The sequence below is a fragment of the Vombatus ursinus genome, unplaced genomic scaffold (genome assembly GCF_900497805.2).
Source record: "Vombatus ursinus unplaced genomic scaffold, bare-nosed wombat genome assembly UNPS02011014.1, whole genome shotgun sequence".
Lineage (NCBI taxonomy): Eukaryota > Metazoa > Chordata > Mammalia > Diprotodontia > Vombatidae > Vombatus > Vombatus ursinus.
The window spans coordinates 10,276,435-10,348,523 of record NW_020950792.1 but is presented as its reverse complement, the minus strand read 5'-3'; positions in this window follow the sequence as shown (position 1 = coordinate 10,348,523).

Here is a 72,089-nt window from a genome sequence, read left to right as displayed (position 1 = left end):
ACTGAGCTGTAGTTGTAGACACTAAGATTGCTCACAAAGCCTACCCTACAGCACAATGGTGAGAAGTGCAAATACAATCATGTATATAAAATGTAAATTAAATGCTTTATAGAAATGTAACATTATTATTTTAAAATTCATTCAGTATGCCCCAAATGCACCAATCTATTTGCAATGGGAGCTTAGAGATGGTATTTAAAATGTAAGTTAAGAAACACCTTGAAGGTAGAATACAAGAAATGCTTCTATTTTGAACAAAAGGGAAGATGGGTCTGAGAGTGACTGAAAAGGGCATCTTACAAAAAGTGTTGCATTATACTAGAAGTGCAGCAGAGGTCAATGGAAAAGGGGACATTAAAGAATTCAATACAACCACCCAGATAAAAGATGAGGAATACTAAATAGTGTGGGGAGTTTCACTCTCTTTTCAGATATCTTCTTTACTAAGTAACTGTAAGTTTCTCTTTCAACTGTATATTAACTCATCTAATTTTATTTCTCTGACTCTTATTCTAGGATAGATTGTGACATTAGAGTCAGTCTATTTGCATATGTCAGTTCTGTTGGTTGAAGTTAATGATAAACTTTAGGACACTAGAGGAGTCTTAGCTCCTCTTCAAGTGCTCTTATTTTTTTATGTAATTTGTGAAGTCACCCAGGTTTGAGTCTTCTGAATCAAATTGGATTGAATCTGACCTATAGGATCAAAAGCTATTAAGCAGGACATAGGAAAAGAGAAAGTGGAATAGGTGGTAATTCAATTGCAGAGACAAGTTTTCAAAGATAATTAACATGTTACTGAGATGGTCATTGAAATGACACAAAACCACATAAACTAGTGTTTTCAAGAGCTCAACATTCAAATTTAGTGAGTAGCAGAAAGAGGAAAGCTATAACTAACAAATAAGTAATGTAATATTTCCAACTGGTATAAAGGGCACTTTGTGAAGGTCAAAAAGGATGGCAGTTTTTTGAAGAACTTCGAATAATAGCTGAGATCATAAGCATAAAGGGGAAGGTGAAATTAGGAAACATTTTTAAAGATAGGACATTCAAGCAATATTGCTGAAACTGTGCACAAGATGAATTTTAATTAGATTGTAATTATTGTAACTGTAATGCATAGCTACAACTTTCTAATCATATCTACACACATACGTAGTTCTAACTCCAGGTTTTGAAAATTCTTGATTAAAACTGGATCATTAGATACAGTTTTTGTAAACACCTTTCAAAAGAGTAGACAATGATTTTGCTTCTCTAGATAACTCTCTTGTTGTTGCTGTTGTTGCTGTTCTTGTCACCATCATTGTCATTGTATCATCTTTATTTTCATCCTCCTCCTCCTCTTCCTCCTCTTCCTCCTCCTCCTCCATCTCCTCATCCTCCTCTCTTTGTTGCTGTCCTTTATCTGTCTCACTCTCCCTCCCTCCCTCCCTCCCTTCCTCCCTCCCTTCCTCCCTTCCTCCCTCCCTCCCTTCCTTCCTTCCTCCCTCCCTCCCTTCCTTCCTTCCTTCCTTCCTTCCTTCCTTCCTTCCTTCCTTCCTTCCTTCCTTCCTTCCCTCTCCTTTCCCTTGCCATCTTTCTATCTTCCTTTTTCTTCCTTCCTCTCTCTTCCTATCTCACCTTCCCCTTTCCCTCTTTCTGACCCAATTTTTTTTTGCCCAGGTCTATAATTTTGATGCTGTAGGAATAAAATTCCTCTATGTAAATCTGCATTTCTCTTAAGATTTACTTATCAATGTGTATTAATTTAGTATTTACCAGGAAATAGAGAGAATAAAGTGAAAGAATTCTTGCCCTCAAGGAACGTGCATTATATAGGACTTATATTCTTACAAAGCTGCCTGGGAGTCCCTAGAGAATAAGTGACTTGTCTATTTTTACATAGCCTTTATGTACATTTTTGACTCAGAGTCTGGTTCTAATAAGTACACCAGTTGAGCATATTGTATTCTGAACTTCTGTCACTCTCTTCAAGTGACAGCAAAGAGATTTGAAAGTTGCCATCACATTTTCAAAATGTTATTGGCCTATGGAAACACATGGATTTAATTAAATTCATCATAAATTTTAAGTTCTACTATGTGAGGAACTGTGTTCAACACATGTGCTGCAAACAATAATATCTCTGTCCTTATTTTAGGGTTGGGAAATATGTAAATATGAATATGTTTACTAGAGTGTGATGATGGAAAAGGAGAGTGTGGTCAAAATAAACTAAGGATATTTGAGGATAGAGAGAGCTACTTCAGCTAAGTATCAATATGGGTTTCAAGGACCATGTGACACATGAGCTGAGAAGTGTTTTGAAGGGTCTAAGATGAAGAATGAGTGTATCTAACATAGGACAATGGCCTGTACAAATGAATTAAAGAAGATGAAAATATGGTAAGTTCAGGGACCAAGGAGATTAATATGAAATCAAATTGTGGATCACTTTAAATGTGAAGTTAAGGAACTTGCATTTTGCTGGCAATATGGAGGTGTTGATTCTTTGTAAATGTTGGAGTGATATGATCATAGATTAGAAAAAAATGAAATCTATATGAAGGATGGGTTGAAGAGAGGTAGATAGAGACAGAGACACAGAGAGAGACAGGGACAGAGAGATACAATAGAGCAATTAAGGGGCTCCTAAAAGTAATCCAGGCAACTGGGTGGCACAGTGGATAGAGTGCTGGGACTGAAGTCAAGAAGATCCCTCTTCTGAATTCAAATCTGACCTAAGACAGTTACTAGCTGTGTGACTGGCCAAGTCACTTAACCTTGTTTGTCTCAGCTTCCTCATCTGTAAAATGAACTGGAAAAGGAAATGACAAACTACTCCAGTATCTTTGCCAAGAAAACCCTAAAAGTGGTCATGAAGAGTAGGACAGGACTGAAAAAAATGACTAAATAACGTAGTAATCTAGAGAAGTCATGAAGAAAGTGATATTAAAAATTAAACAAAGATAAGAAAAGAAAAAAACAAATCAAGGCAGGGAAAAACAAAACAAAACAAAAACAAACAAACAAAAATCCACCTTGATTATATTCTAAAAGCCAAATTTCTTGAAAGCACTACAATTCCTTAAATGCTTTTATGACATGTGGGACATCTATGGTTCAGAGAAAACTAGTGCCTTGCGTATTTTCCCCGTAGATTTAAAATAAAAGAAATGCCTCTTAGCTTATTAACTTATTATATTAATGTCCATTAGGTCTTACTGTGGAAAGGAAAGGTGATTGACTGGTAGCCAACTCAAACCTCTATTCCAGGTTTCCAAAAAGCAAAAGTTAATGAATGGAATTTCCTCAGACTATGAATTTTTTAGCTCTTTAAGGCTGGTAATGGGAACTCCTTCTCTAGTACTTCCTTCTTTTTTGAGTGCTCCTCCTTAAGACTTTTATTCTCATGGGTCTGAACATGTCAATTACAATATTATAGGTTCCTTTATGTCTGAAGGCAAAAAAATAAAATCCCATGACTCCATTAAATAAATTATCTTCCTGTTAAGAGATTTACCAGTTAATTAATAAAAACAAAACATAACCACAGAAGCAATCGATTTCATCCTGTATTTGTTTCCAGGTGATGTTTAAGACATCAAGTTAAAAAAAAGGAGAAATCCAGTTAATTATACTCTGTGGGCCAATGGCTCCTTAAAGCCAGGTTGCACTCAATTTTGGAACACAAGGAAATATATAGAAGGTACAATTCAAATCAATATCGCTATTTTCCCAAAGAAAACAGACTTTAAAATAAATACTATTTAAACCAATGTCAGCAGCTTAAAGAAGACATGTGAATGGTTGGATTCAAATCCCTACCTCGAAAGAAATAGTGAGAAAGAAGGCCCAGGGAGAGCTGAGTGGTTTCTCTACTTCTTATGGAAGGACGGGCTAATGCATCTATATAGATATTACATCTTGGGCTTCATTCATAGCTCCAAAGAGGCAAGCAACCATATCCAAAAAGACTCAACCCTTTTAGTCACCATCACTTTCTCTGGGTTTACTCTGTGAATAGCAAGATGAAAGCTTCTGCTGCCATTCAGATGATTAAGTAATATGCTCCCAACTGTAGGTGAAAAAGGAATACAGAAATCTTCCACCTCTGGTATTTAGCCATTTTGCACTGAATTTTTTTTTTTTTGCTTTCTTGCAAAATCTGACTTATTCTTCAAATCATATAATGCTTCAAGTCCTACTACTTAAAGTACCCAAAATCTATGGAGTTAATACTTGAAACATGACCTATCTTCAGAGATTGAAGCTCAGAGTGCCACATATTCTTAATGATGATTGATAACAATGATGATGAACCACTTAATGGGGAGGATATTTCTAATATATGTTTTTCACTTTACTTTTAGTTACCATTATTGAGAAAATAATGAATAGTTTTTCAACATGACTTACAATACAGTATAAGGATTTGTTTATTTCCCTATTATGTGCAGATATAGAGTAGACATAAATAAAATATTAAATATTTACAAAATATATCATTAGATATATTGAAAGTATAATTTATTTTACAAATAATTTTGGGTCAAAATCAAGCTGTTTTGATCATTTTCCCCTCTCCTATGGCATTTGTCTTGTTTCAGACACTTTCACTGCCAGGTTATTATGTTAAAATGAGTTTATAATATACCTGAAACTTCAAAAAAAGTGATCTCAAAACTGACCTAGTTCTAGACTGAGAGAAGTGAGAAATTGAACAATTGAACCTTTTCTACTTCTTATTGCTGTCTCTCTCTTTTTCTTTCCTCTTCCTCTCCATCTTTTTGTCTCTCTTGCTTCACCTGTCTCTCCAACTCTCCATCTCTGGAGAAAATCAAGTGAAAAAATTAAAAATAACTCTAAAATATGAAGAAAATTAGGTCTGGAGCAATGAACCAGAATACTTTAAAAATAAACAAATAAACCCAACTTAGAATATAAAAACCTGGACATCTTAATGTACTCTACTTATGAATTAGTTTATACTGAGAATGACATTTTAGTAGGTAGGACAATGTTTAATTGTTATCTCATTTACCATGTGCATTTATAAATAGCTACAAAATTTAGATCAAAGAAAAAATTAGTTGACTCCATTTCCTTCCGCATTTTAAAAAAATAATATAATTTTCCCAGTCTACAAAGTATGTTTTATCTATAGTCACTTCCATTTAAGTAGTGATATTTGTGACTTGGGTTCACATTTTCAAAATTAGAGGCTAGCAACTTTCTAAATGAATTATTTATTTATTTCATTAAATGCTTCCCAATTATTTGTAAGAAAAAATGATTTTTTAAAGTTATTAGCTCCAAATTCTCTTTCTCCTTTTTGCTACTTTGCCCTCCTTGAATAGTCAAGCATTTTGATTTCAATTATATGTGTGAGGTCATGCAAAACATATGTCCATATAAATACTGTTGAAAAAGAAAACAGAAACAAAATAAAATATTAAAAATGAAGAAAGTTAAAAATGTATCCTTCAATATGCATTTAGAGTTCATTAATTCTCTCCCTGGAGGAAGATAGTATTTTTACTTATGGGTTCTTGGGAATTGTCTTGCATCATTGTCTTAATCAAAGTGGCTAAATATTTCAGGTGATCTTTACAATTCTGTTACTGTGTATGATGTTGTCTTGCTTCCACTCACTTCACATTGCATCAGTTCATGTAAATCTTTCCAGTTATTTTTTCCTGAAAACATCTCATACTTCATGTCTTATAGCCCAATAGTATTCCATTGGAATCATATACCACTAGTTGTTCAGCCATTCCCCAATTGACAAGCACCCTTTTCATTTCCAATTCTTTGCCAGGATAAAAAAGAGCTTTTACAAATATTTTTATGCAAATAAATCCTTTGTCCTTTTCTTTGATCCCTTTGGGATACAGATTTAGTAGTGGCATTTCTGGTCAAAAGATATGCAAAGTATTATGGTCTTTCAGGGACAGTTCCAAATTGTTCTCCAGAATGGTTTGAATCATTCACAATTCCACCAATGCATTCGTGTTGCATTTCTTCCACATCACCTCCAGCATTTTCATTTTCCTTTTCTGTCGTTCTATCCAATCTGATAAGTATATGGAAACATCTCAGAATTATTTTAATTTGTATTTCTCTAATCAATAGTGATTTAGAGCATTTTTCATGTGACTAATGAGAGCTTTGATTTATTCTTCTGAAAACCACCTGTTCATATACTTTGACCATTTATTATTTGAGGAATCCCTCTTAATTTTATAACTGTGCCTTAGTTCTCTATATATTTAATAAAATAGATCTTTATGAGAAAAATTTTATAAATGTTCCCTCAGTTTCTTGTTTTCCTTCCAAGTTTATCTCAATTAGTTTTGTTGGTGCAAATGCTTTTTTTAATTATTGTAATCAAAATCATCTATTTTGCTCCCTGTAATCTTCTTCATCTTTTTTCTTTAACACAAAATCTAATTTCATCCATAGTTTTGATATGGATGTTTGTCCATGATCCCCTATATATATATTTTTAAAATAGCATCCTTTATGTCTAAATAATTCATTCACCTTAAGCTTATCTTGGAATACAATGTGAAACATTGGCTGCTGTATAATTTATGCCAACTTGCTTTTCTTCTTTTCCAGCAATTTTTGTAAAATATCGAGTTCTTACCCCAAAAGCTTGGATTTGGGGGGTCTATAAACACTAGATTAGTAGGGTCACTTACTTTTCTGTTTTGTGTACTTAAATTGTTCTCCTGATTCACTACACTATTTCTTAGCCAGTACCACATCATTCTGATGATTGACACTTTGCAATGAATTTAGATATCTGGAACTGTTAAGCTGACTTCTTTAATATCTTTTTTCATCAATTCCTTTGATATTCTTGATATTTTGTTCTTCCAGTTGAATTTTGAAACTAATTTTTAAGCTCTCTAAAATAATTCTTTATTAGTTTGATTGGTTTTGGACCAAATAAGCAAATTAACTAAAACAGAATTGCCATTTTTATTATATTGGCTCAGTCTACAATGAAAAATTAATATTTCCCTAATTGCTTAGATGTTTTATTTGTATGAAAGTGTTTTGCCATTGTGCTCATCTAATGCTTAGGTTTGTCTTAGCAGATGAATTCCGAAATAGTTTATATTGTTTCCAGTTAATTTAAATGGGGTTTCTCTTTCTATCTCTTTTTGCAGAGCTGTATTTGTGTTATATATAAATGCTGGTGAATTATGAGGATTTATTTTATATCCTGCAACTTTGCTGAAAATTATTTATTGTTTCAATTTGTATTTCACTTGATTTTCTAAGGTACTCTAAGTATATGATCATGTCCTCTTCAAAGAGTGATAGTTATTTCATTTCCTTTTTCTATTCTTTCAATTTCTTTTCCATTTCTTAATGCTTTAGCCAGCATTTCTAGTATTATATTGAATAATAGTGAAGATAATGAATCTCATTGCTTCATTGCTGGTATTATTGAGAAGGCTTCAAGTAGATCTATGTTATAGATGACACTTGCCCTACATTTTAGATATATAATACTTACCATTTTAAGAATTGTTTAATTAATTCCTATAATGCCAAGTGTTTTAAAAGGGAATACATGTAGTATTTTGTTAAATGCCTTTTCTTCATCTGTTTATGTAATCATATGATTTTTTTGTTAATGTTATTGATATTATCAATTATGCTGATAGTTTTCTTAATATGGAACCAACCAACCTGCATTCCTGGTATAAAACCCACCTGGTCATAGTGTATGATCTTTGTGATATATTGCTATAATTCCTTGCTGGTATTTTATTTGAAATTTTTATAATATTAAGGGAATCAGTCAATAGTTTTCTATCTCTATTTTTGCTCATTCTGGTTTAGATCAGTTATGTCATAAAACAAATTTGGTAAGACTCCTTGTTTACCTATTTTTAATTTTTTTTTGTAGTTTTGGGACTAATTATTCCTTAAATTTTTGGTAGAATTCATTTTGAACACATTTGGTCCTGGAAATTTTTCCTTAGTCTACCCATTTGTTGCTTGTTCAAATTATTTTTATAAGATAGGGTTATGTAAGTATTCTAATTATTTTTTCTATTAATATGGACAGTTTATATTTTTGTAAATATTTATCCATTTCTATTAGGTTATCAGTTTTACTTGCATATAATTGGGCAAAATAACTCTGAACAATTACTAAAATCTCACCTTCATTTGTTGTATTATCTTCTTTTTTTCATTTTTGTTTCTAGTAATTTGGTTTTCTAATTACTTTTTAAAATCAAATTAACAAATGGTTTATCAATGTAATTTTATTTTATTTCATAAAGCTAGCTTTTGGGTTTATTTATTAGTTCAATGATTTGTTTATTTTCAATTTTATTGATCTCTTCTTTGATTTTTAGGGATTACCACTTTGATGTTTAATTTGAAATTTTTATCTTTTTTTCCAATTTTTTAACTTACATGTCAAATTTATTGATCTGTTCTTTTTTTATTGATGTACATATTTAGAGATATAAATTTTCCCCCAATATTCTTTGGGCTGCTGTACACAAATTTAGAATATTGTCTCATTTCTGCCATTCTCTTGAATGAAATTAGCGATAACTTCTGTGATTTGTTCTTTTACTCATTCCTTCTTTAGGATTTAGTTAGTTAACTTTTAATCTTTGCTTCTATAGACCTTTATTAAATCTATTTTTATTGCATTATGATCTGAAAGAGATGAATTCAGTATTTCTGCTTTTTCTGCATTTGGATTGAGGTTTTTATATCCTAATATGTGATTAATTTTTGTGAAGGTGCCAAGCACAGTTGAGAAAAAAAAAGGGTATCTTTTGTTCTATTTTCATTCCATTTTCTCCAGAAGTCCATCATGTTTAAATTTTTTAAAATTCTTTTCATTTTCTTAACTTTCTTATTTGTTTTATGGTTATATTTATCTAGTTCTTAAAGGAGAATGCTGAAGTTCCCCCACTAAAATAGTTTACTCTCTTTTTCCTTCTGTAACTCTTATTTTTTCCTTTAAGAATTTAGATGGTATACCATTTGGTGCATGTATGTTTAGTATTGATACGACTTCATTGTCTGTGGTTCCTTGCAAGATATAGTTTCCCTGCTTATCTCTTTTAATTAGATCTATTTTTGCTTCTCCTTTGTCTGAGATCATGATTACTATACCTGACTTTTTTTAAAATTTCACCTGAAGCTAAACAGATTCTTCTCCACCTCATTATTTTAATTATTTCTATATCTCTCTGTTTCTGGTATGTTTCTTGCAAACAACACATTATTGGATTATGATTTCTAATTCATTTTGCCAACCATTTCTATTTAATGGGTAAGTTCATTCTATTCATATTTGCAGTTGTGGTTATTAAGTGTGAATTTATTTCCATTCTATTTTCTTCTGTTTACCCTTCTATTTCTCTTTTAATTTTCCCCTCCTCTAAGCTATGTTTTGTTTCTGACCATTACATTCTTTTATCTACCCTCCCTTTTAAAGGCTCGCCTTTTTTTATCCTCTTTCTTTTCTAAGTTTCTGTTAGGTAAGATATATTTTTATTAACTATTGAATATGTATGAATGCATATGTTTGTATTACCATTTTGAACCAATTTAGAGGTTAGTGAGGTTTAAACTTTGCCTGCCCCACCATTTCCCCATCAACTGTAAAAGTTCTTACATGTCTCTTTTATGTGAGAAAATTTTCCCTATTCATCCTCTCCCTTCTCTCTTCTCCCAGGATATCCCTCTTGCTTGTCTATCCATCTTTTTACATCATCTATATATAATTTACTAGCCCCAACACTCTCATTCTATGTAGAATTTTTCTAACTACCCTAATAGAATAGTTAGAAGTTACAAGTATCATCTCCTCATATAGACAGATACACAGTTTAACTTCATTGAATCTCTTATGATTTCTCATGCATTTTTATTTCTTATGCTTCTTTTGATTCTTATATTTAAATATCAAATTTCCCATTCAAGTCAGGTCTTTTTGTCAGGGATGCTTGAAAGCCCTCTATTTCTTTAAACTTCCATTTTTTTTCCTCTTAAGAATTATATTCAATTTTCTGGGTAGATTATTCTTGATTATAATATTAGTTCTTTTGCTTTCTAGAATCTCATATTCTAAGCCTTCCACTCCTTTAACATGGTAGTTTTTAAATCTTTTTTTTTAATTGTTAATTTATTTTTAGTTTTCAACATTCACTTCCACAAGATTTTGAGTTCCAAATTTTCTCCCCATCTCATCCCTCCCCCACCCCAAGATGGCATGCCTTCTGAATACCCCTAATCTGCCCTCCTTTCTATCTCTCCTTCCCTTCCCTTATTGTTTTCCCCTTCAATTTTCCTGTAGGGAAGGATAGATTTCTATTACCCATTTCCTGTATATCTTATTTCCCAGTTGCATATGAAAACTTTTTTTAACTTTTCTTTTTAAAATTTTAGGTTCCAAATTTTCTCCCTTCCTCCCTCCCCATCCACCCTCATTGAGAAGGCAAGCAACTTGATACAGGTTATACATGTGAAGTCATGCAAAACACTTCCACAGTAGTCATGTTGTGAAAAACTAAGTATATTTCCCTTCCTCTTATCCTACCCCCCCATTTATTCCATTCTCTCTTTTGACCCTGTCCCTCCATAGAAGTGTTTGCCTGTGATTGCCCCCTCCTCCAATCTGCCCTCCTTTTTATCATCCTCCTGCTCTCTTAACCACTTTCTCCACCCCCCCATATCAGTAGTTGTTAAATCTTATTAGATCCTGACTGTGGATCCAGGGTATTTGAATGGTTTCTTTCTAGATTCTTGAAGTATTTTCTCTTTGACCTAGAAGCTCTGGAATTTAGCTATAATATTTCTGGATATTTTCATTTTAGGATCTATTTCAGGAGACAATCAGTGGATTCTTTCCATTTCTGTTTTGTCCTCTGGTTCTAGGTTTTTGGTGCAATTTTCCTTATTAATTTCTTGAAATATCATGCATTGGCTTTTTCTTTTGATTGTGCATTTCAGATAATCCAAAAATTATTAAATTATATCTGATCAATCTATTTTCCAGGTGAGTTATTTTTTCAGTGAGGTATTTCATATTTTCTTTGCTTTTTAAAAATTCTTTTGGCTTATATTATTTCTTGGCATAGCATGCAGTCATTAACTTCACTTCCCAAATTGTAATTTTAAGGACTCATTTTCTTCAGTGAACTTCTGCTCCTATTTTCCTCCATTTTGCCAATTCTGCTTTTAAGGAGTTAGTTTCACTAGTGAATTTTTGTACTTGTTTTTCCTTTTGGACAATTGTTTTTTTTTTTTTTTACAGGTTGTTGTTTGCTTTAGTATTTTGTGCCCCTTTTACCAGTAAGATGTTAATTTTCTTCCTTTGCTTTAATTCCTTAGCCTATGTTTTCCCTGCCATTCTTTTTTTTATTTTTAAGTTTTTTTAGTTCTTCCAGGAATTTTTGTTGGCCTCATGTCCAATTCACATTTTTCTTTGAGATTTTGCTTTTACGTGTTTCAACTTCATTGTCTTCTCCTCAGTTTATGTCTTGATTTTCCTTGTCATTAATTTATCTTCTAATGGTCAAGTTTTTTTTTTCTTTGCTCATTTTCCCACCCAATTTATTTATTAGGAATGTTTTGTTAATGTTAGACTCTGTTGCTGACATGGGGTGGGGTGGCCTCTGTCTCAAGCCTCAGGTTTTTCACTCTGCTGTTTTCAAAGCTAGTTCTGAGTGTTTGGAATTTGCCAGTGCTTCCCAGGTGGTGTGCTCTAGGAAAGGTTGTGATCACTGCTCTCTTGGTCTGCACACGGGTCCTACACAGGAAAGGCCCCTGATTCCTTGGGAATAGAAATGATATTGTTTCTCAGTGTCAGATATTGTCTGCTTCTCAGACCTTTCTTTACCTCTTGACTGAAAGAGATCCTCTCTGCCCTTGAACTGTACCCTAGAAATTGCTATAGGCAATGGAGTTGCCAAACACTTGTCTTCAAGGCACCCACTTCCTCTTGACCAAAAACACTTCTCTTTGCCCTTCAATTATTGCCCAGAAGAGGGTATCAGCAATGGAGTTGCTGAGTGTTTGGTCTTACATCTAAAGCTAGCACAGGGGTATCCTGTCATCTCTTTCTTTGTTTGTTTGTTTTTGCTTTTAAATAATTGGGGTTAAGTGACTTGCCCAGGGTCACACAGCTAGTAAGTGTCCAGTGTTTGGTCTGAGGCTGGATTTGAACTCAGGTGCTCCTGACTTCAGGGTCCATGCTCTATCCACTGCACCATCTAGCTGCCCCCCATCTGCCCCCGTGTCATCTCTTTTTGAACAGTGTCCAAAGTCTTCTTACTGTCTCTGCCTTGGTAACTCCAAAAGCTGTTACTGCTTTTCTCTTTACCTTCTAGTCTTAAAATTGGTGTTTCATCCATGTGAACTCTGGGTCAGTCTCCCCCATGTCACAAATCTCCATTTTTTACCTACTCTATTGACTTGGGCAGGAAAAATTTCCCATTCTAGCCTTTTGTTACCTCTTTCACTACACAAATTGATTAGAGGCATTATTTTAAAGTTGCTTGGAAAGGAATATTGGGAAAGCTCAGTTGAGTACTCCTTTGCTTTACCATCTGTCTGTGCCCTCAGAAATCATATTTTAAAATGATGAAATAAAATAACATAGGCTGATTATTCAGTACTCCTTGTTCTCCCCAATCCCTCATCTGTTAGTGGGAAAAAGTGGAATGAAGGCAAAGGTGAAGGTAATGTCAGTAGGGGATGAATTTTAGGGCTGTGGGTCTCATGTTAATTATAGTGTGCATGAGTTTGAGCTTTAGTTAATGTGTAACTGAATGGCTATCTAGGAAACAAATTCAAATAAGGAAAAAACATATTTTAGACTTTTCAAAGAAATGAAGATTATGATTCAAGCAGTACAGATGGCTAGGTAATTGGTTGAGTGAGACTACCTGGAAAGTCCATTAAAGCATTTGTCCAAGACCCTTCAAGGGAACATTAAGGTTCAGAGGTTGAGTGGAAGATGGAAAATTAATAGCAATGTATCATGCATGGAAACTGTGTGTAATGTTTGGCCATTTATTAAATGATCCCAGTATGATTGGTGGAGGAAATATACTTGTCCTAAAAGGCAAACACAGACTTAATAAAGAATGAAATTGGGAATTTGGATTAAGATGAATTAAGAATATTCAAGGATAATAGTAATGGACATTTATGGAGCACTTTAAAATTTGCAAAAAATATCTGTATTGTCTTATACACTTCTCAAACAACCCTATGAGATAAGGACAATTTAATAGCCAACATCTCATATAAGTTTAAAGTTTATGAAGCATTTTTCATATTTTATCTAACTTTAGTCTAATAATTGCCCTTAAGGAAAGTACTTTCTGTATTATAATGACAATTTTACAGAAGGGGAAATTGATTTGTCAAGAAGCAAAGGTACTTATATCTCATCCAGTCACTCATGAAATTAAAGTTTACCTAACTCAAAGCCTAGAACTTAACCCTCTCTACCAGATAATAAGAATTGCATGGAATTTAAAGAATGCTTGAAAGTCCTCTATTTAATTGAATTTCTATTTTTCCCCTGAAAGATTTTACTCAGTTTTGCTGGTTTTTAATCCTAGCTCATTTGGGATATCATATTTCAAACCCTCCAATCTCTTAATGTAGAAGCTACTAAATATTGTTTTATCCTTATTGTGCTTCCACAATACTTGAATTGTTTCTTTCTGGCTGCTTACAATATTTTCTCCTTGACCTGGGAACTCTGGAATTTGACTACAATATTCCTAGGAGTTTTCCTTCAGAGATCTCTTTTAGGAGGAGATTAGTGGATTTTTCCCATTTCTATTTTTTCCTCTGGTTCTAGAATATCAGGAAAGATTTCCTTGATAATTTCTTGAAAGATGATGTCTAGGCTTTTTTTTTTTTTTTTGATCATGGTTTTCAGGTAGTCCAATAATTTTTAAATTATCTCTCCTGGATCTATTTTCTAGGTCAGTTGATTTCCCAGTGAGATATTTCACATTGTCTTCTATTTTTTCATTCTTTTTTATTTTATTTTATAATTTATTTATTTCTCATAGAGTCATTAGCCTCCATTTGCTCCATTCTAATTTTTAAGAAATTACCTTCTTCAGTGACCTTTTGGACCTCCTTTTCCATTTGCCCAATTCTGTTTTTTAAGGCATTCTCCTCTTTGGTTTTTTGGACCTCTTTAGCTATTAGGGTCAGTCTATTATTATTATTTTTTTGGTTGGACAATGGGGTTAAGTGACTTGCCCAGGGTCACACAGCTAGTAAGTGTTATGTGTCTGAGGCTGGATTTGAACTTAGGTCTTCCTGACTCCAGGGCCAGTGCTCTGTCCACTGTGCAACCTAGCTGCCCCCAATCTATTTGTTAAGGTGTTATTTTCTTCTGTATTTTTTGGGCCACCTTTAGCAAGCTGTTGATTTGTTTTTCATGATTTCCTTGCTTCACTCTCATTTCTCTTCCTATTTTTTCCTTCATTTATCATACTTGATTTTAAAAATCCTTTTTGAGCTCTGCCATGGCCTAAGACTAATTAATATTTTTCTTGAAGGCTTTGGATGTAGGAGCTTTGGCTTTGTTGTCTTCTGGTTGTATGTTTTGATCTTCTTTGTCACCAAAGTAAGATGCTATAGTCTGAGTTTTTTTTCTTCTGTTTGCTCAGGTTCCCAGGCAGTCACTTGAGTTTTAAACTCTTTGTTAAGATAGGGCTCTCCTTCCAGTGTGGAAGGTGCACTGTCTCAAGCTTCAGGGGTTTTGTGCAATTGTTTTTAGGGATATGTCTAGGGAACTATAAATTTTGAGTTCTTCCAAGGTGGTATGATCAAAGAACAGGTGTTTACTGCTTTCCTGGCTTGTGCTCTGGTCTATGAGTGACCACAACCACTCTTTTCTGCCTTGGAAATGAGAGGAGGGTTCCTTCTCTGTGACCACCACAAGCTCCAATATGCCAGTGCTCCTCCTTGCCCCAGGACCACCATCCAGGACTGCAACTCATATCTAAGCATGGACAAAGCAAGAGAATCCTACCTCAGTGCCAGCAAAGAGATTCTTGCAATCCCTTTCTGATCAATTGCTTGATCCCACCACCGTTTATCAACTGAGAGCTCTGGAAGCAGCTACCATAACCTTGGCCCCAGGGCTGCACCCGGGCTAGGAGCAGAACACACTCCTTTCTCACCCATGTGTGACAGACTTTTGCTACTGACTCTATAAGTTGTTTTTCATATTTCTAAGTTGAGAAGACTAGAAACCAACAGCTAAAAGTGATTCAGCCCCCTGGGGCCTCCTCCAGGTTCAATGAGGCCCCATCTTTGCCTGCACTACCCATGTTGAACTGGGCTCCCAGACCCATTTTCTCATCAACTATCCAGGTTGACTTGGGCTGGAAATTTGTGTCATTCTGTCTTTTTGTGGGTTCTGCTGCTCTAGAATTTGGTTAGAGCCATTTTTACATCTCTTTGGAGGGATTTGGGGGAGAGTTCAAGCAAGTCACTTCTTTTAGTCCTCCATCTTGGCTCTGCCCCCTTGCTTATAATGTCTTACAGCACAATAGTATTCCATTACTTTCATATGACTTAACTTGTTCAGCCATTCCTCAATTGATGGGCATGCCCTAAAATTCCAATTCTTTGTCATCATAAAAAGACCTGCTATAAATATTTATGTACATGTAGGTTCTTTTCCCTTTTTATGATTTTTTGGGATACATACCTAGTAGTGGTATCTCTGGATCAAAGGGCATGCATAGTTTTATAGACCTTTGGGCATAGTTCCAAATTATTATCCAGAAAAGTTGGTTCAGTTCACAATATCAACAATGCATCAGTGTTCCAATTTTCCCACATCTTCTCCAATATTGATAACTTTCCTCTTTTTTTGTCATATTGGCCATTTTGAGGTGGTATTTCAGTTGTTTTAATTTGCATTTCTCTAATCATAATGATTTAGAGTATTTTTATATGACTATAGATAGCTTTAATGTCTTCATATGAAAACTGCTGGTTCATGTCTTTTACCATTTGTCAATTGGGAAATGACTTTATTCTGTTGAATTTGACTGAGTTCTCTATATATTATAGAAATAAAAGATTATCATGAAAAAAACTGGATGAAAAAGTTGTTTCCCAGCCTTCTGCTTTCATTTTAATCTTGGTTGCATTTGCTTTGCTTGTGCAAATCTTTTTTAAGTTAATGTAATCAAAATTATCCATTTTTAATTTCATAATTTTCTCTATCTCTTGTTTGGTCATAAGCTCTTCCATCATTTATAGATCTGATAGGAAAACTATTCTTTGCTCTTCTAATTTCCTTAAAGTGTCATCCCTTGTGTCTAAATCATGTGTGGTATAGGGTGGGAGATGTTGGTCTATGCCTAGTTTCTGTAATACTATTTTCCACTTTTTTCCTGCAGTTTTTTTAAGTAGTCAGTTTTTATCCCAGAAGCTGAAGTCTTTAGGTTTATCAAACAATAGATTACTATAGTCATTTATTACTGTGTCTTGTGTATCTAACCCATTCCACTGATCCACCAATTTATTTCTTAGCCAATACTGAACAGTTTTGATGATTGTCATTTTGTAATACAGTTTTAGATCTGGTATGGCTAGGCCACCTTCTTTTTCATTTTTTTTTTTTGCATTAATTCCCTTGATATTCTTGACCTTTTTTCTTTTCCAGAAGAATTTTCCTATAAATTTTTTCTAGCTCATTAAAATAATTTTTGGTAGTTTGATTTGGTATGGCACTGAATATATCAATTTAGGTAGCATTTTCATTTTTATTATATTAGCTCAGCCTACCCATGAACAATTGATGTTTTCCAAATGGTTTAGATATAACATTATTTGTGTAAAAAATGTTTTGTAATATGGTTCATATAATTCCTGGGTTTGTCTTGGCAGGAAGACTTCAAATATTTTATATTGTCTGCAGTTATTTTCAATGGATTTTATCTTACTATCTATTGCTGTTTTGCTTTGTTGGTAATATATAGAAATGCTGATGATTTATGTCAGTTTATTTGATATACTGCAACTTTGATAAATTGTAAATTGTTTCAAGCAATTAAGTTAATTCTCTGGAATTCTCTAAGTATACCATCATATCATCTGCAAAGAGTGAGAGTTTTATTTCTTCATTGCCTGTTCTAATTCCTTCAATTTATTTTTCTTCTCTTATTGCTAAAACTAACATTTCTAGTATAATATTGAATAATAGGAGGGATAATGGGTATCTTTGTTTGACCCCTGATTTTATTGGGAATGCTTCTATCTTCTCCCCATTACATATAATGCTAGCTGATAGTTTTAGATAGATGGTACTTTTCATTTTAAGGAAGACTCCATTTATTCCTATGCTCTTCTGTGTTTTTAATAGAAATTTGTGGTGTAGTTTGTCAAAAGCTTTTCTTGCATCTATTAAGATAATATGTTTTCAGGGGTAGCTAAGTGGCACAGTGGATAGAGCACGGACCCTGAAGTCAGGAAGACCTGGGTTCAAATGCTCCCTCAGACCAAACACTTGACACTTACTAGCTGTGTGACCTTGGGCAAGTCACTTAACCCCAATTGCCTCACTAAAAAATAAAAAAAAGATAATATGTTTTCTATTAGTTTTGTTATTGATATGGTCAATTATGCTGATCATTTCCCTAATATTAAACCAGCCCTGCATTTCTGGTACTAATCCCATGTGATCATAGTATGTTATCCTGGTCAAAAGTTGCTTTAATCTCCACTAATATTTTATGTAAAAAGTTTTGCATCAATATTCATTAGGGATACTGATCTATAATTTTCCTTCTCTGTTTTGGCTCTTTATAGTTTAAGTATTAGCACCATATTTTTGCCATAAAAGGCATTTGGTAGTACTTTTGCTTTCCTTATTTTTCCAAATAGTTTGTATAGTATCGGAATTAATTGTTCTTTTAATGTTTGTTATAAATTGCTTGTTAATCCAGCTGACCTTGGAGAGTTTATTCTTAGTAAGTTCAATGATGTCTTGTTTATTTTCTTCTTTTCTAAAATGAGGTTTCTCAATTATTTTATTTCCTCTTCTGTTAATCTGTGTAATTTATATTTTTGTAAATTTTCATGCATTCATTTCATTTAGATTGTCAAATTTGTTGGCACAATATCTCTTAATTAATTGCTTTAATTTCCTACTCATTTGTGATTAATTCACATTCTTCATTTTTGATATGGGTCATTTGGTTTTCTTCTTTCTTTGTTTTTAAATCAAATTAACCAAAAGTTTATCTATATTATTAATTTCTTCAAAAAATCAGTTCTTTTATTTATAAGTTCAAGTTTTCTTCCTTTCAATTTTATTAATTTTTCCTTTGATCTTCAGAATTTTTAATTTGATATTTAAGAAAGGATTTTAATTTGTTCTACTTCTAACTTTTTTAGTTGCATGCCCAATTCATTGATCTCCTCTTTCTCCATTTTATTCATGTAAGCATTTAGATATATAAAATTTCCCCAAAGGACTGCTTTTTTTTCCATTGAATAAGTTTTAGTATATTATGTCATTATTGTCATTCTCTTTGATGACATTATTGATTGTTTCTATGATTTGTTCTCTAACCAATCCATTCTTTAGGATTAGATTATTTAATCTCCAATTACATTTTAGTTTCCTTTTCCATGACTCTTTATTATACGTAATTTTTATTGCATCATGATCTGAAAAGGTTGCATTTAATATTTCTGCCCTTCTGCATCAGATTGTGAACTTTTGTGCCCTAATTCATGGTCAGCTTTTGAGTAGTTCTCATGTACCTCTAAGAAAAGTGTATATTCCTCTCTATCTGCATTCAGTTTTCTCCAGAGATCTACCACATCTACCATTTCTAAAATTCTATTCACCTCCTTAATTTCTTTCTTGCTTATTTTGTGGTTAGATTTATCTAATTCTGATAGGAGGAGGTTGAGGTATCCCACTAGTATAGTTTTGTTGTCTATTTCTTCCTGTATCTCACTTAAGTTTTCCTCTAACAATTTGGTGCTGTACCACTTGCTTCCAACATGTTTAGTATTCATCTATCATTGTCCTATTTTGTCATGTTATAAGCAAACAAGAGATAGAGAACATTATGAAATGCAAAATGGATGACTCTGATTACATTAAATTGAAAAGCTTTTGTACAAACAAAACCAATGTAACCAAGATCAGAACGGAAGCAGAAAGCTAGGGAACAATTTTTACAGGCAGTGTCTCTGATAAAGGCCTCATTTATAAAATATATAGAGAAATTTGCTAAATTTATAAGAGTACATGTCATTCCCCAATTGATCAGTGGTCAAAGGAAATGAACAGGCAATTTTCAGAGGAAGAAATTAAAACTATGGTCATATGAACAAATGCTCTGAATCACTATTGATTAGAGAAATACAAATAAAAATCAATCTGAGGTACCACATCACATCTATCAGATTGGTTAACATGACAAAACAGGACAATGATAAATGTTGGAGAAGATGTGGGAAAACTGGAACACTAATGCATTGTTGGTGGAGTTGTACACTGATCCAACCATTCTGGAGAACAATTTAGAACTATGCCCAAAGAGCTATAAAACTGTGTATGCCCTTTGACCCAGCAATAGCATTTCTGGTTCTATATCCCAATGAGATCATAAAAATGAGAAAAGGACCCCCATGTACAAACATAATTATAGCAGCTCTTCTTGTGGTGGCCAAGAATTGGAAATTGAGATGTCCATCAACTGTGGAATGGCCAAACAAGTTGTGGTATATGAAAGTAATGGAATACTTTTGTAGTATAAGAAATGATGAGCAGGCAGATTTCAGAAAAACCTGCAAAGATTTATATGGACTGATGCTGAGTGAAATGAGCAAAACCAGGAGAACAGGGTACACTGTAACAGCCCCATTGTGTGATGATTGGCTTTGATAGACTTAGCTCTTCTTATCAATGCGAGGAGCTAAGACAACTCCAAAAGATTCACAATGGAAAATGCTATTCATATCCAGAGAAAGAACTATAGAGTCTGAATGTAGATTGAACCATACTATTTGCTCTGCTTTTCTTTTGTTGTTTTGTTTTGTTGCTCCTTTCTTGTGTTTTTTTCTCATTAGTTCAAATTCTTCTTTACATCATGACTAACATGAAAATATGCTTAATATGAATGTATAAGTAGAGCCCATATCAGATTACACACCATCTTGGGGAGGGGGAAGGAGAATGATGGAGAGAAAGTGTAAAACTCAAAATTCTGTGGAAGTGAATGTTGAAAACTATATCTAAATGCATTAATTATTAACAAAAAAAAGAGTTGTCTTCTTTCAATAATTTTTTTTTCCCATTTGGCCAATTGTATTTTCAAGAATTATTTTCCTGTCTATTTTTGTCCTTCCTTTTCTGAGCTATTTACTCTTTCTTGCATACCTCTCATTTCTTTTCGCAAATTTTCTCCCACTTCTCTTATTTGACTTTTAAAATCTTTTTTGAATGTATCTAAAATGCTTTTGGGGTTTGACACCATTTCATATTCTTGATTTGGGGGTTTTTAATTCTCCCTGTCACCATAGCAGCTTTCTGTGGTCAAGGCTATTTTTTGTTTCTTGTTCATTTCTTGCCTGTGTTGTGGCTTTTAAAATTGAACTCTGCTTTTGGGACAGAGGTGGCACTGTCCTAAACTTCTTGGTCTGGGAGCCAAGGTCCTGCTCATTGGCTTTGTGAGCTGGGGCCTCAGGTGCTGTTGACTTGCTTATTGCACTAGGGTGGGCAAGTCTAGTTGCCCTACTTATTGCCTGGCTTCTGGGGCTCATATTTTGCCTTCTGTTGTGGGGTTGGAGACTTCAGAGCTGGCCTGCTATGTCTTGGACTGCTGAGCCAGGATTATGTACTTAGTCATAAAAGTATGTAGCTTGAGAAATTAAGTGGTTAGGATATTTAGGGGAGAGTGAACATGTATGTAGAGGCCCATTAGTATTAAAGTACTCAGTAAGGAAGAAGGGAAAATTGTGAGCCATGTACTGAGCTCATTGAGGAAGAAAGAGGAATTACCTGGAGATCTGTAGACAACAGTTTCCATAAGGCTATTTCAATAGCACAGGTGAGAGTTGATGAATGCCTACATTACAGTAGCACCTGGGTAGAGAGTAAGAATCATATGTGAATTTAGAAAGCACAAGCTTTAATAACAGACTGGGCATGTGGAGTGAGTGTTAGTGAAGACTTGATAGTGGCAATAAGATCAGAAAGTGGTGACTGAGAGGAAGACGCTGTCCCATACTGATATAAAAATCAGCAAAAGGAAAGGCTTAAGGTGGAAAGATAATTTGTTCTACTTTGGACATGTTGATTTTAGATACCTGGTCAGAATATATGGCTAAAATTGCCCCAAGTAAGTTAGTTGCAAGTCTGGAACTGAGGAAAGAGACAGGAGTTGGGTTAATAGATGTGAGAATCATTTCCACAGTAATGATTATTGAACCCATAGAAGCTGAAGAGATCACCAAGCAAGATGGTATAGGGGGAGAAAAGGAGAGAGCTCATGATAGAGCCTTTTTTAATAGGATTTGATATAGATGAAGATTTGACAAAGGAGATTAAGAAAAAGAATAGTTAGTCAGATAGGAGAAGAATCAGGAGAGAAGAGGTCCAAAATCCAAAAGATGAGGGCATCAAGGGAAAAAAGATAATCAATAATGTCAGAGGAGAAAGAGCGGGCAAGGATTAAGATTGAGAAAAAGTCATTAAGTTATATGTGAATCAGTTACAAAAATTTAAAAAAAGAATAATCATAGTTGGATAGAACTTTAAAGGTCATCTACTCCCAGCCTGTGCAAGAAATATTTCTATGGTATCTGTGATTGAAAGTTATTCTGCATTTTAAAAGCAATTTGTAATATTCTTTTGAATTGGAATTTAGGAATGTTACATTCCCAGTCAAGTCCTTTTCTTAAATAAATATTCAAGGGTTTTATTTATTTTATTAACCTGATTAATATGAAAAAATAAATGGAAATTTTGATGTGTATTGTTCATCCATTTAATAATAACTTAAAATTTACATAAACAGGAGGGAGAAAGCATCAATAACTAGAACATCAGGAACAACCCCATGTAGGAACTGTAACCTAAGCTGTATTTTGAAGAAAGTTATGGATTCTACAAGGTAGAGGCATGGAGGGAGGACTCTCTAGACATGAAGGAATACCCAAGTAAACATATCTATGCAGGATATGACATGTGATGTAGGAGTAACAGCTTTTCAGTTTAATTTGACATGAATGGATAGTGTGTGGAGGTGAATAATGTGAAATGAAATTGAAAAGTTAAGTGAACCATGGAGGCACTTAAATGACTGGCTGAAGATCTTGTATTTTATCATGATTGTGTCTGATTGGTTTCTTATCACTGATGTCACAGAAAGAGAGGTCTATCAAGCTCCAGCCAAACAGGCATGGAATAAAGGTTTTCCAGAAAGTGTAGCAAAGGACAGGTCCAAAGCAGACCGAATATAATTCCAGAGTCTCAAGAAGCCAACTAAAACTAAATAATAACAACAAAGATGGCAACAACATTATCACCTACCTCTATAATACTTAGGCTGAAGACTGGAAGAATAATTTTATTATCTGCATTTTCCTTGAAGATTTGAGGCCTCAGATTTGTGTACCATGTTTTCCAATACTTCCCTCTGATACTATAAGCACTTACCCCTAGCTTATAGATTATCATATATATATACCTCTACTTTCACATGAAAAACAGACTTGCTTTGACTTGAGCTATATAAATTCCTCTCTGTGAAGTTATTTGTGAAATAGTTTTTGAGGTCTTCCTCCTACATCCCAGACTTGTATCTTCCATGGCTATTAAAATGCTTTTTCCTCATGAAGCTTGCTCATACAGGTAAGATAACAACAACAATAATGTTAATAGTAGTAGTAATATTTATATAACACTTTGAAGATAACAAAATATTTTGCAAATATATTTGGTCCTCCCAATAATCCCAAGATATAGATAACATTATTATATTCATTTTATATATGCTCAGTGGAATAGATAACTCTGGCCATCAGGTTGATATTTTATTTTAAGGATATTCATTTTTTTCTATCATGTCAGTGAAAATAGGTCTAATTTGATTTAAAGAACTAGCACTCAGCACTAGTAACTGTGGCATATTTTCCTACTTGTACTGTATTAATCTAATGGATTGAAGATATAGAATAATTTCTAATCTTTTAAGCAGTGATATTGGGGAAAACAAACCTCTTAATGAGTTCAAATGCTATGAATAATGGCATAACAAAGGGACTAGCTCAATACTCAAGTTTTATTGACAAATAATAGGGAAGACTATAAGTGAGAATTGAAAGGAAGGAGAGAAGGGGTCCCAAAATACAACACACACACATACACACACACATATAGTAACATAGAGTAAAGTTCACATAAGGGTGGTGCTGGGTGGTGAGCACAGGGACACAGATCCATTCAAGTGATCCATTCATATGAAGAGGTTTGGTCCAATGGGAGCACTGGTCTCCAAAGAGGGAGGATGTACTCCCAGGGATGGTAGATGTTCTTCCAAAGGAGAGGAGATGTACTTCAAGGTATCCTTCTCAGTGCAGGATACTTAAAACTGGATCTTGGTGCCACCTAGAGATGGTCTGTTTGTATGTCAGAGTTTAGGGCACATGAGGGATTTTTGAGGTACACAGATGCAGGATGGAAAGTTAAACTATTAGTTGGTAAGATAGATAGTGTTTGTAAAAACACAATGATACTAACCTTAATATATTACTGTCATTATTTTTCCAAGGCCTAATCTTATAGCAATGATTTCCAAGCATAGATTATATCAACTATATTGTACCTTAATGGGAGACCATCATAGTGGTCTCAAGAGCACTAGGCCTTATCTTAGAACAATGATATAACCAATCTGAAAAGTCTCTTTTCAAATCTGCCTAATACAACTATTAATAAGCTCTATGGAACATTTATTTCCTTATGGAGTACTTATACACATATAACCACCTAATAGTCATCTCCTGTGGGAATGTATGATTGACTGTCCAGTCCATTTTAGTATTTATGATTTTTTTGTCTTATTTACTTTGTTGATTCCTAGGAAATAGAACATTGTTTCTTGATTTCAGCTAGGGTCAAATCAGTCAATCAACATAATAGTCTGGCTAATCTTATTGGCTAGGCCCTTCTATCTTTTATTTATATTATTTAGGGAAAATCTTTTTATGGTCATACTTGAGTAGCTATCAACTATTATATTATCCTACCATATCCACCTATTTGCTATATATAACATGTGAACAATCATTGTACTAAGTCAGTCAATTCTGTAATAGACAATGAAAGTTCCAGCCTTTTCCCAAAACACTAGACTTTCCAAATGACCTCTGGGAAATTGTTTCAAATAAATTATTTGAAATTATACCTCTCATAGGCATTCCCCCAGTGGGAATGATTCCAACCATTCATCTCTGGAGTAGCCCAACCAGCATGTTGATGGATGATTCAGCTTACATTAGCAGGCGGAGGGCACCTTACTCAATTTCTGAGTCAAACAGAGGACACCCAGAAGTCCCCAATTTTTTTCCCTCTATGAATTCCATTGTATTCTTGGTTCATTTCCAAATTATTCCTCTGGAACAGTAATGTAGTTTTGTATATACTAATTTCGCAATTCATGCTGTATGTACACAGAAACCCATCACAAAGACTAATATCAAATTCATTGTTCATCACCTCTGCATAAATAGGACCTTTTCCCTCATCAATAGCAGTTCATCTATTATAACACTGATAACCCAAATTGTGATAACCCAAATGATGAAAGAATCTCAGAATCACACAAAAAATCAATTTCCATGCCATTATAATTTTAAGATGACCAGATGAATATTTAATCAAATTGTGCCTGTAAAGAATTATAATTAATCAAACCAAAGCTCAAAATATATAGTTGAGAAAACTTGAAGGCATTTGCTAAGGGTGTCTCCCCTTTGAAAGTAGCATACAGATATCCCTTGGTATTCTAATTAAGAGGAATCTATCACAAAGACAAACTTATATGCTGATTCACAAGTTTACTAAATTCATGAAGCCCTTTACAAATTAATTTAGGAGTGGGAATTCATTTTCCTGTGCTGGACAGATATGTTAGCGTAAATCAGTTGTAAGTTACAGTAATAATCAGAAAAAAAAATCAATTCTCTAATTAGGGAGTTCAGAGAACAAATGAAGGTACAATTTGGATAAATGATCATGGCCCTTTTCCTATTTTTTTTCAATCCAACTTTCTGGAATTTAATAAAGGTTATTTTTCTTGATCTCATAAAAATGCCAACATTACTCACTTTCCCATATCTCTCTCTCCCAACATTCCAGACACACAGAAAGGTGAGAAAACAATTATGGTTTCTTAGTCTACAGCTTTATCACCATGGTAATATTGTTAAAGATATAAACAATACATTGTAGTAGGCAGCTTACTCAGTTATTATTGCCATTGTTGGCAAAAATTTACTTTGGAATCAAATCCATTTCTAGACAGCTAAAATAAAGAGGTGAGAAGAATGATTCAGAATAAGCTATTACTACTACTACTACTACTACTATTACTCTTCTCCCTCCCTCCCTCTTTCTCTCGCTTTCTCTTTCCTTCTCTGTATATAAGGTCTCAGAAAGGAGAAGCCAGAGGGGGGCAGAGCCAAGATGGCAGAGGGAAAGCAGTGACTTGCTTGAGCTCTCCCTCAACCCCTCCAAACACCTATAAAAAATGGCTTTAAACAAATTCTAATATGATATTCCCAATGTGTATATATCAGATCTATATGTGTACATATATATCCTATGTGTATTCATACACATATCACAGGATTATGACACTGTAATTGGAGGGAATCTGAAGCTTCTTTTCAATCAGACCTCTCATAATATCAAAATTTTATTCCTCTCACTTGATAAAAAAACAACAACAACAAAAAAAAATTCTAAAGCAGAACCCACAAAAACACAGAATGAAACAAATTTCCAGCCTAAGACAACCTGGATGGTTGATCAGAAAGGTATATCACACCAGGCAGGGAGAGCAACACAGTTTGGCATGGGCACTCAGGTCACAGCGAACCTGGAGCAGGCCTCAGAGGACTGAATCATGGGCAGCAGTGGTGGTTTCCAGACTTATCAACCCATGAATGCCAAAGACAGCTTAGAAGGTCAGTGGGAAAAGTCTGTGACTGTGGTGAGAGAAGAAGACAAGTCTCAGCCACCCCCAGTGTAGGGGCTGCCTCCTGAGCATCTGGCCCACAGACTGAGGGGGAATTGAGTGGCTGATCAGAGTGGGATTACAAGGATCTCTTTGCCATTCTGAGGTATGAATCTCTTGCTTTGCCCTTGCTTGAATTTGGGTCACAGTTCTGAGGGGTGGTCCTGGGGCAAGGAGGAGTGCTGGCATGATGGAGCTTGTTGTGGCGGTGGAGAGGAAACACCTCACCCTTTATCATAGAACCTTGGAAGTACTGACACTTTTAAGGTCCGTAGAAGTATCTCTAAAAACAGCTGTACAAATCCCCAAAGTTCGGGACAGTACATTCTCCACATTGGAAGCAGACTCTTACCTTAACAAAGAGTTTAAAACTCAAGTAATTGGTTGGGATCATGAGCAAGCAGCACACAAAGAGTCAGACTATATTATCTTACCTTGGTGAAAAAGAAGATCAAAACATACAACCAGAAGAAGAAAATGAAGTTAAAGCTCCCACATCCAAAGACTCCAAGAAAAATATGAATCAATCCCAGGCATTGGAAGAGCTCAAAAGGGATTTTGAGAAGCAAGTAAAAGAAGTAGAGGAAAAACTAGGAGGAGAAATGAGAGTGATGCAAGAAAATTATGAAAAGCAAGTTAACAGCTTACTAAAGGAGACCCCAAAAACTTGAAGAAAATAACACCTTAAAAAATAGCTTAACCCAAATGGCAAAAGAGGTCCAAAAAGGCAATGAAAAGAAGAATACTCTAAAAAGCAAAACTGACCAAATGGGAAAGGAAGTCCAAAAGATTACTGAAGAAAATTCTTCCTTAAAAATTAGAATAGAGCAATTGAAACCTAGTGAATTTACGCGAAATCAAGACACCATAAAACAAATCCAAAAGACTGGAAAATTAGAAAACAATGTCAAATATCTCACTGGAAAAACAACTGACCTGGAAAATAGATCCAGGAGAGAAAATTTAAAAATTATTGGACTATCTGAAAGCCAGGATCAAAAAAAAAGAGCCTAGACATCATCTTTCAAGAAATGATCAAGGAAAACTGTCCTGATATTTCAGAACCAGAGGGCAAAATAGAAATTGAAAGAATCCACCTATCTCCTTCTGAAAGAGATCTCCAAAGGAAAACTCCTAGGAATATTGTAGCCAAATTCCAGAGTTCCCAGGTCAAGGAGAAAATATTGCAAGCAGCCAGAAAGAAATAATCCAAGTATTGTGGAAACACAATCAGGATAACACAAGATTTAACAGCTTCTACGTTAAGGGCAGGGCATGGAATATAATATTCCAGAGAGCAAAGGAGATAGGATTACAACCAAGAATCACCTACCCAGAAAAACAGTGTAATTCTTCTGGGGAAAAAAATGGTAATTCAGTGAAATAGAGGACTTTCAAGCATTCTTGATGAAAAGACCAGAGTTGAATAGAAACTGACTTTCCAATACAAGACTCAAGTGGAACATGAAGAGGTAAACAGGAAAGAGAAATCATAAGGGACTTATTAAGTTGAACTGTTTACATTCCTGCATGGAAAGATGATATTTATAACTCATGAGACCTTTGTCAGTATTAGGGTAGTTGGAGGGAAAAAATTTTTGTATGTATATATAGATAGATAGATAGATAGATAGATAGATAGATAGATAGAGGGCACAGGGTGAGTTGAAGATGAAGGGGTCATATCTGGAGAATAAAATTAAAGGTTGAGAGAGGATTATACTAGGAGAAGGAGAAAGGAAGGAGTAGAACGGGTAAATTATCTCTCAAAAAACAGAAAAGAAAAGGCTCTTACAGTGGAGGGGGAATAGGGGAAGGTAAGAGGGAATGAGTGAATCTTATTCTTATAGGATTTGACTTAAGGAGGGAATAACATACACACTCAATTGGGTGTGGAAATCTGTCTTACCCTACAGGAAAATAGGAGGGGAAGGGGACAAGAGGGTAGGGGGATGATAGAGAGGAGGGCACATTAGGAAAGGGGGTAATCAGAAGCAAATACTTCTGAGGAGGGACAGGGTCAAAAGAAAGAATAGAATAAATGGGGGGGTGGAATAGGATTAAGGGAAATAGAGTTAGTTTTTCACACCATGTCTACTATGGAAGTGTTTTGCATAACTGCTCATGTATAGCCATTATTGAGTTGCTTGCCTTTTCAATGAGGGGGGGGGGGGAGGAAGGGAGAAAATTTGGCACCCAAAGTTTTAAAAACACATGTTTAAAAAAATGTTTGCACATGCAACTGGGAAATAAGAAATACAGGAAATGGTTACAGAAATCTATCCTGCCCTACAGGAAAATAGAAGGGGAAGGGGATAACAGAAGGGGGGAAGAAATAGAAGGGAAGGCAGACTAGGGGAAGGGGTATTCAGAATGCATGCTATTTTGGGGTGGGGGGAGGGGCGAGATGGGGTGAAAATTTGGAACTCAAAATCTTGTGGAAGTAAATGTTGAAAACTAAAAATAAATAAATTTATTAATTAAAAAAATAAAATAAAATTGAATTGAATTGAATTAAAAAAAGAAAGGAGAAGTCAGTAATAGGATATATATGTATATATACACATATGTATATATGAAAATATGTATATATATATATATATACTCATACATATAGTCTATGATGTAACATAGACTGTATTAAGGAAAGAACTTCCTTTTCTTAATTTGGAAAGATGGTTTAAATTCAAAATTTAATTCCACTGCCTTTCAGGGTTTGGAATGTAAGAGATTATTATATGCTGTCACTTATTTTGAGGAGGAGCTGAATATTAGTATTTGCACCTATCAAGAAATAACATGTCTAGAAGTGTGGCATCTGATTTGAATGGTGGTCATAGCTGGGGATTCAATTCTTATATCTTCTGGGGTTTTTATCTTGACTTTCCTTTCTTTCCTTACATTTAGGAAGCATTGCAATCTCCCTCTCCATCTTCCTTATTTCCTCTTTTGGACGACGGATAAGTAAGGGACAGGAAAGCATCTCAACTTTTTTGTGGACAGAAGACAATAGAAGGTTACCTTTCTGGTAAGTAGAGGGTTAACCAGAAATTTGTTGCTGCCACTGCTGTGGTTGTTATTTCACTTCTTTATTCTATTCTATCTCTATGCTACAAGTTGAAAAATGGCCTCTCATGTCAATTAGTCAGCCTATAAACCATTATTAAACATCAAAATTTATCAGGCACTGTACTCCATATCTCACTTTACAACCAAATTGCAATCTAATGTTGAAAGACAACAGAAAAACAAACAAACAAAAAAACACTAAAAATAAAGAGAGGGATGAAGTACATACACCACACAAGGCCATATTAGAGAAGGGAGAAGAAATTCTAAAGCAGTACAACTGGTGGGAATTAGGGAGAAAACTAATGGATCCCCTCCATGGAGATTTGGGAGTTCATGACTGTTCTCCAAGTCAATGTTCAGATGCATAGGGGCTACTAATGAGATGTGAATACTAAGTCTGATTAAATCTCACAGGATAATGTGATTTTTCCAACATGTGGTTCCTGAGGCAAGAAAGCCTGATGGAGAAGTTCAGAAAAGTCCAAAAGTCATGCAGTTGGTGAAAATGGGGAATGGTAGGGTCAAATATTTTGAAGAAAGATAATCTAGGGCCATCCTCATTTCAGGTATAATTTTGTACCATATATTTTCAGACAAAGTTTGAGAAGTATATTTTCATTATATAGGAGTCTTTTTGAAAGGTTGCTGTATTTACACCTAGCAAGAAATTTCCTTTGTTGGTTCTTGTGCTTCATAGGTCTTAACTGTTAACAGATTTACAAGTAATTTACTGAGTTAAGAATTTCCTACTATAGTTCCTATGAAATCTCTCTTTAAAAACAAAACAAAACATTTAATTTTGTGAGATTCAGATTCATTCACTCAGTAAATTGGTCTATGCCTAGATGATGCTAAGTATATTGGTTCTAAAGATATTTGGGGAATACCTAGCTATATAAAAATTTTGCTAAGTAAAATTACCCTGATACATCTTTGCACACACCTTTGGACAACAAACATACATATGTGCTGTAGCAGAATCTCAGTACCACAGAAATACAACTCACTGACCATAAGGTTGGTAGGGGTCACATAAATCCATCATTTTCCTATCATAACTTTCCTTTTTTTCCCAAGCAATGATATAATTATTTATGTATATTATGTGTATGCATAAACACATACACAAATATGAATGTATGTATATGTGTGTATATGTGTTTATATCTATCTATATACCTATATCTACATGTATCTATCTACAGATTAAGAGCAAATATTAGGTTTGTGGAATTTCTGTGAAATTATAGGGTTATCCTCCTCTAGGTTCCCAATGTGTCCTTGCAGCTCATTTCAAAGTTTTCCAAACTTTAGGTACAAATGTAACACTTCTCCCAAATTCCAGTTCCCTTTCTTGATCACTCACACTGCCAATTTCCCTTGATATGTGTATGTATCATTTTGTCATTCATATATATCAGTTTATGATTTTGTTAGGGCAGCTAGGTAGCACAGTGGATAGACAACTAGGCTTAGAATAAGGAAGACTAATCTTCATGAATTCAAATCTGGCCTCAGAAACTTACCAGCTGTATGACCCTGGGTAAGTCACTTCATCCTGTTTGTCTCAGTTCCTCATCTATAAAATGAATTAGTGAAGGAAATGGCAAACTGCTCCAGTATCTTTGCCAAGAAAACCCCAAATAGGATCATGAAAAATCAGATGTTACTGAAATGATTCAATAATAACAATAACTTTGTTACCCCATATCCTCAGCTAGATCCTAGAAAGGAGCTCTTCTCTCCTCCTCCTTTTGAAGTTTCATTTGAGGGATACAGTACTCCACTGCACATACCACAAGACCATACCAAGAAGACATTGTATCCTTTGAAAGATCATCCAGTTAGCAATGCCCCTGTACTAAAATACCTAGAAAGATGCTAGCTCTTCCCAAGTACTAGTCCTAGGGGAATCATGTTATAAGTAATTAACCCATGTCAGGAAACTTGAGCCTAAGGATCTGTATCAGGCTTCCAACTATGACCAGATAAATACTATTGTAAAGTGTTTCACAAACCCTAAAGAACTACATAAAATGTTATCTACAATTAGCTATTATGATTAGACCCAATCTGCCTTCCATTATGGCCTATGGAATAATTTAGACAGAGAGTAATTATTTCATGCTTGTCTAAACATACCCAAAGGAATAGCAGGAAAATAAACACACACACACACACACACACACACACAGATGCACAAGGGTTTTCTTCATCTATTCAAAAAAGACATTTAGATTGTTGGTTATGAATGGACTCCTGTACCTCCAAAATATACATTCCTCTTAATGAAGTTTAATGGGCTGTGCTCCATTTCTACAACAATAACCTTATGGTAGAATATAGTGTTCTCTACAGTTCAACAACAACTTTGGTTTTTGATACTGAATGAATGAAAAACACATTTACTAAATGTTTAATATGTATCAAACAGTATACAAACAATAAAATAATGTTTGCCTTCAAGGAGTTTATATTCTAATAAGCATCAGTGATACAGATAAGGGAGTTATGACCAAAGATGTATATTTTTCGATCAATATTAAAGGGACAAGAATGTAAATTGACACCACATTTCAAATAGAAATGACAACATTGACTTGAATATGAATTCAGATGCAGAAAGAGGTGGAAGGTAGAAATCAGAGAATATTCTTTCAGCAACAAGGTTATTGTTGGAAAGATTGCTGATAGTAAAATGAAACACGACCACAGACTTTCATGGCAGGCCAGTGAAGTACTAATTGGCAGGTCACAGACTTCTGGTGGTAAAAGGATTAAAAGTTGTCCAATGCATCATCTCTGTTCCCCCTGGAAAAGTGATTGATAAAAATGCCTTTCTCTTGGGATAATAAAGTTTTTGACAGATCAGTGTCCCAATGGGGCTTGACTATTCTAGTTTCAAACCTTGCCAACTCCTCTCTGTGGTTGGGTTACATGAAACCTGCATTACCAATCATTGAGTTCATAGAGCTTGTGGCTTGTTCAAAATCACCTCTCTATTAAGTGATGGAGCTGAGGCTACAGCTCAGGTCTTTGCCTAGGGCAGTGGTTCTTAACATTTTTGGTTTCAGGACTCCTTTTTACTCTTAAAAATTACTGGTTATTCCAAAGTGCTTTTACATAAATGAGTCACATCTGTCAATATTTACCATGTTATAAATAAAAATAATAAAATATTTAAAGTATATATTCATTTTAAAGTATTAGCCCATTGCATGTTAACTTAAATTATATATTTTGTGAAAATAACTTTCCAAAAACAGGAAATTTAGTGACAAGAGTGGCATTGTTTTATAATATTTTTGCAGATTTCTTTAATGTTTTGCTTAATAGAAGAAAGTTGAATTCTCATCTGCTTTCACATTGTCTACTGTGATACATTGTTTTGGTTGAAGTGATCTAAGACACCTCATTCCATAATGTCCTTTGTTACATGGCTTGAACAGAGATGGAGCCCTTATCTAATATTTCAGTTGATGTAACAATAGATATGGGAGCAGGGAAGTAAGCCAGAGGGTAGTATGAACTAAGCTATTACCTTCCAACAGAGAAAGTCAGTGGGGACACTGATGGTCAGAATACCTCCTAATGAGGGTGATGGTCCATTCTTTTTGGAAGAACACATAGACAAACTGGGTCTCATTAGGAAAATGGGGCTCCAATAGCATCTATGGAGAAGAAGGCATAGTCACACTGATAAAGGATTCAATGCAGTAAAAAGGAAGAGGAGAAGAAAAAGAGAAATATTTTGGCAAGAGACACTGCCTCCTGATAGGAAGGAACAGGTTGGAAGCTTTCTTTTCTTGCATTCCTGGTTGTAATTTCTGTCTCACTGATCATCAGCAATAGAGAAATCAAAGACTTAAATTCCCAATACCAATTTATGAACCAGATCAATAGCACCATTGTTCAAAGTTATTTGAGGGTGATTAGGATTTTGAACAAGTATGTACTTAAAAGTTACTGAGCACAAAGCTCAGTTTACTGTGCAGAGACACTGGCAAGCTGGGTGTGTGATTTAAGGATGTATTTCTCTGGTGATTCAGAAAATGGCTCTGTGGGTATTAGCCAACACCTACTAGCCATATTCTTTGTCTTGAATGGATGTACTTTGAATGCACAGACCTTAATTTCATTTTGCTGTAAGCACCAGCCAAAATTGACACCAGAGTGAAATGTCAGACTAATCTCAACACAGACTGAAGCTGTAGATAGTTCACTCTCACCCTAGCTTCATCTACCAATTTTTCCCCACTGCCAGCTACCCCAGATATGTTCAGGAACAGATATGCAGGGGACCAGATAGGTGCTCTTTAGGGAAACAGCCTCAAAAAGCAATTCAGGGCTTTATTCTGAGTGATTGTTTAATAAAATTGCCTTCAGAACAAGAGATACAATGGAAGAGCTGATGGAATGAGCAGCTATGGCCTCAATTTACTGACACTATAAAACTGTGGGCTAGAAATGAAGAGGTCTCCCATGGAGTCTGAGCCCAGCAGCTGATTAGATATGACTTTGCACCCTCCCTATCAGGTGTCTAAAGGAGAAAGAGGGACTGACACCTACCAAGTGCCAAGCAGTCCACAAGTGTTAACTCTAAAAATTTTCCTTAAAAAAGTTGTACAAAAGAAACTGGTGTTGAAAGGGAAATTTCAGTTGAGACACATGCAGTTTGGCTGAAAACTAAAGAAGAATGCAGAAAGTACCCTGGGTATTGAAGTGGACATGCTCTGGTCTGGGTGGGGAGCTGGGATTTGGATAATCATTCACTAGCTAGCACTCCTCTGAACCAGTGGCAGTACCTTGCACAAGAAACAAGGCCTGCAACTTCTGAGGGAAATCAACAAACATACACACAGCCCGCATCTCACCTACCCAGCTGGGAGGTACTGCCTTTGCTCCTCCAACAGTTGTGAAGAAGCCCTGATTCAGCAGCTAAGAAATGGACTCTTTTAAGGCAATTTAGACCTTGTGGATTGTTCCACATACAGAAAAGTACCTTAGGGTTTTCTGGCATTAAGGTACCCCATTAAGACTAAGGTGCCCCAGGATGGGTAAACATAACTATAGGAAAGTATCACTCCTCCTAGATAGGAAAATGAATTCCTTCTATACTGACTAGGGTAAGAAATCTTTAATCCTCAATTTCATCTGTAAAACTGGAAAAATATTCCTGTGCAGTTTAGCGAGTTTAGACAGACAAAAAAAAATGAGAAAAAATGTTAAACCAAAGAGAAGAGAAATTCAAGAAAAGAATAAAAGAAAAATAAAAGTTATTTGAAAAATGTTTCTTTAAAAGTTATATGGTTCTGTGTGCACTGGTCCTCTGCACTATAGTCCATCAGTATATACAATAAAAGGAGATTAATTGGTCAGTTCTTTCCTTTCATCTGAGAAAATTGAAGAAGAGGCTGACTCCAGTAAGCTTCCCACTTCTTTCAGCAGCTCAAGTGAGAAATGCTTACCTAATCAGGAAGACTCACTCCTCCTTCAGCATTTTTCTCTCTTGCAAATACCTATTTCTGATAATACAATGTAGGACCCTAGGTACCTCCTATTTTACTTACACCATTTGAGTTAAAATTTCTTTGCCTATTTTAGAAACAGAGTTCTTGCACCTTTGCCAACTAGGTCCATTATCTGGTCTTCAGTGAAAATGGCCCACCTTTCAGTGGGCTAGCCTTGGAGAGGGACTTATTTTACCTCCCCTTCTGCCTTTTTCTCTCTCAAGGTTACCTGTAATTATTGGGTTTGAATGGCCCATTTTTTTAAGTCCCAGACATTTTGCTTGTTCATCTGTCAGGTGGGCATCAAATGAAGGCAGGTGCAAACTGGGCACACATTCATTTAGGAAGACCAATAGCCACAGGAACTGTTGGTTAAATTGTTGGGTTAGTGGAGCTTGGATTCCACCAAAACACTCACCTTTTCAGAAGAATGTTGTAACAATATTATCTAGCCATATATGTGTGCAAATTTTGATCTCTGAAACTTTTTTTTTTCTTAAGGACCAACCTTAACCCAAAATTGCTCTGGTTCTTGCTATTGGCCAATAATAGGTCCCAGGCTAAGCCCTACTTGGTTATTGTTTGGGCCCTGATTGCCTTAGAAAAAGTGTAAATAGCAATTGCTTCTGTTTTGGCCAGAAGTTGCCAGAATCGTCCCCTCCTAGATATGGTTTTGTTGTTGTTGTAGTTGTTTGGATTTTTTGAAGAGTTCTTTCTTTGCCTCATTTCTTAATCACTGAAAAAGCATAGGCTCAGTTAAACTGACGCCTGTTAAAGATTTTAGCTTGAAAAGGTCAAGGTCCCTTACTGCATCCTGGGCCATCTCCAGTTGTCCTGATCTATGTCTGACCACTGGATCCAGATGACTCCTGAGGAGAAGGTGAGGCTTGTGACTGCACAGCGCTCACTCACTTAAATCCAATTCACTTTCATGTCATGGCATCACCTCTCTGATGTCATGGCCCTCTTCAAGAACAAAGGATAAACAGCAACAGCAACAGCAGCAACTTATCTGTGCTGTTGTTGGGCAGAAAAGTCTTCCACCACCAACAATGTAGATTTTACCGCTATACTAAGTGTATAATGATACTTTGCTGGTAGTAGATAACTGAAAATGATGACTAATTTCCTTTCCTGTATTATACATTTTATATCCCAAAAGGTGTATTAATGAGGTCTATGGGATGTAAAAAGTAAAGGCAGAGAGAGATATGGACAAATTACAAAGCTTTTCCACAATGCAAAATATATAGATTGCATCACAAAGCTATTTATGGCATCCATTTACCTGGTCAAGACCTTTGTCCTGTAGGTTCATCTTTTTAAAACCACCACACTGGATCATCCCCATTATCCACTTATTTGCTTTTACTTAATAACTGCTAAATATTGTCAGAAGTCACATAATCATAATGACTGAGTTCAATACAAACTTAGTTTATCTGATCTCACCTGAAACCACATTGCTACACAGTGATCATTTTACTCTCCCTTGACTGATTCCCTATTAATGCTTCACACAACATCTACTTAAAACTCCTTTTTCCTGTGGTAAATATTTATGATATCTTTGTAAACCACCCCCTTCAGTAGAAGAAAATATTGAGGCCATTCTTCTCTAGGACTTCTTTCTTTTTCGTCCTCTATACACCTCCCCCTTTTATTCTAATCTCAAATAAATAGGTAGCTCTTCTCTTTGAGGGTGACAAGTATTTTACTTGTCCCCTTGACTCTCCCACATTTTGCAGGAGAGCTTACCCCTTAGATTTCTCTCTATTTAATTTTCAGCCTGTATGTCTCTATCTCTCTCTTCACATATATGTGTATTTAAGCATGTGTTTCCTTGTAACATGTTTCTTTGTATTTTTTCATCTCCAGAGTTTATCAAGACATTTTATGCATAAACAGGTGTTTTAAAAATGCCCATTGAATTGAGTTACCTTAGAAGAAAAATATAGTAAATATCATTGTTCTTTTACAGAAGAAGACATGAGGATAAGAGAAGTTAAATGGCTTTCTCAGGGTCAATCAGTTCACTCTGACACAGGTTTTGAATCAAGTCTCCCGACTTCAAATTGAAGTGTAATTGTATCCTCTTTAGGTCTGACCTTTTCTTCCATTCCAACTGATAGGAAATGTGTAAATTATTTTTCATGATTGACAATAAAAATTTTAAACCCTAGAACCTTCAAATGTATAATAAATAGCTGGACTGTGAAATTTTGCCTAAACTTTAAGCTGTAATACTATTCTATTTCATTCTATTTCATGGAGAAATACATTAATTTGTATTTGGGAAAATAAAGGACTTTCTTATTTCTTTTTTTTTCCTTTTTTTTTAATTACATTCATTAAGCCCTAGAAAGTAATGTCAACTTTCTGGGAATCCTAAGCAAATATTTTACCCTTTTCTTAGATCTACGTTGTCTAATCAAGTCACAAAATCCTGATCTCCTGACCTGATTTGTTCATGATTTTCTTAAGTCCTTCAGCTGCAGGATGATCTTTCCAATGGTTATGTTTTTCTCTGCAAAATGTACTCTTAAGGAAGCCTTCTTACCCCTGGGCAGCCCACACCTGACTTAGCAATTCTGTAATTTAGGAAGTAGCTGAAACAGCTATAAATTTCAAGTTTTCTGGGCCACTCATCGATATGTACTCAGGGAAGAAACTAGGAATAGGTAGTAGGCAGCCAGGGAACTGAATTTCATCTTAGTCTAGGAGCATAGCTAACCAGACCCTAGTTGACTAAGTCCACAAAGACTGGAGATCTGTACCAATCTCTGTCAAGAGTGAATGACCTTCTGCTGCCCCTCAAACCAAGTCACATAGATAGCTGTGTAATCTTTCTCCTAAAGATGATTTGTGGAATAGGGAGAAAGTCAAATTCCTTGATTTCCTTAAATTATTTATATAACACAAAAACCTCAATTACCATTTCCAGTATAAAAAAATATTAAGTTCAACTTCTCTGTTCATTCTCACTAGTATTTCCATGACCCTCACCCCTACTCTGTCTGTGACTATATTTTTCAGAAATGAGAAAAAGTGGTGAAACTAGTAATTATATAGTCATTAATGTGTTCCAAGTGTTCATGTTCACCTTTCATAACATCTAGTGACATTATTTAACAAGCATAGTAAGAAAGCCAAATGATTTGAAAAACTTTTTCTATCCACCTTGCCTAAGTTCATTCCCAGGTTTACCACCCACATAATTGTGAATGTATTAGAGCTAATCAACAGATGGGATGATGCAAATACAAAGATTTTCAAGGCCCAGAGTGACTACTTTTAGTAATCAAAATTGACAGCAACACAACTACATTATTTGTGTTAATTATTTAGTCCTTAAATTTACTCAGTTCCCTATTCCAGTCAACTCAGATAAACAAGACCAATTTCTGAAGGATGGCTTCCATCAGTCTCCTGAAATCCTATATATATGTACTCATGTCAATATTCATGTAGATGAGTACATACAAATAAACACTAATATGCACATATGTGTGTATGCATACACATATATACTTGAATACGTCCAAATTAATATATTTGTGAGTGTATGCTATAAGGTGTGTGTATATACACACATACATATACATATATGCACACATATACATATGTACATATATACACATGTGTACGTATATATGGATATGTGTATATGCATATGTGTGTTACCAGATTAACAATTTCATTGCTACAAGGAGCTCTCAATTAGGAAAATTTTTAAATTAATATTGACATCTTCTATACTTCAAAGATTTAAAGAGTTGCTTGAGGCTATTGAAAGATATTTGGAAGTAATTAATTGACTTTCTCAAATGCTTATATGTGATATTTAGAAGAAACAGTACTTGAACCCAGGTAATCCAAACTTCAAGTTCAAGTTTCTATTCATTGAAATCATACTATCACATCTGCACAAAATATAGTGCACATTTATAAACATTTTAAAATATGTACACACATATATGCAATTCATTTGCCAACACAGTTAATTTAGTTTTATTTAGATAACATTAATTTTTCACCAACTATTTATGAAGAAGTGTTCATAGTTCATCTTTTAAGATGAAGACAAAAATTTCCAATTTAAATCAACTGAATTAAGCAAATATTTTGTAGTATCTGCAGTTACTATAAAGGGAACAGTACTAAGTTCTGATACAAAAAAAATGCATGAACTCTGGTGACAAAAGACCTGGTTTCAAATCTCTCCTCTTATGCTTAAAATATATGTGGATTTTGATGAATTCTTGAACCTCTATAAGCCTGATCTGTAAAATGAAGTAAAATGGATCTTTAAAACCTACACAAAATTCATTGAAGATTTAGTTCTATTAAACTGCAATTCAAAGATGAAAATCTATATAGTCTTTATCTTCACAATTGAGAAATTTATTAAACACACATTTATTTTTTCAATTTATTTATTTTTAGTTTTCAACATTCACTTCCACAAGATTTTGAGTTCCAAATTTTCTCCAATCTCTGAGGCCTCCTCCAGGTTCACTGAGACCTGCATGCCCATGTCAAACTGCGTTCTTCTTCCAGCCTGGCGCAATAGACCTTTCCGATCAACCATCCAGGCTGTCTTGGGCTGAAAATTTGTTTCACTCTGTCTTTTTATGGGTTCTGCTGCTCTAGAATTTGGTTAGAGTTATTTTTTACAGGTATCTGAAGGAGTTTGGGGGAGAGCTTAAACAAGTCACTGCTTTTACTCTGCCATCTTGACTCCACCCCCAAACACACATTTATTTTGAAACTTAGCTATTTTAGTAAGCTTTAGCTCTCTGTTAATAACCACATATATACTCCTGGAAGTTCCATTGCTTATTGGCAAGTGGAGTAAATGTTATCTAAAATTAAGGTTTAAAATAATTATTACTATAACAGCATTTGAATTTAAATTAACCAAGCTAAAAATGGTTAATAATAATTTTAGTGGGAAAATGTTGTATTTGAAATGGAAATGAGCATTAACACTTACACATGTCCTAGACATTGAACTACTCCAGGTTTAAAGTTGAGAAGTTTTTCTTTCTTTTTTATTTATTTAAGATTCATTAATTTATGTATTTTTAGTTTTCAATGTTCACTTCCACAAGATTTTGAGTTCCAATTTTTCTCCCTATCTCTTCCTTCTCCCAACCCCAAGACAGCACACATTATGAATACCCTTTCCCCTAATCTGCCCTCCTTCTATCTCCTCCCCACCCTTCTCTTATTCCTTTCCTCTTCTATTTTCCTGTAGGGCAAAATAGATTTCTATACACCATTGCCTGTATATCTTATTTCCCAGTTGCATGAGAAAACAATTTTTTAACATTTATTTTTAAAACTTTGGGTTCCAAATTTTCTCCCTTCCTTCCTCCACACCCACCCACATTGAGAAAGCAAACAATTTGATACAGGTTATACTTGTGTAGTCATGCAAAACACTTCCAGAGTAATCATGCTATGGAAGACTAACTATATTTTCTTTCATCCTATCCTGTCTATCATTTATTCTACTCTCTCTTTTGACCCTGTTCCTCCTCAGAAATGTTTGCTTATGATTACCCTTTCCCACAATCTGTCCTCCCCTCTGTCATCCCCCTGATATCTTGTCGCCTCCCCCCCATTTTCCTGTAGGGTAAGATAGATTCCAATACCCAATTGAGTGTGTAGGTTATTCCTTTCTTAAGCCAAATCCGATGAGAATAAGATTCACTGATTCCCTCTCACCATCCCCTACTTCCTCTTTGCTGTAAAAGCCTTTTCTTGGTTGTTTTATGTGAGAAAATTTACCCCATTCTACCTCTCCCTTTCTCCTTCTCCCAATATAATCCTCTCTCACCCTTTAATTTTATTCTCCAGATATCACACCTTCATCTTCAACTCACCCTGTGCCCTCTATCTATCTATCTATCTATCTATCTATCTATCTATCTATCTATCCATCCATATACATATACATACATATAATTTTTCCCTTCAACTACCCTAATACTGACAAAGGTCTCATGAGTTATAATATCATCTTTCTATGTAGGAATACAAAGAGTTCCACCTTAATAAATCCCTTTATGATTTCTTTTTCCTGTTTACCTCTTCATGCTTCTCTTGAGTACTCTATTCAAAAGTCAAATTTAATATTCAGCTCTGGTCTTTTCATCAAGAATGCTCAAAAGTCCTCTATTTCATGGAATGTCCATTTTCCCCCTAAAGAATTATACTCATTTTTGCTGGGTAGGTGTTTCTCAGCTGTGATCCTATCTCCTTTGCCCTCCAGAATATTATATTCCAAGTCCTGCTGCCTCTTAATAAAGAAGCTGCCAAATCCTGTGTTATCTTGAATGTGTTTCCATAATACTTGAATTGTTTTCTTTCTGACTGCTTGCAATATTTTGTCCTTGGCCTGGGAACTCTGGAATTTGTCTATAATATTCCTAGGAGTTTTCCTTTGGGAATCTCTTTCAGGAGGTGATTGGTGGATTCTTTAAATTTCTATTTTGCCCTCTCGTTCTAAAATAACTGGGCAGTTTTCCTTGATCATTTCTTGAAAGAGGATGTCCACGCACTTTTTTTGGTCATGACTTTCAGATAGTCTAATAATTTTTAAATTATGTACTCTGGATCTATTTTCCAGGTCAGTTGTTTTTCTAATGAGACATTTCACATTGTCTTCTATTTTTTCATTCTTTTGGTTTTCTTTTACAATGCCTCGATTTCTCATAAAGTCACTAGCTTCCAATTGCTCCATTCTAATTTTTAAGGAAGTATTTTCTTCAGTAAGATTTTGGACTTCCTTTTCCATTTGGCCAATTTTGCTTTTTAAGGCCTTTCCTCTCCTCATTGGCTTTTTGGATCTCTTTTGTGATTTGGGTTAGGCAATTTTTTAAGGTATTATTTTCTTTTTCTTGTATCACTCTCATTTTTCTTCCCAGTTTTTCATTTACTTCTCTTACTTTCTTCTCAAAATCTTTTTTGAACTCTTCCATGGCCTGGGACTGATTCATATTTTTTTTAGAGGTTTGCATATAGCAACTTTGACTTTGTTGTCTTCTTCTGGTTGTATATTTTGATCTTCTTTGTCACCAAAGAAAGTTTCTATGGTCTGATTTTTTGGGAAGTTTGTTCATGGTCCCAGACAATTTCTTGAGTTTTAAACTCTTTGTTAAGGTAGGGGTCTGCTTCCAGTGTGGAGAATTTACTGTCCCAGACTTTGGGAGTTTTATGCAGCTATTTTCAGAGACACTTCTAGGGACCTGTAAGTTTTCTGTTCTTCCAAGGTGATATGATCAAGGGCAATGCGTTTATTCTTTTCCTGGCTTGTGCTCTGGTGTATGAGTGACCTCAAGCACTCTTTTCTGCCTTGGAAATGTGAGGAGGATTATCTCTCCAATGCCACTATAAGCTCCACCACACCAGCACTCCTCTTTGACCCAGGATCACCACCCAGAACTGTGACCCAGATCAAAGCCTTGGCAAGCAAGAGAACACTGCCTCAGCACCAGCAGAGAGATCCATTCAATCCCCCTCTGATCACCCCTGCATTCCCCCTTCATCTGTGGGCAGAGAGCTCTGGAAACAACCACTGCCCTAGGGGCTGCACCATGTCTGGGGCTGGGACTCAGTTTCTCTCTCACCACAGACACAGACTTTTCCTACTGACCTTCTAAATTGTCTTTGGTGTTTGTTGGTTGAGAAGTCTGGGAACTACCACAGCTACCTGTGATTCAGTCATCTAAGGCCTGTCCCAGGTTCACTGAGGCCTGGTCTCTGCTGTACCCATACTGAATTGTGTTTTTCTCCGAGCCTGACATGATAGACCATCCAGGTTGTTTTGTGCTGGAAATTTTTTGTGGGTTCTGCTGCTCTAGAATTTGTTTAAAGCCATTTTTATGGGCATTTGGAAGGATTTGGGGGAGAACTCAAGAAAGTCACTGCTTTTACTCCGCCATCTTGGCTCTGGTTCTTCATTTAATTCTTGCACTACAGTTGATTTTTCTTATTGTTTAATCTCAGAAGACAACAATGTGAAAACAGCTACAAATAAAGTTTCAAAGAAAAATGGTAATTGGATCCTAGCCCATCAAGAATTCCTGGAAGAGCTAAATAAGGAGATATGTATGGTCAAGGGAAAAAAAAGAAAAACAAATAAGAATGATACAACAAAAAGTTTTGGGGAAAAAAATAACAACTTGGTAAAAGAGGCTCAAAAAACTTGAAGAAAGTAATACTTTAAAAACTAGTCTTGACCAATTGGGTAAAACAGGTACAGGAGTTCACTGAAAATAATAATTTCTTAAAAATTGGTACTGAACTCTTTTCACACAAATAAAGTCAGATCTAAATAATTGCAAAAATATCAGTTGCTCATGGGTAGGCCAAGCTAATATAATAAAGAGTGACAATTCTACCTAAGCTAATTTACTTATTCAATGCCATATTAATCAAACTATCAAAATTATTTTATAGAGCTAAAAAAATAATAACAAGATTCATTTGAAATAACAAAAGGTCCAGAATATCAAGGGAACTAATGAAAAGAAATGCAGGGGAAGGTGGCCTAGCCATTCCAGATCTTAAATTGTATTATAAAGCAGCAATCATCAAAAGTACTTGGTACTGGCTAAGAAATAAAGTGGTGGATCAGTGGAATAGGTTAAGTATGTAAGACACAATTGACAATGACTGTAGTAACCTACTATTTGATAAAGCCAAAGACCCCAGCATCTGGCATAAGAACTCACTCTTTGACAAAAACTGCTGGGAACACTGGAAAAGAGTATGGCAGAAACTAGGCATAGATCAAAATCTCACACCATATATGAAAATAAAGTCAAAATGGGTTCTTGATTTAGATATAAAGGCTGATAGTGTAAGCAAACTGGGAGAGCAAGGGATAATTTACTTATTATATTTATGGAAAACAGAAGAATTCATGACCAAACAGGAGAGAGAGTACATTACAAGATGCAAAATGGATAATTTTGAGTCAATTAAATTGAAAAGTGTTTGCACAAACAAAGCCAATTTAACCAAGATTAAGAGAGAAGTAGAAAACTGGGAAAGAATTTTAATAGCCAGTGTCTATGAGAAGGGTCTCATTTCTAAAATATATAAAGAATTAAATCAAATTTATAAGGATACAAGTCATTTCTCAATTGATGAATGGTCAAAGGATATGGATAGATAGTTCTCAGATGAAGAAATGAAAACCATCTGTAGTCATATGAAAAAATTCTCTAAATCACTATTGATTAGACAAATGCAAATCAAAGGAACTCTGAGGTACCACCTATCTGATTGGCCAACATGACAAAACAGGAAAATGATAAATGTTGGAGAAGATGTGGGGAAATTGGAATGCTAATGCATTGTTGGTGGAGTTGTGAAATGATTCAACCATTCTGGAGAGCAATTTGGAACTATGCCCAAAGGGCTATAAAAATGTGCATACCCTTTAAACCAGCAATAGAGCTTCTAGGGTTGTATCCCAAAGAGATCCCATACAAATGGGAAAAGGACACAGATGTGCAAAAATATTTATAGCAGTTCTTTCTGTGGTGGCAAAGAATTGGAAATTGAGGGGATGCTCATCAATTTGGGAATGACTGAATAAGTTGTGGTACATGAATATAATGGAATGCTATTCTGCTATAAGAAATGATGAGAAGAGGGACTTCAGAAAAACCTGGAAAAACTTGTATGGACTGATGCTGAGTAAAGTGAGCAGAAACAGGAGAATGTTGTACATAGTAACAGCCACATTGTGTGATGACTAACTTTGATAGACTTAGCCCTTCTCAGCTACTACTCAACTACTTCTCAGCAATGCAAGGATCTAAGACATCTCCAAAGGTCTCATGATGGAAAATGTTATCCATAAAGAAGAAAGAACTATGGAATTTGAATTCAGATCAAACCATACTATTTGTTATTTTTTTCTGTTGTGTTTTGTTTCCTCTTTCTAGTGGTTCCTCCTATTGATTCTAATTCTTCCTTACAACATGACTAATGTGAAAATATGTTTAATAGGAAGTATATGTATAGTATATATCAGATTGCAACCCCTTTTGGGGAAGCAGAGGGGCAGAAGAGGGAGAAAAATAATCCCAATTTAAAATTTTATGTGTGTCTCTATGCTTGCATGTGGGCAAGCATTACTTATTTGAGCTACTTTAAGTGGATTCTTCTGACATGTTTTGAATTTAACATTTAAAACATATAACATTTTAAAAATGGAGAAATCTTTTTATTTCATGAAATTTATTTGTGCCTATAAATAAAAATAAATGTGTTAATTTTACAAGCATGTGTATTTCATCTATCTCACAGTTCCCTAATCATCAGTCTCTCTCAGGATTTTCAAAAAACAACTATAAAATAAGGCATAGTTTATAAATTAATACATCACTATCCTTAACAGAAGAATTTTATGTAAACCCAAGTCAATAAAAATATTAAGCATAATCTTCCTCCCACACTCAATCCCTACTTATATGTGTACGTGTTATGATTGCAAAGTAACGTGCCAAATTTTAATAACCATAATAGTTCTTAAAGAGGTAAACAAATATTGTTCTATTCAAATGAATCACCTAGAAAAGAAGTGAATTTATTCCAGTGATGCTGCCGCTATTGTTTGAAACATTTTTTGAACCCTTCCATTAGACATGCCTTCAGAAGCCATGTGATACTTTCCAGGAAAAACAGAAAACTCAGCCATTGTTAATTTTTATCCTTTTAAGAAGCATATGATGTTTGAAAAAGTTAAAAGTCGTTCTTATCTGAGAATGATGACTAAGTTGGATGACAAAGTTGGGTATAGTTTAAAAAAAGTGAAACAGGTTGCTAGAGGCATAACATTCAGTTGCGCTGAACTCTGAACTGATGTGGATTGCCTATATTAAGTGGACTTATCTAAGAATTTTATGCTTCCAAAACTGGAGAAATTGGATGGAATTAAAATATTAAGTAGTCACAATAAAAGCCTAAAACTGCTAACACAATCATAGAATCACTGAGAGCACAAGAAGAAAAACACAATTTTGAGATCTGCTACTTTCCTCCTAGTGTAAAGCTGCTTATAAAAGCATAATGAACTATCATTTTAACTTTTAAGATAACAAAATACTTAATTTATTTCATTTAATTTTCATAACAACCTTTTAAGTTATATATGCATTATTAGCCCCAATTTGCAGAAGAAAAAAAATAAGCCTTCACAGATCATTTGACATTCAATGACTATAGAACTAGTGCTATCATAGATGAGATTTGGATTCTCCTCCTCATAATTCTCAGATGAGATCTCCTTGATAGCTAGGGCCATAAGTTCCCCACTTCCTTTGTATGTCTAGCATTTAGACTAGCACTTAAGATTTAGGAGTTTGATAATTATTGATCTATGGTCTGACAGTTTGAGTACTATAATTAGAAAATAAATAAAACACTATAAACAGAGGCAGAGTCACGATGGTGGAGGGAAAGCAGTGACTGTCTTGAGCTCCCTCCCAAAGCCCTCCAAATACCTAAAAAAATGACTCTAAAATAAAGCTAAAGCAGCAGAACCCACAAAAAGACAGAGTGAAACAAATTCCCAGTCAAAGACAGCCTGGATTGTTGATCAAAAAGGTATATCACACCGGATGGGCAGAGGAGCAGAGTTTTGCAGGCCACAGCGACCCTGGAGCAGGCCTCAGAGGACTGAATCACAGGCAGTTGTGGTGGTTTCTAGACTTCTCAACCCCTGAATGCCAAAGACAACTTAGAAGGTCAGTGGAAAAAGTCTGTGACTGAGGTGAGAGAGGAGCTAGGCCTCAGCCAGAAGTCTAGAGTGGGGCCCGGGGCCACAGGTTTTTCTTGAACTTCTGCCCACATACTGCAGGGGAATTGAGTGGCTGATCAGAGGGGGATTGCAGGGATCTCTTTGCCAGTGCTGAGGCAGGAATCTCTTGCTTTGCTTGTGCTTGGATCTGGGTCACAGTTCTGAGGGGCGGTCCTGGGGCGAGCAGGAATGCTGGTGTGGTGGAGCTTGTTGGGGCAGTGTAGAGAAAACACCTCGCCCCTTATAATAGCGCCTTGGAAGAACTAAAAATTTACAGGTCCCTAGAAGTACCTCTGAAAACAGCTGTACAAACCCTGAAGTTTGGGACAGTATACTTTTCACATTGGAAGCAGACTTTTACCTTAAGAAAGAGTTTATAACTCAAGTAATTGGCTGGGATCATGAGTAAGCAGCACAAAAAGAGTCAGACCATATTATTTTACTTTGGTGACAAAGATCAAAACATACGACCAGAGGAAGACAACAAAGCCAAAGCTCCTACATCCGAAGTCTCCAAGAAGAATATGAATCAGTCCCAGGCCTTGGAAGAGCTCAAAAGGGATTTTGAGAAGCAAGTAAGAGAAGTAAAGGAAAAACTGAGAGTGATGCAAGAAAATCATGAAAAACAAGTGAACAGCTTGCTAAAGGAGACCCAAAAAAATGCTGAAGAAAATAACACCTTAAAAAATAGCCTAACCCAAATGGTAAAAGAGGTCCAAAAAGGCAATGAGGAGAAGAATGCCCTAAAAAGCAAAATTGGCCAAATGGAAAAGGAAGTCCAAAAGATTACTGAAGAAAATACTTCCTTAAAAATTAGAATTGAGCAATTGGAAGCTAGTGACTTTATGAGAAATCAAGACACTGTAAAACAAATCCAAAAGAATGAAAAATTAGAAAACAATATGAAATATCTCATTGGAAAAACAACTGACCTGGAAAATAGATACAGGAGAGAGAATTTAGAAATTATTGGATTATCTGAAAGCCATGATCAAAAAAAGAGCCCAGACATCATCTTTCAAGAAATGATCAAGGAAAACTGTCCTGATATTTTAGAATCAGAGGGCAAAATAGAAATTGAAAGAATCCACCTATCTCCTCCTGAAAGAGATCCCCAAAGGAAAACTCTTAGGAATATTGTAGACAAATTCCAGAGTTCCCAGATCAAAGAGAAAATATTACAAGCATCCAGAAAGAAACAATTCAAGTGTTATGGAAACACAATCAGGATAACACAAGATTTAACAGCTTCTACATTAAGGGAACGCAGGGTATGGAATATAATATTCCAGAGAGCAAAGGAGATAGGATTACAACCAAGAATCACCTACCCAGCAAAACAGTGTAATTCTTCTGGGGAAAAAGATGGTCATTCAGTAAAATAGAGGACTTTCAAGCATTCTTGATGAAAAGACCAGAGTTGAATAGAAACTTTGACTTTCCAATACAAGACTCAAGTGGAACATGAAGAGGTAAACAGGAAAGAGAAAATCATAAGAGATTTATTAAGGTTGAACTGTTTACATTCCTGCATGAAAAGATATTTGTAACTCATGAGACCTTTGTCAGTATTGGGGTAGTTAGAGGGGAAAAAATTATATGTATGTATATATAGACATAGATAGATAGATTGAGGGCACAGAGTGAGTTGAAAATAAAGGGGTCATATCTGGAGAATAAAATTAAGGGGTGAGAGAGGAATATACTAGGAGATGGATAAAGGGAGAGGTAGAACAGGGTAAATTATTCCACAAAAAAAAAACAGAAAAAACTTTTATAGTGGAGGGGAAAAGGGGGAGGGTAAGAGGGAATGAGTGAATCTTATTCTCACAAGATTTGACTTAAGGAGGGAATAACATGCACACTTAATTGGGTGTGGAAATCTGTCTTACCCTACAGGAAAATAGGGGGTGGAGGGGACAAGAGAGTAGGGGAATGATAGAGAGGAGGGCAGATTGGGAAAGGAGGTAATCAGAAGCAAATACTTCTGAGGAGGGACAGAGTCAAAAGAAAGAATAGAATAAATGGATGGGCAGGATAGGATTAAGGGAAATAGAGTTAGTTTTTAATAGCATGTTTACTATGGAAGTGTTTTGCGTAACTCCACATGTATAACCTATATTTAGTTGCTTGCTTTATCAATGAGGGTGGGGGGGGGAGGGAGGAAGGGAGAAAATTTGGAACCCAAAGTTTTAAAAACACATGTTTAAAAAAATGTTTTCACATGCAACTGGGAAATAAGAAATACAGGAAATGGGGTGCAGAAGTCCATCTTGACCTACAGGAAGATTGAAGGGGAAGGGGATAAGAGAAGGGGGGGAGAGATAGAAGGTAAGGCAGACTAGGGGAATGGGGTATTTAGAATACATGCCATCTTGAGATGGGAGGAGGGGAGAGATGGGGTGAAAATTTGGAACTCAAAATCAAAAAAAGTAAAAAAGAAAAGGGATGGGTATAAGTTGACTTTGATGTAATGATAAAAAAAAAAACTAATCAAGTGAGTTAAATAGATCTAAGTAAGTAGATTAATCTGATCTAACTAAGAAAATGTACTGAGAGAAAAGGAAAGGAGGAGGTAGGCAAGGTTAAATTATATTACAGGAAAAGGCGCAAAAACCTGTTACAAGGGAGGGAAAGAAGGGAGGGAGATGGGCATTGTTTGAACATTACTCTCATGAGATTTGGCTGAAGAAAGGAATAACATAATCAGTTAGGTACTAATATTGATAGACTTAACCCTTCTCAGCAATACAAGGATCTAAGACTTCTCCAAAGGCCTCATGATAGAAATGCTATCCACATCCAATGAAAGAACTATGGAGTTTGAATGCAGACCGAAGCATACTATTTGTTATTTTTTTTCTTCTGTTGTGCCTTGTTTACTCTTTTTGGTGCTTCCTCCTATTGGTTCTAATTCTTACTTACAACATGACTAATGTGAAAATATGTTTAATAGGAATGCATATGTATAGCCTATATCAGATTATATGCCATCTTGGGATGGAAGTGGGGAGCGAGGGGGAAAAATTTAAAACTCAAAAGCATATGAAAGTGATTGTTGATAAATCAAAATAAATTAATTAAAAAAATGCTTAATTTCCTTCAAAGCTCAGGTCTAATGCCATTTTCTACATGAGTTCCTTCTTTAACCCCACAACTAGTGTCTCCTCCAAATGAATTATCTTGTGTTTATTATGTATATGTTTATATATGTTCATGTTGTTTTCCTGACAGAATGTAAGCTCTTTCAGGCTAGGAATTGTTTCATTTTTATTTTTGTATCTGGAGTAACTGCTTAAGAAATGCTTGTTGATTAGTTGAGAAGATAACCTGGCCTTAAGGGAGCTCAGTGATCATGGTAAGCTCAGGAGATAGGACAAGGCCTCATAATTCAGCATACAGTGTGACTCCAACTACAGAGTACTTCTAGTCAACATTCCTCCCATTGTGAGTTGATAATACTAAAAGTGAGGCACAACAGATAAAAAGGAGGATGTAGAAATAGGATAGAAAATGTAGTTCAACCTTCAGGTGGAAGTTCTGTCTTCATGAAGGAAACAGAGAATAAGGAAGGAACAAGACAGGGTATAAACTGTAAACCTGAGCACAGAATTAATAATAAGTAAGAAAGGAAGAGGGAAAAAGGACAACAAGAATAAAGAAATTACAAGAGAAAATATTGTTCATTTTCATTGCATGAAATTGAAAAGTTTCTAAATTTAAAAAAAGCAGTGCAATAAAATGAGATGGGAAATTGTTGATGGAGAAAAAAAATCTCTGCAAATATCTTGGAAAGGAAGGGGCCTGATATCCAAGATATAAAAGGCATTAACATACAAAGATACAAGCCATTCCTCCACTGGATGAGTTCAAGAGATATAAACAAATGATTCTCAAAAAAAGAATTGCAATGTATTTACAACCATAAGGAGGCTGTTCCCAATCTCTGGTAATAAAAAATTCAAATTAAAACACCTCTAAGGTTTCACTTTTGTTGAAAATTAATGATAAAAGATGGAAATAATGCTGGAATAGCTGCAAAAAGACAGACATACTAATATAGGCAAACAAATATATCATTAGTGGATATGTTAATCTGTCTAACCATTCTGGAAAGTTATATCAAATTATTTTAAAAAATAACAAAAAAAAAATAAAGGTACTGCAGAGGTGGAGTTCTCTGTGGGGATAGTTTATATGACTATTAACTTAACTGCTTTTATCTAAGGAGTGGGGATTATTTGAATCTTACCTTAAAAGCTTTTGCCTAAGGTGTGGGGAGGGGTTAGGAATTTGTAGTAGAAATGGGAAATTCAATGAGGGAAAAATATTAAATCTCAAGTTTAATTTGGTCCTTAGGAAGGTAGATCTCTCAAGCATGAGATTTGTTCATCTAGTGACCCCTGAGAGCTTTCCGTGTGTGTGTGTGTGTGTGTGTGTGTGTGTGTGTGTGTGTGTGTGTATGCATGTGAAAATTGAAACTGAATTGTAGGGTAGCCCCTGAGGAACTAGAGGCCTATTAGGAGTGAGACAGAGCATTGTCTTGAATTTTCATGGAATCTGATCTATGTTCCTTTGTGTTGCATTTACTGATGAGTGAAATGTCTGTCCCATATTTTTTGTATTTTTAGCCCAAGCACTTACATTTTCTGTGAAGAAACAGATGCTAGTTATATTCTGATGTTCCCAGAGGAAACCCTGTTTGGTGGCAAAATAAGTCAAAACCTTATTTTCCTGGATAATTATAAATCACTAATTTCAAAAAAGAAGGGACCAAAAATTCATCTAGTCCAATCTCATCATTTTGCAATGAAAGACTTAGAGGTTAAGTAATTGTCTGAAAGTCAAATAGGAATAAGTAGTAGCACTGGGAATTTTAACAAAAGTTCTTTATATTCAGTTCTTCCCTCCCAACCCCCCCAAAAAAACTACATCATACTGGAAGGGGTAATGTGCCAGTTTAAAAAAAAAAGATTTGTTAGACACTCCAAAAATTCAACCCAGGCTTATCAGATAAATCCAGAGTCTTTGTTCTGAGTCATAGGCTATATTTGAATTTATATGCCCCTGTGTTTTCTCCTGGGGAAAGTTTAATGAATTGAGATCATCTATAAGCTCTCTGCTAAGTAAAGTGTAGAGTAGACCAAAGGGTGTTGAGTCATTCTCATGTCAGCAGTGACTAGATCCTAGAGAATACATTTTGAGCCCTCCTTTATTTCTTAACATATTCTTGTGACAGAGTAAAAAGGACTCTGACAATTACTTGGGTACTCTGAAAAAAAATACAGCTTAATAGTTTGTTTTCATGTTGAGCAATAAGTTGTGGTTGGTCTTTATTGTCTATAGACTAATTCCCAGCAGATATCCTTAATATATCTTCATCAAAAACTTAGATAATACTCTAATGGATATTACTATAAGTCAAACATTTAAAATGAGAAACTAAATTTAGTGCTTAAGTGTGGAAATAATCAATTGAGATCCAACTATACCCTCTTGGAGAAATCTCAAAACAGCCTTATTATTTCTCGTACTTTTAAACATGTTTGTTAAGGAAAATTGCGAAGCCTAATGAAGAAATATCTTAAGAGATACTTCAGACATTAGGGAACTTGCACACTAAGGTGGGCCGAAGTCCTCACTCCTTTTATTCCCTGACTTTGCATATAGTAGGTCCATGAGTGTCCATGAATTATCCTGGGGAGAAGTTCAAGAATTGTAGAAAAAAACAAATAAAAACAGAGCAGTAACAGAGGATGACAAAGCAAGGAGGAAGAAATACAATATCTATAGCAGGCAGAGGGCAAAGAAAGCTTAGAGGACTTCTTTAAGACTGAGACTATAGAAATGCAGTGATAGAATACTCTAGCATATTCCAAAATGTTGTGGTCAAAAATGTTTTACCTGATAATAATTCTTCTTTCCAATAGTAGAAGCTTTCAAATTTTTTTTTCCCTAGATAACCTGGTTATCTTCAAGGCAGTCTTAAGTTGTGACTGTGACTTTTTTTCTTTTATTTTCCTTTTAAATTTTATTTTTGATTAGCTATAAGCATTTTGATAGTTTTTTATAATAATGTACATAATGATATTTTAAAGGTAAATTTATTTATATTACTAAAATTTAATTTTCTAATTTGTCTAGATATCTCTGTATTTTCAAATACCAATGTCTGCAGAGAGAACACTTGTACTCCAGGTCTCTTTACCGAAGAAGGCAAATATCCTATCTGATGTTGAATATCTTGAACTTCAATATAAGTTCACTGCAATATTGACATGATTATGAGGAAACATACCTTATAGATTCAATTATATACCTTGACAATATATTTCAATACAGCCTAGAGATAGATACTCATTCCTTCTTTTCTTCTGTTTATTGTAGGGTGAGATGGGAGTGGGGCAAGTAGGTAATACAGTGGATATAGTGTCAGATCTGAAATTAGGAAGATATGAATTTGAATCTGTCCTCAAACACTTACTAGCTGTGTGACCCTGGGCAGATTATTTAACATCTGTTAAATCTCAATTTCCTCATATGTCAAATGGGGATAATAATAGCACCAATTTTGCAGAACTGTTGCAAGGGACAAATCAGATAATCTTTGTAAAGTGCTTCACACAGTGTCTAGCAAATGGTAAGTGTTATACAAATACTGATCATTGTTATTATTACCTGAAATTTAATTGATATAGAAATTCTCAGATTCTCAGATAGTTTTACTAATCTTAAAGAATTGCATAAGGCTACCAAAAGGTTATATAAGGTGTACCTGATCACACAGATATTATGTGTCAGAGGCATGACTTGAATCCATGTTTTCCTGATTTTAAGAAACAAGTTCTGTACCAATTACACAATGCTGTCTTTCTTTAATATATTAATTTGTGGGAATATATCAAGAAGAACTGAGTAAGAAGGAGAGGGCTAATTTCAATTTGAGAAATTATGCATTCCTTTAACAAACCATTAACTTCTCTCTGAAACAAGCAAAAACTAAAATAAAACATAAGAGATCTTTTCAACTCAATCAGCTCATGCATGACACTAATTGTCTGAAAAATTGGGAACCTCACAATTCGCAAAGAACCAAAGACGTCACCACACACTAAATAGACACACATTGTAGATGGAATAAGCTTGCAACATATTACCAACATTTAAGTGCAAAATAAGTGACATAAATAATATCAAGCTATCGATAAATAGATGACAAGAAAAAAAGGGGTGATCTGATCACGTACCAAGATAGATGACTAACAAATGGACACTCAGGTGCTGCATTAGTATCCATGAAAGGGTTTAATACCTAGATAAAAAGAGGAGTCCTTATGGATTCATAAACGGCTATGGACATAAACTAAACAAGATGAGATGTTGTGAATAGGTTACAAAATAAATCCTTTGAGGAAGTGGTCACAAATATCTTTGATAACAGAGATCCATTGAAGTATCAAAATATTAATTTTAAAAAATACAAATAACATGGGGAAGGGGATATAAATGGATGCTTTTAATCCTCCTCAAAATGAAAATAACCATTTTAGTAATAGGAAGAATGCATATCTGCTTTTGTTTCTTTGCATAACTTTTCTCAATAGTGTTATAAATTTGGTGATAGGTAACAGCCACAGGTATAAATCATGATATTTGACATTGTAAAACAAAACAAAACAAAATATGTTCTACATATTTAAATTTTATAAGCTCTCTTATTTCTTAAGAAAGGATCCAGGGAGGATCACAAAGAAACTAGATATGAAGTAAGTCCAGAGAGAAATCCTATGCTTTTAAATCATTTTGCCTTAAGAAACAATGTTTCACTCTCTCTCGAGCACCATGTTTATAGATGGATATGGTTGAAGTTATTGTGCAAATAATTTCTTGTGAAGGAATCTATGTTTGAACTCAAAGATCACAAATAATATATCAAAGGCTTGCACAGGTAATGCCACATATTTTTTACAGGTAGGTTCAGTAGTAACATAAGAAGTCCAGGTCATAGCAATTTCAAAAAAAGTACATAATTCTGTGAGAAAAATGAAATAATTTGAATACAGCCTTATTTATAAGGTATAACTGGTTGTTTCAAAATGTAAACTAATAAAGAACAAAAAATGTGTCTTCCTTATGATAATATACTACAAATATTAATTAATAATAATTCATTCATTCACTAATTATTCCATAATATCTAAGGCCTTAAAATTGGAAGAGGCATTAGAGATAATCAGTTAAATCTAATAGACTCATTTTGCAGTTAAAAAATGAGGAAGCAGAAAAATTAAGGGAATTTACCAAGTGTAAACTAGAATCAATAGCAGAAGTGTGATTCAAATTTAGGTTTTTTCACTCCAAATACAGTGCTCTTGTCTGTCACTAGTCTATATTGAATGTTGCAAGAATTCACTATTGAATGTAGAGAACTATGCAAGTTGATGGAAAGATACCAACTTAAGATCAAAAAGCAACAGATATAGAGCTTGGAAGGACCTCAGAGATTTTTATTTTACTGTTAATTTATTATTTATTTATATTTAACATTTTTTTTAAATTGTGAGTTCCAAATTCTCCCCCTCCCTCCCATCCCTCCACCACCCACTCAGTAAGTAAGCAAAATGATAGCAATTGTACATGTGAGATCATGCAAAACATATTTCCATATTAGCCATATTTCAAATAAAGTAAGAAAAATAAAGTGCAAAAGTATACTTCAATTTGCATTCAGAGTTTAATAGTTCTCTCTCTGGAGATGAGATAGCATTTTTTTCATTGTGAGTGATTTGGAATTATCTTGGATCATTGTATTGATCTGAGTCACTAATTCTTTCACAGTTGATCATTACTACAGATATGTGTGCAATATTCCCATAATACCCAGTTGCATGTGTGCAATATTCCCATAATACCCAGTTCTTCTTACTTCATTTTGCATCGGTTCATCTAGGTGTGGCCGTGTTCTATTTTTAACCACTTCCCTCATCATTTCCTATAACACAATAGTATTCCATATCAATCATGTCACAACATTCTCCAATTGATGAGTGTCCCCTCAATTTCCAATTCTTTGCTAGCACAACTAGAGCTGCTATAAATGTTTAGTCATTTCAGTCATGTTTGACTTTTAGTGATCTCATTTAGGGTTTTCTTGGCAAAGATTCTATAATGGTTTGCCATTTCCTTCTCCAGGTCATTTTACAGATAAGGAACCAAGGCAAACATGGTTAAGTGACTTGTTCAGGGTCACATAACTAGTAAAAGTCTGAAACTAGATTGTAACTCAGGAAGATGAGTATTCCTGACTTCAGATTTACCACTCTAAACAGTGTATAAATTTGCTATAAATATTTAGTACATATAAGTTATCTTAGTTTTTCTTTGATCCCTTTAGGATACAGACCCTTTCAAAGAACCCTCTCAGAGATTTCTAATACAACCCACTCATTTTATAGATGAAGAAATTGAGCCCTAAAGAAACAAAGTGATTTGCCCAGGTTATGAAGGAGTAAATACCATCAATTCACAGATGGATTTTTCTCCATATCTAGAACTTCTTTTTTTCCCCCAAAATACACGAGATAAATCATAGTCATAGCATATGAATACTATGCAGTTTATGCATAGAATATGATTCCAAGGGAGATAACCAAACTCAACAACATTGTGTGGCAAGGGCAATTATAAACAAAATGCTTTGTGAGGACTGATGGACAAAGATATTACTAATGTGTGGTAGGGAATACAGAAAGATTTCGTGTAAGAGATAAACTTTAAATACAGGTAGAAATATGTCAACACAAAGGAGAGGTGGTGGTATAGACGCATTTTAAAATCTCATTTTGGTTTCTCTAGAACTATTAAGACATGGCATTTTTCTCTAGAGTTGTTTCATGCTTATGGGAACAGTTCTTTGGGAAAATCAGTGGGATGTTAGAGTAAAAAGGAAAAAAAGGCCTTATGTTAGTTTAATTGATAAATGACAATAATCAGAGAATTAGTGAAAAAAATCTCTATTCAGATTAAGATCTTTTTTTCTTTTCTCCCACCTCTATTTTTTCTTTCTTTTTTTTTTATAATTTTCTTTAGTTTCCAACATTCTCTTCCACAAGATTTTCAGTTCCAAATTTTCTCCCCATCTCTTCCCTCCCCCCAACCCAAGATGACATGTATTCTGTATATCCCTGCCTCTAATCTGCCATCCCTTCTATCTCTCCCCAGCACCTTCTCTTATCCCCTTCCCTTTCTATTTTCCTGTAGGGCAGAATAGATTTTTATACCCCATTTCCTGTATTTCTTATTTCCCAGTTGTATGTGAAAATGATTTTTTAGCATGTGTTTTTAAAACTTTGGGTTCAAATTTTCTCTCTTCCTCCCTCCCCACCCACCCTCATTGAAAAGGCAAGCATCTCGATACAGATTATATATGTGTAATCATGCAAAACAATTCTATAATAGTCATGTTGTGAAAAGCTAAGAATATTTCCCTTCATCCTATCCTGTCCCCCATTTATTCTATTCTCTCTTTTGACCCTGTCCCTCCTCAAAAATATTTGCTTCTAATTACCCTCCTCCCCCAATCTGTCCTCCCTTCTATCATCTCCTTGATCTCTTGTCTCCTCCCCACAATTTTCCTGCAGGGTAAGATAGATTTCCATACCCAATTGAGTGTGTACATTATTCCCTCTTTAAGCCAAATCCTATGAAAATAAGATTCACTTATTCCCTCTCACCTTCCACTACTTCCCCTCCACTGTAAAAGCCTTTTCTTATCTGTTTCATGTGAGATAATTTACCCCATTCTATCTCTCCCTTTCTCCTTCTCCCAGTATAATCCTTTCTCACTCCTTAATTTTATTCTCCAAATATCACACCTTCATCTTCAACTCACTCTGTGCCCTCTATCTGTCTATCTATCTATTTATCTATCTATCTATCCATCCATATATTTGTTTTCCTCAAATTACCCTAATACTGACAAAGGTCTCAAGAGTTACAAATATCATCTTTCCATGTAGAAATGTAAACAGTTCAACCATAATAAGTCTCTTATGACTTCTCTTTCCTGTTTACCTCTTCACGTTTCTCTTGAGTCTTGTATTTGAAAGTTGAATTTTCTATTCACCTCTGGTTTTTTCATCAAGAATTCTTGAAAGTCCCCTATTTCAGTTAATGATCATTTTTCCCCTGCAGGATTATACTCAGTTTTGCTGGGTAAGTGATTCTTGGTTGTAATCCTATTTTCTTTGCTCCGCAGAATATTATATTCCATGCCCTGTGGTCCCTTAATGTAGAAGCTGATAAATCTTGTGTTATCCTGATTGTGTTTCCACAGTACCTGAATTGTTTCTTTCTGGCTGCTTGCAATATTTTCTCCTTGACTTAGGAATTCTGGGATTTGGCTACAATATTCCTAGGAGTTTTCCTTTGGGGATCTCTTTCAGGAGTTGATCGGTGAATTCTTTCAATTTCTGTTTTGCCCTCTGGTTCTAAAATAATTCCTTGAAAGATGATGTCTAGTCTTTTTTTTTTGATCATGGCTTTCAGATAGCCTAATAATTTTTAAATTCTCTCTCCTGGATCTATTTTCCAGGTCAGTTGTTTTTCCAATGAGATATTTTACATTGTTTTCTATTTTTTCATTCTTTTGGATTGTTTTTGGAGATTTTTCAGATATTCCTTTCACACATGTTCTTTTCAAAAGGAGGTACACAAACTCTTCAATTTGGATTCTTAATATTGGTCTGTCTGTGAGAGGAATCTCATTGATTCCTAGAGGAAGGATATAAAGACACATTTGCTTATTTCTAGAATATTAATTAAGCCTACATTTTATTATATCTTTGCTTTGTAGAAAATTCCTGTATATTTTACTACAAATCAATGTGGGGCAGAGAGTCATATCAATGGGCACAAGAAAATATGGAAGTTTAGACATCTCTCTAATCTAGAAATGACTTGGATGTAGATCAATGATAAATTAAATTGAATTAAATAAAACTTAAAGTCAGAGTAGTGGCTAAACTATATATATATATATGTATATACATACATATATATGTATGTATGTATATTTCTTTTCTCTCAACAAAAAGCATTCCAATAACAGTGACCACCATGAACAATGACAAAGATATTTTGAAATGAGTGGAATTTAGGAGAGGGACAGATAATTGGCACATACTTTGTGCAAGGGTCTTAGGAAGTGCAATAGACTTGTTTACTATTATTTCCATTTCACATTATTTTCTCATTTCTCCTTTTGTCCTTTTTAATTGGAAAGCATATATTAAATTCAGTATTCCTCAAATATGCTTATCTTCTAGATGGTCTTTTCTCCATTATATTTATGTTTTATAAGTTCATTTAAATTAGAATCCACTAAAGTATTACTCGATAGCCTTTTGTGTTACAGAGGTGACTCTTGATTCTCAGTATCTATGTCACTGAAGGCTTTGCCAGGACTAACTTAGAAAGGCTACAAATATCTTCCCAATCACAGCTCCAGTCAAGAACATCCTAAGTCTATAGAGATCTATGATCAGAAATTGGGTTACCAAAAAAAGTTTTTGTTTTTGTTTTTCATTTTGTCAAAATAATTATTATAGGATACCTACTAAAGTGGCAAATTGTATCTTCATCAGTAGAATGAAGCCCCACACTGATGACTTACATATAATATGATTCTTAAGCCTTAAAGCATTGTATAAGTGCAAGTAATTATTATTATTATTATTATTATTATTATTATCATTATCATTCATTTTAACCTTGGGTCATTGAATACCTTCTTCCTCTTATACTAGTGGCTATCAAACTTTTTGGTCTCTGGGTTTGCTCTTTTATTCTTTTAATAATAATTGTTAACATCCTCTGCCTACCCCCATCTGAGATATCTTTCTTAGTGATTTCTACATACTGATATTTACTACATTAGAAATTAAAAGGTCTGAGTATAATTGTGAAAATAGTTTTGACCTCATGGACACCTCAAGAAGGTCTGGAAAACTCCTAGAGGTTTTAGTTTACACTTTGAGAACTACTGCTTTATGTAAGCATGAAACAATTTGATGGGGTGAGAGGAAATTTTTATTTTATCCTGGATCTGTGTTTTCATTATTTAGGGAACTCCTTCTGAAGAAACTTCCTGTATTAATGTAGAATAGTATCTGCTCTGTAATTTATGGTCTTTCAGAATAGTCTTAAAAACAGAAATTAAGCTACTTGGACATGTTCACACACTCAGTATGTGTCAGAAGTGGGACTTGAATGTTTTCCTGATTCTGAAGCCACTTTGCTATCCACTATGAAATTCTGCATTTTTTATTAATATTTATGCATTAAATTTCAATTTGACATTTAAAAAGTCATTAAGACTTATTCTCAAAATTAAAATTTTGCAATCTAAATCAATATGCTACTAGAGGGTTCTTTTCAATGTTAAATGCATGTTATAAAGTTTTACTGTATGGTAAGCATTATAAAGAGAGGTGGCTTTCATGTTCCAATTCTGATACCTACCAACAGTGTGAAATAACAAATAACACATACTTGTGCACGCATGCAAAGACATGTACACTCCCATACATATCCACATGGACACCTATTTGGATGAGTGGTCAACTATGATTGAATTTAACTTTCATTTGGAAACTCTGAGTTATTTTGTTATTAATCCATTGGTCTGTTTTGTGGAGACATAGTTCATCATGGAAATTGAAACATTGATGAACAATCCCTCACAACGTAAAAGGAAAACTTCTAACCTTATACTTTCCTGTTTCTATATTCCAAAGACAATTATCTGGATTTATTTGTTTCCTATAGGAAACAAGACATAGAAGAGGTGAACATGCTCACTGATAATTCATATTCAGAAATGGAAGAAATAGTGAGAAGCTAGAAACTCACTTAATAATTAATGTTTTATTTCAATTTCTTTCATTCTTCTTTTTGAAATTACCATAAAATGAAACACATCACTTGGAATGATATTGCACATGCTAATAGGTTTATATCTCCCAAGAAAATGGGTCAATGAAAGCAGCATCAACATTGATTTCTAGTACAAAATTCAATTTCTTCCTATAAGCTAAGGAAATGAAATAATGCTCATTCTGAAAAGAATAAATATAGTTAATTATAAAACATTAAATGTAAAGTTAAACATATGACTTAACAAGACGTAAAAGTTTGATAAAATGATATATCTAAAATATATTATCATACCTTAAATTCCAAGTTTTCACAAAAGCCTTTTTTGTTTACAATTAAAATTTTTATAATGTAGCTTACAGGTTTCTGGGGACCAGGGCCAAATGAATATATGAAGGTTTTATACCTGCTAACATATCATTTATCTTGTTATTGTAATAGACTAGATCTTAGAATTTGCTTGTTTCACTATTACATTTGTCCTCTGTTCTGTTATTTCAGTTTAGGTTCATTTTCAGCATTCTTTATGCTCTTAATTCTGTTTGTCTTTCTTTCACGTTTGACTTTGTAGGTATCTGTCCTTTCTCCATGTGTTTAATTTTCAGCATTTGCCATGTTTTGTTTCTTTACGTGATTTCAAATGATAAATTTGTTTCTGAAATTGATTATACCTTATCAACATATTGAATCAAGCCTAATGAGAGGGGAGTTGGATGAGATGTTATAAATAATCTGCAGTTCGGTCATAGAAAGTAAACTTCAAAATCTCTACCATGTTGAGATACCAGGATATAATATGGTTAGATTTCAATTATATACTTCATGGAGAACCTCACAGAGTTCCTTTAAGGAAAACATATTGAAAACCTTACAGTACTATATCAATTAATCAAAACTATTTTAGGTACCTACTATATGTCAGACAGATGCAAACAAATAAACATATACAAAATATATGTAAAATACAGATGTAATAGTTTGGTAGAGATGGTTCTATCACCTGCAGGAATGAGAAAAAAAATTTCATACATTAAATATTACTTGAGTAGAGTTTTAAAGGAAATCAAGAAATCCAAGAGATGAAAGTGAATAGGGAGTACGTGCCACCAAGTGTTCCAGCCAGTGGGAAAAATGCAGGGGATGAAAATGAAGTGTTTTGGGTGGCAAAAAATCAAGGATAAGGCCTGACAGGTCTAAAGGGTACTAGAAGAAAAATTATATATAATAGGATTTAAAAGGTAAGCAGTGATCAATTTTGAAGGTTAAACAGATAAGAACATGTAGTAATATTCCTACTGAACATATATGCACCAAATGGCATAGCACCTAAATTCTTAAAGGAAAATTTAAATGAATTACAGGACAAAACAATAAAACAGTATTAATGGGAGACCTCATTTTTCCCTCTCAGAACTAGACATAACTAATTATAACGTAAATAAAAAAGAAGTCAAAAAGATAAGTAGAATTTTAGAAAAGTTAGATATGATAAGGAGCAGCTAGATGACACAGTGGAAAGGGCACCAGGCCTGGAGTCAGGAAGACTTGAGTTCAAATGCAACCTCGAAAACTTACTAGCTATGTGGCCTTGGGCAAGTCACTTAAACTTATTTGCCTCAGGTTCTTCATCTCAAAAATGACCTGGTGAAATGAATAGCAAACCATTCCTGTATATTTGCCAAGAAAAGCCCAAATAGTATCACAAAGAGTCAGACATGACTGAAATGACTCAACAACAACATCAATATATGATACCAGAGGGAGAAAATTGAAAAGGAATAGAAAGGAATATACTTTTTTTTCTGAGATTTAATATGGTACTTTCACAAAAATTGACCATGTGTTAGGGCCTAAAGACCTCACAATAAAAATGCAGAAATATTAAATGCACCATTTTGGCATAATAAAATAAAAATTAAATTTAATAAGGGCCTATAGAAGTATAGAGTAAAAGTTGGTTGAAACTAAATAATTTAATCCTAAAAAGTGAATGGATAAAGAAAAAATCATAGAAATAATAAATCATTTGTTTAAAGAGAATTACAGCAATGAGACAACATTCCAAAATTTGAAGGATGCAATCAAAATAGTAATTAGGAGGAAATTAATGTCCTAATATGTACATCAGCAAAGGAGAGGACAAATTAATGAATTGGGCATGCAAGTCAAAAGAGAAAAAGAAGAAATTAAAAAGTCCCAATGAAACACACAAAAGGAAATCCTGAAAATCAAAGTAGAGATTAACAAAATTTAAAGTAAAAAAATAATTGAATAAATAAAACTAGAAACTGCTTTTATAAGAAAAAAAAACAAAATATATAAACTATTAGTCAATTTGAACAAAAAAGAAAGAAGAAAACCAAATTATTAGTGTTAAAAATAAAAAGATCAATAAACCACCAATGAAGATGAAATTGAAGGAATCATTAGAACTTGTTTTCCCCAATTATATACCAATAAAACTGACAATTTATGTGAAATATTATTTACAAAAATATCAATTGCCCAGAATAATAGAAGTGTAAATAAAATACTTAAAAATAGCCCTATCTTAGAAAAATAAAGCCATCGATGAACTCCAAAAGAAATTAGAATTAAATGAATTTATAAGTCAATTCTACTTAAGATTTAAGTGATAGTTAATCCCAATACTATGTAACATATCGAGGAAAATAGGTAAAGAAGGAGTCCTAACAAATTCCTTTGTTAACACAACTATGATGGTCATACTTAAACCAGAATGAGTAAAAACAGAGAAAGAACATCATTAACTAATTTCCTTAAAAATGTTAAATAAAATGTTAGCAAGTAGATTACAGCAACATATCACAAAGATCATCCATTATGACCAGGTGGGGTTTATACTGAGAATGCAGGACTCCTGTACTATTTGGAAAACTATCAACATAATTGACCATATCTATAACAAAAAGAAACAAAAAAAAGATTATATCAATAGCTTCAGAAAAGGCTTTTGAGAAAATGCAACACCCATTCTTGTAAAAAAAATATAAAACATAGGAAACTATGGAGACTTTCTAAAAATGATAAGAAGTTTCTATCTAAAACCAAGGGCAAACATTGTGTATAATAAGATTCAAATTGAAGGCTTACTAATAAGAACTAGCAGTCAGGCAAGGATGTCCATTATCATTATGACTATTTGATAGTGTACTAGAAATGATAGCTAAAATAATGAAAAAAGCAAAATAAATTAGAAAAATGGAAATAGGCAATGAAGAAATAAACGTATCACTCTTTACACATGCTATGGTAGTCTACTTAGAGCAACAATTAAGAAGTTTCAGCAAAGATGTAGGATATAAAATAAATGCACACATTCATCAGTATTTCTATATGCTACCAACACAACTCATCATCAAGAGGAAAAAAGAGAAATTCCATTTAAAATAACTAAAGAAAATATAAAATATTTGGGAGTGAATGTGGCAAGAAAAATTTAGGGAGTATATAATTATGACAACAATGCACTTTTCACACAAATAAAAATAGTTCTAAACAATTGCAGAAGTAGTAATTACTCAATGGTGGACCTGAGAAAATATATAAAACAATGACAATTCTACCTAAGCTAATTTACTTATTCAATGTTTAACCAATCAAACTACTAAAGGATTATTTGATAGAGCTAGGAAAAAATAATAACAAAAACCATCTGGAAGAACAAAAAGTCAAGCATAACAAGGGAATCAATGAGAAAAAGTTAAAAAGATGACCTAGCAATTCCAAATTTTAAACTATATTACAAAGCAGTAAATATCAAAACAATCTGCTATTGGCTAAGAAATAGAGAAATAGATGAGCAGAAGAGATTAAGTAAACAGTACACTGTAGTAAAGGACCAGAGTAATCTAGCATTTGATGAACCTAAAGATCCTAAATTTAAGGATAAGATCTTTCCCTTAGACATAAATAGCTGATAAAACTGGAAATCAGTTTGGAAGAAACTAGTACAAGCCAGCATCTCAAATCATATTCCAAGGTAAATTCAAAATGGATATCATAAGTAAATTAGATCAGCATGGAAAAATATACTCATAAGGTTTATGGATAAGGGAAGACTTTATGACCAAATAAGAGATGGAGAGAATTTCAGGGAGTAAAATAGATAATTTTGATTATATTAAATCAAAAGGTATTTGTACAAACAAAATCAATGCAACCAAGATTAGAACTAAACAGTAAACTTGAGGAAAAATTCAACACATTTCTCTGATAAAAGCCTCATTTCTCAAATATATAGGGAACTGTGCCAAATTTATTTTTTAAAAAATGAGTCATTTCCCACTTGATAAGTGGTCAAAAGACATGAACAGAGAGTTTTTTTTGAAGAAGAAGAAATTAAAGCTATCAATAATCACATAAACATGCTCTAAATCACTACTGATTATAGAAATACAGATGAAACCATCTTTGAGATATTACCTCACAGATATCACACTAACTTGATAAAAAGAAAATAACAAATGCTGGAAGAAATGTGGAAAAGCTGGAACACTAATTCACTGCTGATGGAGTTAAGACCTAGTCCAAATATTTCATTGAACAATTTGTAAATTATACCTAAGGGTCATAGAAAGGTGCATATCCTTTTACCCAGCAATATGACTGCTAGGTCTATATCCCAAAGTGATCAAAGAAAAGGTAAAAGGACCTACTTGTAAAAAATATATATAGCAGTTCTTTTTGTAGTGTTGAAGTATTAGAAATCAAGGAAATGCCCTTCAGTTAGGGAATGGCTGACCAAATTGTAGCGTATGATTTTGATGGAATATTCTTGTGCTTTGAGAAATGATGAGTGGGATGCTTTCAGGAAAAAAAAAATCTTGGAACACTTGTGTGAATTTATGTAAAGAAAAATGAGCAGAACCAGGAGAATGTTACACAAAGCAAGTGATATGGTAAGAATGATTAACTGTAAAATACTCAGCTACTCTAATCATGTCAATGATCCAAGACAATTTCAAAAGACCCAAGACCACAAGAGAGAGAAAGGATGAATTCTGAAAGAATAGTGAAGTATATTTTTTTCATTTTGTTTATTTTTGTTTGTGTGTGTGCATGTGTGTGTGTGTGTGTGTGTGTGTGTTTGCAATATGGCTAATATGGAACTATGTTTTGCATAACTTCACAAGTATATTCAATATCAAATGGTTTTACTTCTCAAAAAAAAGTGATGAGGGTTGGTAAGAGTGAAAGAATTTGGAGCTCAAAATTTAAAATAATGAATGGTAATGTTTTGCATATAATTGGGAAACATTTAACAAAATAAGTAAAATAATTATAAATGAGTAAAAATGGTTGATTTTGCTATCCAAATGGCACTTTCAGATACCTAAACCTAGCACTAATCATAATTGACATGCATACAGGACGTCCAAAAGTCATAGTGCAGTTGTAAGGTATTAAAGTTTAAAAGCTATTAAATGTCTCTTAATCTATAAAGGTTTAAATCTGCATGAAAACTCTTAAGACATATTTTATAGTAATTTAAACTTTGCAAGGCACTTTTATAAACATTAATTCATTTGCACTTCACTACAAATCCTGAGGCATGTATTACAATTATTACTATTACCCTTTGATAAGTGAAGAGATTGAGATTCAGGGAGGATAAATGATTTGTCCATGATCACACAGGCTTTAAGCAACTGAGGTGGGATATGAACCCGTGGCTCCTTGATTCAAAGTCTAGCAAACTAATTGAATAGTCATGATTCCCTCACCCCCTGAAGAAAGACTTCCAGGTGTCATTAGTCATAGATGATTTCTATGGGGAAAATATATTTGTACTCTAGGGGCTAGTCTACCCCTAGGTAGTTTAGGTATTCACTTTGTGCATAACAGACATAAAATAGATAGATACATGCTCTTATTTATTGAATTTTTACCTTGTGTGGCCTCTTATTTTCCTAGTATAATGATGCCTCAAGTTATCTGATGTCTTTTGATTCCAGAAGGCTAATGAAGATGTCAGTCACTGCATCACGAATTCTGGACCAGCACAAATTAAATTTAATGTATCTTGGCCTATTTGTTTTTGACAGCTCCTGATATACTTTGTGCTATTGCCGTAGTTCTGGGAGTACAGCTGTTACTGATTCACTTGATGCGTCTCCTTCAATCTCTGTGGGGACTGAATTTGTCTTTCAACTGAGTTTTCACTGGAATGTGCTGAAGATTATACATCAATACAATGACTACTGAAGGAAAACCTAGGGGAGCAAGTTAGTAGGTAAAATAAATTGTATCAACATGAAATCCCAATTTCTGGATAAGAAATGCAAAATTTTGGTACTCATTAAAGTGATTTTTTTCTTTCTTATAAAAATATTGAGATATGTGTAAATATCTGAATGTGTTATGTAAATGCATCCAAAACCTTGGGAAAACATTTAGTCAAGTTGGTCATTTTTGAATACTTGAAATTATTCAATTTAATCAGTTCTATTACACAAAATTTGGTAAGGGGAGCTAGAAAGTCATTGAATAGAGAGGTACTTGTATACCTATTTGACTCCAGTTTAGTGGAATAAAGATAATAATATGTTTAAATCAGAATTTTCAACTTCAATTACCTGGATTGCCCCTTTAAACCAATTATATGAAACAGAGCTAATTGACTACCTCTTCAACTCTTTGTTCACAGACTCAGGCCTGAAACATCTGTTTCAGGCCTTGTGATGAAACTCCACACAACTTTATCATGGCATGAACTTGGACAAGGGCTTATAAAGACTATGCTAATGTATTACAAGCTCTGGAAGATATTACTGAGCTAGAAAGGATTTTCAATTTAAGTATGGCAAGCAGTCTTTTTTTTCCCAATTACTAGCCTAATTTTGAGAAGCTTTGTTAGAAGCAGACTTAATGCCAGCACTCTTAGTTCAATTTTGATGTTAGGAATGGAGGAGGCATTTGCCAGTCATTGAATAGTAAACAAAAAGAAATTTATTTGACCTAATACAGAAAGATATGCCAGACTTCTTTGGACATGAGTTGTATTTTCTCTATAAGGAAGCTTGTCATTAGAACAGGTTATAGTTAATTTTATTGTTTAAGAAATCTACCAAATAAAAAGATGTCTGACTCCATATGAATATTTTTTTTATTTCTTTAGGTGACAGTGAAGCTATATCAACAAATCCAGGGGCTAGGGACACACAGACACACAGACACACACATACATACATATATAAACATGCATATATACATATGTTCACACCCATATGTGTGTGTGTGTGTGTGTGTGTAATACCCATTGCGGAGAAATGAGAGAACTCTGGTCTTATAATATTTTCATCATGAGAAGGTTAGCCACCGCAAAAATGGACAAATGAAAACAACATTATTGTTGGTTAAAAATAATTCGTGAAAGCCTCAGTGAAGGAATGGAGTGGTTTTGATATTGAAATAGGTATTTTTCACAATGATGAAAAATATTTTTTCCTTAAAGCATTGAACTTGCTAAGCATAAGGGCAGATAATTATTAATAATACATATAATTGGCAAAGTTCATATGAAAATTAAATAAGAAGTCACATCCAATTTTGCTATCATGTATCCACTATTCTTATTTGTTTCTTTCATATTATGTCTCACTGTGACATTATAGATAGATGATAGAACAGATGATAAAAAAATAATTTAGCTGCTCCATAAATTCCAGGCACTATGATAATCATGAGAATGCAGGATAGGCTCTTCCCTCAAGGAGATTAGATTTATTAGGAGAAGAAATAAAGGGATGTGAGCAGAATGACATGCAGTGGAGGTTCCCTGTGGGAAGTTTCTGGGGAGAAGAGGAAAAAAAATATCTCACCTATTTGAGACAGGATAGTCAAGAGTGGAGTCCAAGTTTCAGATGAGGTGGAAATAAAGAATAGGGATAGTTGAGAAGATTGCAAGTAGTTGTCAGAAGTCTATTATCAAATACTTCATACAGGGGCATGAGTGAAAGTAGTGACTTTCTTGAGCTTTCCCCCTAACCCATCAAAATACCTGTAAAAATGACTCTAAACAATTTCTAGAGCAGCAGAAGTCACAAAAAGACAGAGTGAAACAAACTTCCAGCCAAAAATGACCTGGAAGGTTAATTAGAAAGGTCTATTGCACTGAGTTAGGAGAGGAACTCAGTTCAGAGTAGGCTGTGCAGGCCAAGACCAGGACTCAGGGAAGCTGGAGCAGGCTTCAGAGGACTGAATCATAGGCAGTTGTGGTGGTTTCCAGATTTCTCAACCCACAAAAACCAAGGAGTAAACATCTTTCCCTTGATCATACCACTTTGGAATAACTAAAAATTTAAAGATCTGTACAAGTATCTCTGAAAACAACTGCACAAACCCCCTGAAACTTGGTACATTACATTCTCCACACTGGAAGCAGACCCCTACCTTAACAAAGAGTTTAAAACTCAAGTAATTGGTTGGAAACATGAACAAACTGGGCAAAAAAGTCAGACCACAGAATCTTTCTTTGGTGACAAAGATTAAAACATACAACCAGATGCAGACAAGAAAGTCAAAGCTCCTACATCCAAAGCCTCCAAGAAAAAAATATGAATCAGCCCCAGGTCATGGAAGAGCTCAAAAAGGATTAGAAGAAACAAGTTAGAGAAGTTGAGGAAAACCTGGGAAGAAAATTGAGAGTGATGCAAGAAAATCATGAAAAGCAAGTCAATAGCTTGCTAAAGGAGATTAAAAAAGTACTGAAGAAAATAACATCTTAAAAATAGCCTAACCAAATTGCAAAAGAGATCCAAGGAGCCAATGAGGAGAAGAATGCTTTCAAAAGCAGAATTGGCCAGATGGAAAAGGAAGTCCAAATAGTCACTGAAGAAAATACTTCCTTATTGCTAAAGCTAAGGTTTACACAATGTTGAACAACAATGATGATAATGAACATTGCTGTTTCATTGCTGACCTTATTGGAAATGCTTCTAACTTGTTCCCATTACATATGAAGCTTGCTGAAGGTTTTAGGTACGTGCTACTTATTATTTTAAGGAAGACTCCATTTATTCCTATGTTCTGTAGTGTTTTTAATGGTAATGTGTGTTGTATTTTGTCAAAAGCTTTACCTGCATCTATTGAGATGATCATGTGGTTTCTGTTAGTTTTGTTGTTGATATGATCAATTATGCTAATAATTTTCCTAATATTGAATAAGTCCTGCATTTCTGGTACAAATGCTACCTGGTCATAGTGTATTATTCTTTTTTGTTTTTAAATTTTTATTAATTTATTTTGATTTGTCAACAATCACTTCCATAAGCTTTTGAGTTTTAAATTTTTCTCCCTCTCCCTCCCACCCTCCCTCCCCAAGTCTGCACACAATCTGATTTAGACTATGCATGTACATTCCTATTAAACATATTTTCACAGTAGTGATGCTATTAGGAAGAATTAGAACCAACAGGTGGAACCATCAGAAAGAGGAAACAAAATGAAACAGAAGAAAAAAATTGCAAATAGTATGCCACAATCTGCATTCAAATTCTGTAGTTCTTTCTTTGGATGCAGATAGCATTTTCCATCATGAGACTTTTGGAGATGTCTAAGATCCTTGCATTGCTGAGAAGGGCTATATCTATCAATGTTAGTCATTGCACAACGTGGCTGTTACTGTGTACAATGTTCTACTGGTTCTGCTCACTTCACTCAGCATCAGAGCATACAAGTTTTTCCAGGTTTTTCTGAAGTCTGTCTGCTCATTATTTCTTATAGTACAATAGTATTCCATTACATTCATATGCCACAACTTGTTCAGCCATTCCCCAATTGATGGGCATTCCCTCAATTTCCAATTCTTTTCCACCACAAAAAGAACTGCTATAAATATTTTTGTACATGTGCATGCATATTTTGTACAAAAATATCTTTTCGCATTTGTATATTATCTTTGGGATACACACCTAGAAGTGCTATTGCTAAGTCAAATGGTATGCTCATTTTTATAGCCATTTGGGAATAATTTCACATTGCTCTCCAAAATGGTTGGATCATTTCAGAACTCCACCAACAATGCATTAGTATTCCCTTTTTCCTTACAACATCATTAATGTGAAAATATGTTTAATAGGAATATATATGTATAGCTTATATCAGATTGCGCACTGTATTGGGGAGGAATGTGGGGGGGGAGAGAAATTTAAAACTCAAAAGCTTATGGAAGTGATTGTTGATTAATCAAAATAAATTAATAAAAAAAGAAAAAAAAGAAAATACTTCCTTAAAAATTAGGATGGAGCAATTAGAAGGTAGTGATTTTATGAGAAATCAAGACATTTTAAAACAAAACTGAAAGAATGAAAAAAATAGAAAACAATGTGAAATATCTCATTGGAAAAAACAACTTACCTGGAAAATAGATCCAGGAGACCGAATTTAAAAAAAAATATTGGACTATCTGAAAGCCATGATCAAAAAACGAGCCTAGACATCATCTTTTATAAAATTATCAAGGAAAACTACCCAGATATTTTAGAACCAGAGGGCAAAATAGAAATTGAAAGAATATGATATTCCAAAGGGTAAAGGAGATAGGATTACAACCAAGAATCACCTACCCAGAAAAACTGAGTATAATCCTTCAGGGTAAAAAGTGGTCATTCTGTGAAATAGGAAACTTTCTAGCATTCTTGATCAAAAGACCAGAGCTGAATGAAAATTTGACTTTCAAACACAGGACTCAAGTGAAACATGAAGAAGTAAACAGGAAAGAGAAATCAAAAGAGACTTATTAAGGTTGAAATGTTCACATTCTTGCATGGAAAGATGATATTTGTAACTCATGAATCCTTTGTCAGTATCAGGGTAGTGGGAGAGAAAAATATGTGTATGTATGTATATAGTCATATAGACAGATAGATAGACAGACAGACAGACAGACAGACAGATAGCTAGCTAGCTAGCTAGCTAGCTAGATAGATAGATAGATAGATAGATAGATAGATAGATTGATAGATTGATAGATGGTACAGGGTGAATTGAAGATGAAGGGGTGACATCTGGAAAATAAAATTAAGGGGTGAGAGAGGATTATACTGGGTGAAAGAGAAAGGGAGCAGTAGAATGGTGTAAATTATCTCACATGAAATAGAAAAGAAAAAGCTTTTACAGTGGAGGGTAAATGGGGGAAGGGGAGAGGGAATGAGTGAATCTCATTCTCATAGGATTTGGCTTAAGGAGGGAATAACATGCACAGTTGGGTATGGAAATCTATCTTACCCTACAGGAAAATAAGGGGGAAAGGGGACACAAGAGCAGGGGTATGGTAGAGGGGAGGCCAGATTGGAGTAGGAGAGGATCAGAAGCAAACACTTCTGAGGAAGGACAGGGTCAAAAGAGAGAATAGAATAAATGGGGGGTAGGATAGGATGAAGGGAAATATACTTAGTTTTTCACAACATGATTACTACGAAAGTGTTT